General features: G+C 43.9%; 1 non-coding gene across 1 annotated transcript; it reads right to left on the reverse strand.

Annotated features, from left to right (window-relative positions):
* Positions 1-28497: 28497 nt before the first annotated feature.
* Trnat-ugu (transfer RNA threonine (anticodon UGU)) lies at positions 28498-28571 on the reverse strand. Its single transcript has one exon. It is a non-coding gene; the product is annotated as a tRNA-Thr (tRNA).
* Between the last annotated feature and the right edge of the window lie 43518 nt (positions 28572-72089).

The raw sequence follows: 72089 nt of genomic DNA on the forward strand, positions 1-72089 counted from the left end.
TTAATGATGAGTAATGAACTTTTTTTTCTTCTTGTATAATATTTATGTGCATTATTGCCCCTTTCGAACTGTAGTGGATTATTTTCAACAAACTTCACGAGGGAATAAATATACTGTGAAGCGGTAGTCAGAATTCTCAATTCCTTAAACAGGTGTCTACAATATGATCTAAGGTAGACACCACATACACTCCTGGAAATTGAAATAAGAACACCGTGAATTCATTGTCCGAGAAAGGGGAAACTTTATTGACACATTCCTGGGGTCAGATACATCACATGATCATACTGACAGAACCACAGGCACATAGACACAGGCAACAGAGCATGCACAATGTCGGCACTAGTACAGTGTATATCCACCTTTCGCAGCAATGCAGGCTGCTATTCTTCCATGGAGACGATCGTAGAGGTGCTGGATGTAGTCCTGTGGAACGGCTTGCCATGCCATTTCCACCTGGCGCCTCAGTTGGACCAGCGTTCGTGCTGGATGTGCAGACCGCGTGAGACGACACTTCATCCAGTCCCAAACATGCTCAATGGGGGACAGATCCGGAGATCTTGCTGGCCATGGTAGTTGACGTACACCTTCTAGAGGACGTTGGGTGGCACGGGATACATGCGGACGTGCATTGTCCTGTTGGAACAGCAAGTTCCCTTGCCGGTCTAGGAATGGTAGAACGATGGGTTCGATGACGGTTTGGATGTACCGTGAACTATTCAGTGTCCCCTCGACGATCACCAGTGGTGTACGGCCAGTGTAGGAGATCGCTCCCCACACCATGATGCCGGGTGTTGGCCCTGTGTGCCTCGGTCGTATGCAGTCCTGATTGTGGCGCTCACCTGCACGGCGCCAAACACGCATACGACCATCATTGGCACCAAGGCAGAAGCGACTCTCATCGCTGAAGACGACACGTCTCCATTCGTCCCTCCATTCACGCCTGTCGCGACACCACTGGAGGCGGGCTGCACGATGTTGGGGCGTGAGCGGAAGACGGCCTAACGGTGTGCGGGACCGTAGCCCAGCTTCATGGAGACGGTTGCGAATGGTCCTCGCCGATACCCCAGGAGCAACAGTGTCCCTAATTTGCTGGGAAGTGGCGGTGCGGTCCCCTACGGCACTGCGTAGGATCCTACGGTCTTGGCGTGCATCCGTGCGTCGCTGCGGTCCGGTCCCAGGTCGACGGGCACGTGCACCTTCCGCCGACTACTGGCGACAACATCGATGTACTGTGGAGACCTCACGCCCCACGTGTTGAGCAATTCGGCGGTACGTCCACCCGGCCTCCCGCATGCCCACTATACGCCCTCGCTCAAAGTCCGTCAACTGCACATACGGTTCACGTCCACGCTGTCGCGGCATGCTACCAGTGTTAAAGACTGCGATGGAGCTCCGTATGCCACGGCAAACTGGCTGACAATGACGGCGGCGGTGCACAAATGCTGCGCAGCTAGCGCCATTCGACGGCCAACACCGCGGTTCCTGGTGTGTCAACTGTGCCGTGCGTGTGATCACTGCTTGTACAGCCCTCTCGCAGTGTCCGGAGTAAGTATGGTGGGTCTGACACACCGGTGTCAATGTGTTCTTTTTTCCATTTCCAGGAGTGTATTATTCTTACAGCACGATTTTGAGCAACTAAGACTTTCTTTCCTAAAGAGTAGTTACCCAAGACATTATTCCATATGACATTATTGAATGAAAATATGAAAAGTACTTCAACTTAATGATTCGTCTTTCCCAGAGATTTTAGGTGAATCTAAGTGCAAATGTGGCTGAACTAAGTTGTTTTAGCAGCTCCAAAATGTGATTTTCCGAGTTTAAATTCTTATCAGGAGTACACATAAGGATTTTTTATTATTTCTTCACTATGTGCTACACTTATAATTGGTGTAGTACCCATAAATGCGAAAAACTGAATATTTTGTGTCTTTTTAAAATTAAGGATGAGACCATTCGTAGAAAAACTAGTCAGTGACACCATTTCTTGTGCTTCTGTAAGTGTGCTTCGACTGTTTAACATGCAAGTGCCACTGCAAAAGACAACTAATTCTGCTTGTTATGTATTAAACGGAAGATCTTTTACATATGTGAGTATAGATAGTGGAACTACGATTAGGGAACCACATAGGTGGTTTCACCCTATGGTTATATCAAACTCTATCACAACTTTATGTAACATAATCAAGTTATCCTTACATTTTAGCAGTCTCGGACAATGTGATTGTCCTACAAACAAAAACATTTCAAATCTCTTTCACGTTCCGTAGCACTAACAGCAAAAGTTAGAAAAAAATGTACTGAAAAGTGTAAAAATTTTAATTTTAAATCTCTTCAGTGCACACAGATCTATAAAAAGTGCGAATTCTGTCCCGTAGTCATATTGCTTCCTTTCACTTGTGAATCCTCGCTGGTCGGTTTGTAAGTGGTCAATGGATTTCAGAATACAATACCTTATTCACTGTCGGCTATGAGCACATCAGTGGTAACCATTACAAATGACAGACCGGTGGTGAATTGTGAAACGAATTACTGCACACACATCTATGGCCAAATGTCTCTTTCATTTCGGTTAACAGAAGACGTGCACCATTAATGAACTTCACTTATGCATTTCTTTACGTAAATAAAAGATTCAGTTGGGGAACTGTGTAACAGTCGACAAAATCCAAGTTCATTGTACAACAAACCACAATCAGCGCAGCGCACAAGCTAAGGAAACATCCTTTCGAGAAGAAGAATATGAATCCAGTTTCTATTCGGATAAGGCACAAAGGATGAGAAGGAAATTCTGAGAAACACTTATTTCACACAGGGGGTCATAAATTACCACAGGTTTAATGAAAGCCTCTGCAAACCGCATTAAACGTTGATTCCGCGATATTAAATCTCTTGAGCGATGAACATGTTAAGCTGAATTGCTACCGCGTTTGCTCATTGAAATATCGCGGTGAGACGCAGGCAAGCAGAATTGTGCCTCTAATTTTCTGAAGTGCTTTAATGTACGGCTGTAATTAAATTTCATCCGTATTTAATGGGGGACGGAAAGTAGCTCTAATTTGTACCTTGTGACACTCCCAAGTATTCAAAAAGGATGGTATGCTGGCAACCCTTGCAATCTAGCCGTTGTTATGGGAACCACTGCTCAAACATAAAACCTACTGCGGGTTTCTTCGTACTGAGAAGAAGGGTGACTCTAAAGGCACATTACACCTAAGGAAGAACGAAAGGCCATATGAGTAACGTCATATCTGTAATGTGTCTCGGAAGGACGAGTGGATAAAGAATTTTCTTCTTTTTGACGATTAATTTTATTACGAGAAATTGTACACAGCAATAAGAACTAAGGAAACTTACGTCTTTGAAGTCTTAAACGAAAGTTTAAGATTGGGCCACATTCAATTTTTGTAATTAGCTTCTTCTGTATGTGCGTGTCGTTGCTGGAGCATTTTGAGGGAATCAGCCGTTTTAACGCTCTGTAACAGAAACTCCAGTTTTAAGAGGAAATTATACGAATGTTCATGAACACAAAGGTAGTTATCCTAATTTCCTTATCAGCCCGATATGAAAACAGGATTGCTAGTGCTCAGAATATGCAGCATGTTAAGGCGAAAAATTACGTACGATTGCCGAAACCAGGCCACACGGAAACAACGCAGTATTCGTTTTGGCAGACGACGCTTAAACTACATAGGCTGGAAGATCACACAATCAGGAGGTAAAATGTCGACCTGAGCTATTTCGAAAAGGACTCAGCACCTGTAGTTACTCAGAAAGGACAATGCAAACAAATGTTAACACTGTATAAAACTCTTCATAAAACATTTTCTACTGTTCTTTCAGTTTATATAAGGGACGCCTAAAACACTTAATTGATTTGTACATAGTCCAACTTAACGTCGACGATGAGAGCAGGGTGTCAGTGACAGTTCTGGGTGGAAAAACAAAATGGTTCAAATGGCTCTGAGTACTATGGGACTTAACATTTGTGGTCATCAGTCCCCTAGAACTTACAACTACTTAAATCTAACTAACCTAAGAACATCACACACATCCATGCCCGAGGCAGCATTCGAACCTGCGACCGTAGCAGCCGCGCGGTTCCGGGCTGAGCGCCTAGAACCGCTAGACCACCGCGGCCGGCAAGGAAAAACACTGATGTCAGCATCAGAATTCCTGAAATCGCTGATGTGAGCATCACGAAGTTCCCTTCATTTCGCAGAATTTCCTGCCCCCCCGCCCCAACTTTCCCGGCTAATATCGCATCAGTGTCACCATGCTGTTAGCCAATCATTGTGGAGCCACAGGGACTGATGTTTTGACCAACGGCGTGTATACTCAGTCTCTCCCACCTCCCCACACCACTCAAGCAATTTTAATTGATGTAGTTTGATTGATTATCATATTTTGTTTTCACTCTGCACACACATTTAGGTCTCATGTGCTCAGTTGGTGAGACATTTGCGTTCAGCAAGGAAGACTTTAAGAAGTTTGTTTGTTGTAAATATCGATGAGAGAAATGTATTCACAGCTTTCTGCATCTTTGATGGAAAAACATGCTAACGGAGTGTATAACTGCATACAAAGGGAACATTGTTCAACAAATAGTGGCACCGCAAAAGAATGGTAACAAGATGCACTACCTTATGGGATCTACCAGCACACCATGTTGTGTTTGTTGGAATTGTATACCCTTTTTAAAATGTCTGTTAATTGTACCACCATGTAAGAAGCTGTTGTGAGTTGTGCCCAGATACACTTAACCAGTAAGCATCCTTCCATCTCCAGTTATTATTATTATTATTATTATTATTATTTTCTTTGCTTGCCGTTATACTTTGAGCATTGTTATTGTTATAGCGCTACGGAACTACTGTTGCATGAACCATCACTAAAGCTGCAACCGTCTACAGAAAACCTGGCGGCATGCAGGTTTTCCATTAGCAACGCTGTATACAAAGTTTGTTTGGGCTGCCAAGCACCAAGCAATGAGGAGTAGAATAGACTGGGTATTACTGTAACTGTCAGCTGTGAGCTTTTCCTTTTCTTCTACTGCACTTATTAAGCTAATTGCCATTTACAGTTCTCCATCTTTTGTATGTTTTTCCTTAATTTCTTCTTCCGATGCATTTATTATTGAGAACCTTCACTAAGATTCTTGCTTTACCCACCCAGTCTACATGTTCTTTTCATGCTATCCTATTTCCCCTATTTTCATTTAGGTTATATATTCCTAAATCTCTCTTTATATCCTTATTTCTTTTTCGATCTTCCTTTTATATCTCTCTCCTCTTCTTAGGAACCTCATTTCCTGAGCCTGTATTCTACTTTCTTGGCGTCTTTTATCGATGCTTCACTTCCATAAGTAACGATTGGTACAGATATTGTTTTATAAAACTTCAGCTGGGTTTCTTTCCTGGCTTCATTCTGCAAAATTATTACGAGGGTTCCATATATGGAAGTTTGGTCCAGATCATAGTTGTATTTGTAAGTAATATCGCAGACTAGTTATTTAAAACGTTTTATTTGCCCCAAAATCTTATTCATCAAGACTGTTTTAGAGCTTAGTGGTAGTCTGCCTTCAAATGCCATCACTTTAGTTTTATCTTCCACAATGTTGGGTTGTAATTTGAAGAAATGCTGTACCATACTCACTTATTTGAGTTAACAGCTGTGGCTGGTACAGCCCAGAGATGGTAGACCCAGCAGCAATCTTACCTGCAATGGACCAGTATCCCAGTCAGGAACTCAATAAACGTACCTGAAGTACTCAGTCTAGCCTCAGAAACAGAACTGATAACTGGAACATGACATGGGCAAGTAATAGGAACAAGAGAAGCTGACAATGTATCTGTAAATAAATATATCCTATAAAACCGTCCTTTCATTATTAATATCTTCAACTCGTTCAATCAAGAACAGTACATACACGCCCTTGCAGCTTATAAAGTGCCAGCAGTAATAGCTAGATGAACAGTCAGTGGGAGATTGTTGTAACTCTGAATTGTATCACGTTAATATAGTGGACCGGTGGGGGACTCAGGGGTAAAAGTAGGCAGGGTTCTAAACCCGAGGCCTGGCCACAATGTCCCCCTCACCAGTACCGAGGCTGTGGAGGACAGGAAAGTGGGAGACTCAGGAATCAACAGAAGTGGAAGGCGTTGTTCTTGTTTATTTATTTTCATCTTTCTTTTGTAATATTCACTATTATTATGAAATTATATGGAACATACATCAGCGATAGATAAAAAAGTATAAATTCTGGGTACAGAAAAGAAAAAGGAAAGGAAAAGAGAAATAAAATACGCGCAATCTACGACGCTCTCTCCCATCCTCGGAGGTCAGTGGTAGAATCGATCAAAGGCAGCTTAAACTCAGACACCGTGGCATGGGCGGGGGGAGGGAGGAGGGGAGGGGTAGGTGCCGTGAGCTCCAGGCACCCCCCAACTTAGTGGAGGTCTAACGAAAACCCCTCGAAGATAGTTAGCAGATACTGTTCGGTAACGTTGCGTGTTTTCGATAGTCACATAGGCTGTTTGTAAATAGGTCCAGAAGTCGAGGCCGGATTTACGTACCTCATGAAAGCGATAAGCGACCACCCACCCCTTGACCCATGTAATTGCATGACATTTGGCGGCGGGAAAATGTACGTCCTCCAGGTATAGAAACATTCGCTGTTCGATTGTGTTTGGTGACACTCGGAGATAGCAGGCAATGATTTGCTGCACGAAGCGCCAGACATCTTGCGAAGAGGCGCATGTCAGACGGCGAGAATCTGACAAGTCAATCTTGTGCAGTCGCTGTTTCGTGGAAAATTTCCTGTTGACTGTATGGTACCACGGTGCCCGGTCGTCCGTAGGGAGGAAGGGCTGGTGGATGGTAGTCCACACTTTGGGTCACTGAATGGAGGGATGTTTGGACTCCATCACATTCCGGGGAACATGGCGCAATAGTAGGCTGTAAAAATCCTTAGTCCTGGGTGGGCGTGTATCTGGGAGACTGGTATGTGTGTAACTAGTCGACGAAAAAGGTCGAAATGTAGACAAGTGAAGCTCGATGAGACCGATAGACACTGGTGGTGAGGTGGAAGCAGGCAGGATGACCTCAAGCTAGCTGCGTGTTAGAGACGTGCCCCGTCCAGTCCACTGTCTTGTCATGGTACTCATATACAAGGCCGCAGCTCGCATACGGACATTGACGAGCCCGAGGCCACCATCCCGTGGGGGCAGGGTAAGTGTCTCATAACGGACTTTAAACATGGAACTAGTCGTGAGATAACAGCCAAAGGTCACCTGAAGGTTGCACCCAATCGCCGACGGCAGAGGGAGAACGTACGCGATGTGGACCAATTCTGATGCCACATAACGATTAAGAAGATCAACTCACTGAAGAGTGTCCTGGCGGCGCAGGAGGTTCTGGCGGACGTCGTTGCGAATGACGTGTAAGAGGTGACGGAAATTCGTTGACGCTGTGAGTGAGACCGTGGGGGTAAAAGTAATGCCCAGGTACCGGAAAGTCCACACAAGCCGCAGGGCAGCTGCCAGGGCAGCCCCATAACGTGTGATCAATTCAAAGATTGCTCGGAGCCGAAGCGAATGAGGAGGAGGATATCATCAGCATATGTCCGACAGCGAAAAGTGTGTTGGCGAAGGGCGAGGCCAGAGAGCTTGGTTGTCAAGTTGTCAAGCCGTCAGTGATGGACTCAAGGACAATGACATACATGAAGGTAGAAAGGGGGCACCTTTGCCACATGAAACGGAAGATCGGCACCTGCCCTGCTACAAGTCCATTGAGTTGGACACGTGAACTGGCAATGTTGTAAAGATGCCGGAGGACGTCGAGGAACGGAGGGGAGGCCCATTCGCAATAACGCGCGGCATTCCTCTGTGTCTGTCTGTGTTAACCTGTCTCTCAGGAGTCGTTTGCTCTGGGGAGAGGATACGAGGGTGTACTGTTCGGAGACGCATTGTCATTAAGCGAGCGAAAATCTCGTAATCGGCATTGAGCAGTGTGAACGGTCTGTAACTCGTGACCGTCGAACCATGGGCTGGTTTGTGGACTGGAATGATGATGCCTTAAGGCGGATGGCATTGGTTGGTCAGACGTCATCAGTTCTTGATAAATAGTCGTCCACTGCAGTGCCATGATGTTTCGGAACTCAATTGGTAGGCGTTCATTGCCGTGCGATCTGTTGACTGCAGCTTAGTCGATTGCGTTGTCGACTTCGTCTCGTGTGACCGCCACTGTAAAAGTATCCGCCTCCGTGTGGGGAAGGGTGCGCTTGACGTAATGCAAAATGGAGTCGTATGCTTCAGTATCAACATCGTCTTCCCTATAAGTTCGATGGTTGTGTTCGACGAATGCGTGGACGATGTCATTCTGATTGGTCTCCTGCGTGCCATGAGGCGTGGTCAGAGTGTTGATGATCTGGCGTTGGTCGGAAACTATATGATGCATGGATGGAATTTCCAAGCCCCTCAAGTTCAAAATGCTCAAATGTGTGTGAATTTCTAAGGGACCAAACTGCTGAGATCGTCGGTCCCTAGACTTACACACTACTTAAACTAACTTTTGCTAAGAACAACCCACATGGTTGTGTGTGTTGTCCTTACTGTAAGTTAGTTTAAGTTAGATTAAGTAGTGTGTAAGCTTAGGCACCGATGACCTCAGCAGTTTGATCCCATAAGACCTTACGACAAATTTCCAATTTCCTTATACGACCTTCCGTGTCCGACGACGGAAGGGGGTCTCGCCGCTCTAGCAGGAAGGCTGCTGTAGGGACGATGAGCGAGTCGATCTGCATCGTGTTGCCGAAGGCTGGGTCAGCGGCCGGTCGCGTCGGCACCGTCGGAGCGGCGTCGATGGCCAGCCGAGGCGGCGGGCCTTCCGAGGCGTTCTCCGTCGAGGTGTGGTTGGGCTCGGTTTGGCTCGTTTGTGGCGTTCGGGCGGCGTTGCGAAGCGGTAGGAGAAGCAAGAGCAGCGGCGTAGGTCACCGGTAGCACCGTAGTTGGTGACGTGTGTGGTCCTACGATAGCTGGAAGTTGCGTAATACGCTGTTGTAGGCATTCGGATCTAAGGTGACATTCCCTGTCGCACCCGGAACAGGTGCGAGACTTTGGAGATCAGTGGCGACCTATCGGACGGCTTTTAGGACAGGATATGTCCGAAACTGTGTCCACTTCTCCGCAGTGTGGCCGTGGACTGTGCCGTATGGCCGGAGTGCCGCGACGATTTCCTCTGCAGGAAGTTCGAATGGCAATTCGAAAATACGGATCGTACGCACGCCTAAGCCCGCGTGGTAGACGGTTACCGCCCCCACTTTGCCATCAGCATGACAGAAGCGGAGCTCCTGTTTGGTCAAGTAAGATGCGTTCGCACGCCGCGACGTTAGAATTTTAACATATACCGTGCTGATCACGATCGAAAAATGTATTCCGATAATATCGGTCGCCGGGATCTTCACTTCCTCTGCGGAAAACGCTCCACCTCGAGCGCTTTGGGTAGGGCATAATCGTTGCAGAAAGCAAATCGGAGTGTAGATTTACAGTAACGGTCCGCCATGTATCGTAAATGGTAAGCCGGCTCTTAAGCAACGGGCGTCAGAATGTAAACAAAGCGAGCTCGCGCTCCGTACACGGAAATACGGACGCGTCCGCTCTGTTGCCCTCCCAAAGGCAGACTGCACTCAGTTAAGCAGGCGGAACGGAAGCAGAGAAAGTTGCCTTCATAATTGGCCAACTGGTAGCACGAGAAATTTATAAATTTGTAAAACTAGCTGTAAAGCTGGCAGTTTGGTAGGAAACAAAATCTGCCAACAGGTTGTAAAACGGCAATGCAACGTAGAATGCCAACACCAGAAAATGATAAAACTAATATGATAGACCAAAATGCAAATGTACCAGCCAAAAAAGAATTTGCAGACGTGTTTCGACCTGCTGTATAAATACGTTAATTCTTGCAGATGCGCATTTACATTGAAATATTCGAGTTCTGTGCAATAATTATTGCTACAGACGGATTGAACCGCTGGTTTTCATATGTTAGAGTATGACTCTGTGAAGTACTGGTTCAGGATACACGTCGATTAGTCAGGTCGCATTTCTTGTAAGTCTCAGACTTACCCTACACACACGCATTTTCATCGAGTCAATGATTGCTAAAAGTGTTGACAAATAACTTCGGCCAGCCCCAGCATGTAAACTGCAGGGGATCATTGCTATCAGTTGCAGATGGACATTACGCGGAAATATCGTCGATGAGTGAAAATATATACCACACTGGGAATCAAACCCGTGATCTCCTGCTTACTATGCAGGTGTGTTAACCACTACACAATCCGGGTGACAGCATCAGCGCACCTTCACGGACTATCTCGGTTCACCTAGCGGCCGATCCATATTCCCACCGAGCGCCACCTATCTGTTGTCCCTATCCATTTTACTCACTGTTCCCACAGGAGGTCGGACGTATTTGTTCATCCGTACTGAAGAAAGTGGATCCATTTGTCAACTAGACATGTCAATTATATGCACGCAGAACGTCTGTTCTTCCGGACATATCCGAAGAAACAGACGCCATACATTCATATAACTGATATTCCTAGCTGGGCGACGGATCCACTTTCGTCAGTGTGGATGCATAAATACGTCCGACGTCCTGTGGTAATTTCAGAGAAGCGAACTGCGGATAGGTGGCAGTCGGTGGGAATGTGGAGCGGCCGTGAGGCGGGCATAGATAGTCCGCGTAGTTACGCTAATGCGGTGTCGTGGATGGATCAGTGGTTAGCGCACCTGCCTATCAAGCAAGAGATCCCGAGTTTGACACCCGGTCTACTACACATTTTCGCTCTTCGTCGCTGATACCGCGTAATGTCCCACTGCAGCTGACAGCAATGATCCCCTTCAGTTTACGTATAATATTTCATAGCTGCGGATTCTGCGTGGTGCCTGTTCTTTCGGACATTACAGACACCATGCGTTAATATAAACCCCTACCTTGTCAGGACATGTTACAGACGAACATTACGTCTACCGTCATGTGAAAGCAGCACCTATGCCAGTGCGCAAACGTTATATTAAACCAGCATGGGAAATATATTTTTTCGCAGCAATAACGTCATGCAAGGTGTCCACCTGTCATCCTTGTCAAATGTGACATGCCGCAAAAAGAAAATGGTGGATGCCATTAACACGATTATAGGCTCTGCCTCCATTAGAAAGAAAGAATTTTATTACTTTCCAAAGAATCAATGTGATATACAGGCCTGATGCAAGACAGCTTCCATGTCGGTGTTGAAGATAATGCATGTTTGTGTGTAACGATACTGTAGCTGATCTAGCCAACCTAGTTTTGAGTTGTGGCCGCTCCTACAGCCAGAGCATGTATATAACGATGGCTGATCACCTCAACAGTGCGTTGAGGCAGCACAGTGTACTGCAGTAGTCCACAGGTCCGCTTCTGACAAATGTACTGCTGGCTGGTACTCAAAAGCGGCGCACGACTACGAGCGGTGTCCGACATGCTGCACACGTCCGGCTTGCAGCATCTCAAGTTAACTGGCACACTTCTGACTGAAAGACTCAGGTGCGCTTCCTGCCGAATGTGAAAGGCGAAATGCCGGCCGGTGTGGCCGTGCGGTTAAAGGCGCTTCAGTCTGGAACCGCGTGACCGCTACGGTCGCAGGTTCGAATCCTGCCTCGGGCATGGATGTGTGTGATGTCCTTAGGTTAGTTAGGTTTAATTAGTTCTAAGTTCTAGGCGACTGATGACCTCAGACGTTAAGTCGCATAGTGCTCAGACCCATTTGAACCATTTGAAAGGCGAAATCAACACAATTTCACAGCACACAGAAGCCACTTAGAATGCCAGAATCTTAACATCTATAACACCAATTGAATTGCTAATTTCCTACAAAAGCAGATGAACCACTCAAGTACACGCCAATATCGTGAATTAATGGAAGCATACAATAACGAGCTCTGTACTTAGTATCGAAGGTAATCCAAGACGATACTCCAGGCGGGTGTACAACTAATAAACGCTAAAATGAATATTTGGCCGTTTCTGATTATCCCCTGAAGCAGATCTTACGATCTCTTAATGGACTTTAACATATAAATTACAACATAAACATAAATGAATGATTAAGGCAACTAATACTACTAAATGATAAACGTTGTTCCTGCTTATATATTTATTGTAGATAAAAAAAACTTTATATTACAACGTTTACATTTCCTAATTAAATTTAGTAATCAATTGCCCAACTCTGCCCCTTATTATGGCTGCGCGATCTAATATCAATAACGCGAAATTACTAACATCATCTACGTACCAAACACTAGAAGACACTACTATCAAATATGATCTACATTGGTGTAGAATCTCAATGGAAATAAACTAACGTGATCACAGCTGTTTATCTTTTATAGCCCAAATAAGCCGAAGAAATTTGCTATATCTCCGTAAGTACCGCGTCCGGTACGTCGAAGTGATGGTTCTCGTACTCGTCTGCGACTAGGGAAGAACTCCAGCCACAAATAAACTCTTTCAAACACTAGGACGGCAAAAGGCGGTCATCTGACTATTATACTCTAATACTGTCTTCTCCTACAGATGAGAAACGCGAACTCCCAGCCACAAGGACGGAGTTCAAATCATGTCTCAACGTAAGAATAGGCAGAGAAAGTGCTCTCAACGCTGCGTACCCAACGATGACTTCCAACCCGGAGGTGAAGTCCAGAATCGTATAGGTTCGCAACAGTACAGTGTCTAATTGTTCTAATTATAAACTCCTCTGAGAGCAAAGACAGTAAGTCCGTCTGTACCAACAAAGCTGATATCGAGCGACCGTCACATACGGGTGCTCACAACGGAAGATCTCTCCTCTCCACCGCTGGCTTCCCAGCAAGACTCGGCTCCCCACCATCGTAAATCCGAAAACGAATCGTATTCCCGAAACCACGGAATACTCTCCCTCTCTACAAAGTCTTCCGAACGCCGACCAGCCATATTTTAGTCTTTTGTCGTCCAGCGCGGAAACTTTCCGAAGAACAAACTATACTCGTACAATGGTATGCTTCTGAGTAAAAATCCTTGGAAATAACCCAGTCTGCGTGGTTTCCGAGGTTCCGCTTCTTCGTTCCTCTCACCTGCGTTCAAGATTTTCAGCGTTCGGAAGTATTATCCGGTTATCCTTCCCGCCCTTACTACAATAGCGGCCGGACGTCACGGTATTGTGCTTCAGAGCTCAGGTGCCATGAAGTCCGTCTATGTACTTCCTGCGTTTAAGTAGGACCAACACCCGTGCGGGCCTTCCACCCAGAGCTTGACTTCTGCATGCCATTTCATCTCCGCTGGCGTTCCAACCTCTACTAGTATGATAACAAAAACACTCTATCACCTTTCATACAATAAACGTGAACAATTATTTACAGGGCGTACGTGACAATGTCAGTCTCCTTTATATTTTCATATATACGATGTACAACCTATCACATGATACCTAATTGTGTTTGTAGGTCACGGCAAAGTATGTGGATGGGTACATGTAAGGTGCGAAATTATAGCCACCTTACAGTAACATTATTAATTACACCGAAACCTATGTATTTACATACTATTTTGTACGTACGACAGCAACAGCCGATAAAGAACACTGTTAACATTTAAGAATCTTCAAACCGTGTTAAACTAAAAAGATCTTATAAGTTGATGAAATTCACAGTGAATGAAGAATCTTCAAGCTGTTTTAACCATTTCCTAGTCATTCATTAAGAACACATCCAGTTTCGCACCATTAAATGTGCACCATATGGCGATGCAATGATTAGCCCTCAATCGGGAAGCTACGATACATAGTTTAGTTGCTAATCGAAAATTTTAATCCATTTTAGGCTGTTGTTAATAGTAAAACTGGCATTAAGCACCAGTAGGTGAACGTGAGACTGGACACCTGCGGTGATAAGACCGTTAAGCAAATATGGAAACGGTGACCGTTTGTCACACCAACGATATAGGACTGATGGTCTTGTACAAGAAGCTCATACTGGCAAACATTCACCCCGAGTTTGATACGATTAATCAAGTGATTCCCAAGGCTGTTTTGCTTGGAAGCTTTGACGGGAAGCATTAAAGAAGTAAAATATATTTGCTCTGGCAGACTTAGGGCCAGTATTGGAAACATACTAAGCATAGCTGTTGTACATTGCGTGCGGCAGACTGGTTCTTCACGGACTAACCACATCACATGCTCACTGCAACTTAGCGCTATTTCTGAGGCACCTATCCTGCAAAATGGTTCTGTCCCTAAGCTGATGAAAACGTATGCCAATAAGCAGTGATACATTCTATACTATAGAAACCTCCAAAAATATCTCATACCGGGTATGAGTCTTGATATACTCACCCCACACATCTCCTTCAACCAGTGTCGTTGGTTGAAGGAGTACACTGATTTTAGTACCGAAAGTGCTGGTCTCGCTATGTTTGATTCTGAAAAAGATTAATGGATCATACTGTTCCTGGCAAAACCATGGACAATGTTAGAAACCACGTCGAGATTCATTTAGTGTAACATTGGGATGGGCGTTACGGCGCATAAAGATTACATCGCCAAGCCAAATTTTAAGTGGGCTACAATCTTCAATGAACGGCTAGTTGCTGTGGAGATGTCCAAGGTTTCAGTGGAGTTCACGAAGCATGTCTATATCGATATGTGAATTCTAGACCTCTCCAAACTCCACATGTACCGCTTTTTGGAAAAACAAAATTTTTTCGATCCCAAATTACTATACATAGTCACAGACAGTTTCATCTAATGGTACATGGTTGCGACCCATGTGAAGTAACTAGGAACAATCCCAAGGAACTCGAAAAGTCTGGATATGATCTAGTAACGCTTACAGGTACAGTATTCCAGAACAAGAAAGCTATCAACCTGACGAAAACTAAGGCGAACGACTCGTAGACTGTGGAGTTTGTGGCACTCAGGTCCTAGACGTATGCATACTGTATAGACAAGGGTAGCAGCACCCAAATGCGGACTAACGGTGTGCACTCTGTGGCCTCAGAGGCTGTTATGGTTAAGGACTAAAAGGAGCGGTATATATATATATATATATATATATATATATATATATATATATATATATATATATATATATATGGTGTTACAAAAAGGTACGGCCAAACTTTCAGGAAACATTCCTCACACACAAAGAAAGAAAATATATTATGTGGACATGTGTCCGGAAACGCTTACTTTCCATGTTAGAGCTCATTTTAGTACTTATCTTCAAATCACATTAATCATGGAATGGAAACACACAGCAACAGAACGTACCAGCGTGACTTCAAGCACTTTGTTACAGGAAATGTTCAAAATGTCCTCCGTTAGCGAGGATACATGCATCCACAACCCGTCACATGGAATCCCTGATGCGCTGATACAGCCCTGGAGAATGGCGTATTGTATCACAGCCGTCCACAATACGAGCACCAAGAGTCTCTACATTTGGTACCGGGGTTGCGTAGACAAGAGCTTTCAAATTCTCCTATAAATGAAAGTCAAGAGGGTTGAGGTCAGGAGAGCGTGGAGGCCATGGAATTGGTCCGCCTCTACCAATCCATCGGTCACCGAATCTGTTGTTGAGAAGCGTACGAACACTTCGACTGAAATGTGCAGGAGCTCCATCGTGCATGAACCACATGTTCTAGCAGCACAGTTAGAGTATCCCGTATGAAATCGTGATAACGTGCTCCATTGAGCGTAGTTGGAAGAACATGGGGCCCAATCAAGACATCACCAACAATGCCTGCCCAAACGTTCACAGAAAATCTGTGTTGATGACGTGATTGCACAATTGCGTTCGGATTCTCGTCAGCCCACACATGCTGATTGTGAAAATTTACAATTTGATCACTTTGGAATGAAGCCTCATCCATAAAGAGAACATTTGCACTGAAATGAGGATTGACACATTGTTGGATGAACCAGAAGTGTACCCGTGGAGGCCAATCAGCTGCTGATAGTGCCTGAACACGCTGTACATGGTACAGAAACAACTGGTTCTCCCGTAGCACTCTCCATACAGTGACGTGGTCAACGTTACCTTGTACAGCAATAACTTCTCTGACGCTGACATTAGGGTTATCGTCAACTGCACGAAGAATTGCCTCGTCCATTGCAGGTGTCCTCGTCGTTCTAGGTCTTCCCCAGTCGCGAGTCATAGGCTGGAATGTTCCATGCTCCCTAAGACGCCGATCAATTGCTTCGAACGTCTTCCTGTCGGGACACCTTCGTTCTGGAAATCTGTCTCGATACAAACGTAGCGCGCCACGGCTATTGCCCCGTGCTAATCCATAAATCAAATGGGCATCTGCCAACTCAGCATTTGTAAACATTGCACTGACTGCAAAACCACGTTCGTGATGAACACTAACCTGTTGATGCTACGTACTGATGTGCTTGATGCTAGTACTGTAGAGCAATGAGTCGCATGTCAACACAAGCACCGAAGTCAACATTACCTTCATTCAATTGGGCCAACTGGCGGTGAATCGAGGAAGTACAGGACATACTGACGAAACTAAAATGAGCTCTAACATGGAAATTAAGCGTTTCCGGACACATGTACACATAACATCTTTTCTTTAGTTGTGTGTGAGGAATGTTTCCTGAAAGTTTGGCCGTACCTTTGTGTGTGTGTGTGTGTGTGTGTGTGTGTGTGTGTGTGTGTGTATTGTGTGAGTGTGTGTGAAAGTATGTGTAGTACAACGGTTATGTAATAGATTTGTGTAGCATGTGAGTTATTGCACACTATGTGAGCCTGCAAATTGTTCAGTATTATATAGTCCACAATATGTTGGCTTGCATACATTGCCCAAAGATGTGGACGTGAATGCGTTTATGTGTGGTTCCTCTATCTTCATTTGTTTATGGTTCTTCCATCTTCCATCTATAGTCCCTATACAGCCTAAACAAAGTATATAAAAATTTGTTGCAGTAGTATTGGCACTGTGTAACATTGTGTATTCAATGAATTGTATATAAAATCCTTATCATCCTCTCCTCTATTAATGTGGACTATGTATGTTTGTACCCGTGGTCTAAGGGTAGTAGCTTTCACAAGTAATCAAAACGTTGTCTGTCCCAGGATCGAAAGCAGCTACCACTTAAACTTTGATTAGTAATCACCATTGGTGACCGAAGACTTCCGTCATAAGAAGACACTCTCATTCTGCCAATAGCCTTGTCAAAGAGGACGGAGGAGCGGACAGAGATTGAGGGCACTCTCTTGTCCTTCGGGTGGGACAATGAACCTAAAGGCGGAAGATCAACTGCATGAGGGTGCAGAAGGCAATAGAAACCACTGAGTTCAAGACACATAACGTGTATCCACGGGTCATGTGGTCTGTAATTAAAAAAGTGTGATGATCATCTCTCCATTGGCAAAAGATTCCTGAATAGTCCCCAATTCGGATCTCTAGAAGGGGACTGCGACGGAGGAGGTGACCATGAGAAAAAAACGAGAAGAACCAAAGAAAATATAACGGAAATTTCACTGTTAAATGGAGAGGTGGGAGCGGATAGGTGGAAAGAGTACGTAGAAAGCCTCTATGAGGAGGAAGATTTATCTGATGTGATAGAAGGAACAGGAGTCAATTTAGAGGAGATAGAGGATCCAGTTTTAGAATAAGAATTTAAGAGAGCTTTGGAGGAATTAGGGTCAAACAACGTAGAAAGAATACATAACATTCGATCAAATTTTCTAAAATCATTGGGAGAAGTGGCAACAGAACGACTATTCTCGTTGGTGTGTAGAATGTATTAATCTGGGGACATAGCACCTGACTGTCGGAAAAATATCATGCTCACAATTCCTAAGACTGCAAGAGCTGACAAGTGCGAGAATTATCGCGCTATCAGCTTAATAGCTCATTCATGCAAGATGCTTTCAAGAATAATACACAGAAGACTTTAAAAGGAACCTGAGGATGCGTTAGATGATGATCAGTTTCGCTTTAGGAAAGGTAAAGGCACCAAGAGGCAATTCTGAGGTTGCGGTTGATAATGGAAACAAAACACGTTCATGCGATCTGTCGACCAGGAAGAAGCGTTCGATAACGTAAAATGGTGCAAGTCGTTCGAAATTCTTAGAAAAATATGGGTAAGCTATTGGGGAAAACGGGTAATATGTAATATGTACAAGAGCCAAGAGGGAAGAATAAGAGTGTACGGCCAAGAACGAAGCGCGCGGATTAGAAAGGGTGTAACGCAGGGATGCAGGCTTTTGCCCCTACTGTTCAGTCTGTACCTCGAAGAAACAATGATTGATATGAAAGAAAGTTTCAAGCGTAGAATTAAAATTCAAGATGAAAGGATATCAGTGATAAGATTTGCTGATAATAATGCTATTCTCAGTGAAAGTGAAGAAAATTACATGATGTTCTGAATGGAACGAACAGTCTAATGAGTACAGAATACGGACTGAGAGTAAATCGAAGAAAGACGAAAATAATGAGAAGTAGCAGAAATGAGAACAATGAAAAATTTAAAATCAGGTTTGATGGTCAACAAGTAGATGAAGTTAAGAAATTCTACTACTTAAGCAGCAAAATAATCAATGACGGACGGAACAAGGCGGACATAAAAGGCGTACTAGCAGTGGCAAAAAGGGCATTCCTGGGCAAGAGCAGTCTATTAGTTCAAAAATAGGTCTTAATTTGAGGTGGAAATTTCTAATAATGAACATCTGGAGCACAGCATTGTAAGGCAGAGAAACATGGACTGTGGAAGAATCGGAATAGAAGAGAATCTAAGCCTTTAAGATGTGATGCTACAAGCGAATGTTGAAAATTAGGTGGACTGATAAGGTAAGGAATGAAGAGATTCTGCACAGAATCGGGAAGGAAAGGAATATGTTGAAGGAGGGATAGGATGATAGAACATGTGTTAAGACATCATGGAATGACTTCCACGGTACTAGAGGGAGCTGTAGAAGGCAAAAGTTGTAGAGGAAGACAGATATTGGAATATATCCAACCAATAACTGAGGACGTAGTTTGCAAAAGCTACTCTGAAATGAAGGTGTTGGTACAAGAGAGGAATTCGTGGCGGGCCGCTTCAAATCAGTAAGAAGAGTGACATGTTGTTGTTGTTGTTGTGGTCTTCAGTCCTGAGACTGGTTTGATGCAGCTCTCCATGCTACTCTATCCTGTACAAGCTTCTTCATCTCCCAGTACCTACTGCAACCTACATCCTTCTGAATCTGCTTGGTGTATTCATCTCTTGGTCTCCCTCTACGATTTTTACCCTCTACGCTTCCCTCCAATACTAAATTGGTGATCCCTTGATGCCTCAGAACATGTCCTACCAACCGATCCCTTCTTCTAGTCAAGTTGTGCCACAAACTTCTCCTCAATCCTGTTCAACATCTCCTCATTAGTTATGTGATCTACCCATCTAATTTTCAGCATTCTTCTGTAGCACCACATTTCGAAAGCTTCTATTCTGTTCTTGTCTAAACTATTTATCGTCCATGGTTCACTTCCATACACGGCTACACTCCATACAAATACTTTCAGAAACGACTTCCTGACACTTAAATCTATACTCGATGCTCTTCAGAAACGCTTTCCTTGCCATTGCCAGTCTACATTTTATATCCTCTCTACTTCGACCATCATCAGTTATTTTGCTCCCCAAATAGCAAAACTCCTTTACTACTTTAAGTGTCTCATTTCCTAATCTAATACCCTCAGCATCACCCGACTTAATTCGACTACATTCCATTATCCTCGTTTTGCTTTTGTTGATGTTCATCTTATATCCTCCTTTCAAGACACTATCCATTCCGTTCAACTGCTCTTCCAAGTCCTGTGCTGTCTCTGACAGAATTACAATGTCATCGGTGAACCCTAAAGTTTTTATTTCTTCTCCATAGATTTTAATACCTACTGCGAATTTTTCTTTTGTTTCCTTCACTGCTTGCTCCATATACAGATTGAATAACATCGGGGAGAGGCTACAAGCCTGTCTCACTCCCTTCCCAACCACTGCTTCCCTTTCATGCCCCTCAACTCTTGTAACTGTCATTTGGTTTCTATACAAAATGTAAATAGCCTTTCGCTCCCTGTATTTTACCCCTGACACCTTCAGAATTTGAAAGTTAAATAAAAAAAATACTCAAAACATATAAACAGTCAGATTCTGCTAGTCATGTAAATTTCGTATAAACCAATGAATCAAATATATGAAATTTTTCACCTTCTCTATTAGCGTTAATGTGATGTATGAGGGTGTGCTGATGTATTGTTTCACTAAAACAAAAATTGTTAATATTCTGCATCCTTATTCCTCATGTCTACATATTCATTTCTCAACATAGTCACCCTGTCAACGATTATACTTTTCCCAATGATAACTCTCTTTGTTGATGCTGATATTGTAGAAGGTTTGTCTTTGTTGACGGAGCCACAACCTCACCTCGCCTTACACCGCTTCATCATTATCAAAGGGATGTCGTTAGAGGTGTTCTCTAAGTTCTGGAAACAGATGCTCTGTCACACATTGATGTCAATACAATCGCCACTGTTCACAGCTCTGATTTTTTTCATGATTTTCAATTGAAAGCGCGTTTTCTGCGGTTAGAATCTCGATTAAGGCGCACTGTTTCTCATTCGCCGATTAATTACGTTACACATTGACAAGATACAGGCTACTATTTGGAGCCCTCTAGTGGCTGAGCGTTTCACTTGCGTCAGCGTAGTGGAAAAGTCGTCCGAGTAACTTCATGACATATCAATTTTTTTATTTGCGGCTCCTTGTATTGGCCATGTTTGCAGTTAAAATTTTTGGGATTTGAGGTCCGTCAGTTACGCAAAACACCGTTTTTCTCAGTATCCAAACATGTTTCGGCACCACTGTGCCATCATCGGTGGGTTTTCGTTGTTATTTATTCTTTACATTTTGTGAGCATGAATTTTCTGGACCACTTTTGTGTTAATTATTACAGGTAGCTTGTCATGTTTTCGTGTGGCAAGCACTTCCATTCTCCGCATCATGCTGAGATGTTGTGATGCGTATGTAGCTATAACAAGTATTTTCCACAAATAACATAGTAAAACGCTTTTCACTACACCAGAGCACAGGTTGTGTTCTGGTGTAGTGAAAAGTTTGACTTTGATCTCATCAGTAATGATGCACTGTAGCTTGGAAAGTAAAACTATTAACGTTTTGTATAATTTGGTAAATTGTTAATAAGTTTGAATATTGTTTCTCAAATTTAAATAAATTTCATTCTGTAAATGTGTAGGCTACGTTCTTCATTTCACAATTCCTTTTTCTTCACCGTGTCCTAAACTTGTTGTTTGAGTCTTTTTTACCTTTTATACACCTGTGGCCACTTTGCCCTACCTACTGGGCAAAGTGGTCATTTTGCAGACATTCATTTAAGCCCACTTCTCTACTACAGAACAAGATATTGAGTAATAATACAACTTTTTACGGTTCTAGAATGTACATTGCTTAATAAGATACATTCTGTATGGTTATATGTCAAATAAGGTAAACGAAACAAAACGTTTGTCTTAGGGTGGCAACTTTACCCAGCTTTCCCCTATGTATTAGCCGCACCTCAAACGTACTTTCTCGAATAGCTTCTCTGTAACTGTGATCGAATTTCCTAGTAAATTCTTTTACAATGCGTTTCGTACCTAAAGTGGTCACGCTTAAGACTTCGTAAACTATCCCAGGTATTGAAAAACAGTCTACTGTGCGCAACAGGAAACGTACATATTAAAATCAAGCTGGTGCATAAGCTCGTAGCGTTTTTGTTTTGCATGTTGTCGAGATTCCGGTTGCTATCGGTTTATTTATCGATTGTCATTATTTATTTGTAGTTCTCTATTGCTATTTGAAATTACATACTGTCATTTGGTCGTTTGGAGAGAATGAGTGGAGCTGTGGACTCTATAAAATGGAGTACCAAGTGGAGAAACCGGAACGTTCCCGATGTATTTTTCTGTTTGAGTTCAGTAGAGGGATGGTGGTAGGGAAGGTAGCCAGAAATATTTGCGCCGTGCATGGGGTAAGCCATTGGATAGAGCATGGCAAGAAAACGGTTTTCTCGCTTTAAGGAGGATTGTTTACTCGTTAGTGGCTCTTCACGTTCAGCTAGGACTTCAGGTTTTGATGAAGATCGTTTATACGCACTAATCCACAGCGATCACCAGCAATATAATCGAGAACTGGCAGTTGTGATTTAATTTGATAATTCCATCATCGTGCAACATTTGTGTGCAAAGGGGAAGGTTAAAAAATCGGGTGTATTTTACCGCATGCCGTAAGCCAGAATCACAACAATCAGTGGGTGGCCATGTGTGCATCTCTGCTTCCTCGTTATCAATTGGCTCGTGAACAACATCGACCATGTCTATTCTTTAACATTACTGGAGAATAGAAATGGTGTCTTCATGCCAACATTAGTAAAATAAAGGAACGGTTGCTCCCAACAAAGCAGTAATTCCCCATACAAAGACCTTCGCGCATCGACGAAAGATAATGTTATGCATCTGATGGAACAGCGAAGGTGCGGCCATCACTACTGACATTTATCACCAACAACTGAGACGTTTTGCAGACGCAGTCTAAGAACAACGACCAGGAAGACTGCGTGAAGCGATAACGCCCGCTCACATTGTTCTAGACTGACACAAAGCACTATACAAGAGTTGCTTAGGGACGTCATTCCGCACCAACCTTATTCACCTGATCCTGCGCCCTCAGATTTTCACCTTTTCTGTTCTCTGTCGAACACCCTACAAAGAATTTCCTTTCCGTATGATAATTCGCTTGTAAATAGTGCAGGAGAATCTATTACTGATATCTAAAGTTTCCTTTAAGTGTATATGTTGTGTTTATTAAACTTATGGGAAACCAGTGCGAACTTATGCACCAAGCCAATACTTTAAAGTAAAGTTAATGCTTGGCGTTAGCTTTCCATCGAGATAATGCAACATATTCTTTGACATTGGATACGTAAATGATTAGCATTTCAACGCTGTAGTACAAAGTAGGTAGGACTAACGTCGTTTAAATTATGTTTGTGTGGAAATATCACGCAGTGGCTTTATCATTTATAATCTGCATTTGAATCTTCGTTATTTTTGAGAAGAACGTATTATGTCAGTTGTAAGGTAAAGTAACGTCTACACGTGCAGAAATTCACCATTGGCAATATCGTGGCCAGTCGGTGGGATCGTGGTCTATATCTGCGATTATCGTTCCGCGAGTTTTTTGACAGCATTGGTCGGGAGCCTACGGTTGCCGTGAGAATAAAGGTCGATAGCCCAGCGCCGAAGAAGACAGACATGTTGTTAGCACGGGTGTGCAATCTCGTCCAGGGTCTTGTAAGTGGCTTGTTCGAAGAGATTTGGGGGATTACAGCCGGTAGTTGTAACCTTTACTCCACGATATTTCTACTGGACACGTGTCCGTCATCTTCAGGTAAGCTATCGTAAACTTCGACGGCTCACATGAAGATGACTGGAGGGTGTCCAGTCGAAATGTTGTGGAGTGAAGTTTGCGTCGAATGGCAGCACTCCTCAAATCTCTACGAACATTAAATTCGCCGGGAATCAGCTAGCATCCAACAAGCAGCCGAATGAGCAACAGCCGAGGCTGATGCGCAAGAACGACGGCTTGTAGACGCTTTGAACCAATAACTGAAGTATAATAATGTTTTATTGGGGTCGAAGACTCTTCACAGGTTCCTAACAGCTTTCCCTGGCTTCATATAGAGGTGTCTACGGTCTACCCTTTGTAGCATGATGGACTGGGTACGCAAAACGACCACCTTTAGTTCATAAAACTGGTATTTTACTTTTGTGCTATGTTAAGGACGGAAATAGTGATCATTATCGAAGTCTCCGTAATGTCATTTTTCGACAAGGGTACCTAACACCTCATCTGGCCAGAACGTACTCCAGATCTCTCACCCACTAACAACATTTGGTTACAATTTGGAAAACCGGCACACCACCATCACCAGCCATTAAGATTGCCGGACTAGAGGACAGAGTTGAGTCAGCTTGGAATGATTTATCCGTATTTGTCATCCAAAGTCACTTCGACTACACGACCAGACGAGTAAGCGCCATTTCTGCTGCCAATAGGGGCAGTTGTGTGTACAAATTCTCACATTGTGTTTCTTCAATTATGCTAGAAATTTATTCTTCCTATTATATTGTACACGTGTAGCAAGTAAAATGTCGTTATCGTTATCCTTGCAGGTGATTCAGTTTTAAGGGCTGTCAGTGATCTTGAAGGATGATAACGATGATGTTGATGATGTGGTAGTGGTGATAAAAGTGATGGTGATGCTGCCTGGATTATAGGCTTTCTCAAGCAACGTTCTTAGCAAGTCACACTGTGGTTCTGAAGGTACCTTTTCAGCAAACCACCCGAGGCTAGTATCCTCTCAGACAGGTTAGTTACCAATGAAGTTGCAAAATATAGGTTAGAGACCCACCCTATCACACGATATTTAATCTCTGTCTCTCACATGCAATATCAATAATTTAATTTTTATGAACATCTTATCGTACATCGTCGATGGTTATGTGGTGGTCCTTTATGTATTGGTTTTTATATATTATGAAAAGGTGAAGTTAATGTTATTGTGCCTGCTTCACAACTGGAAGATTATTTACGTGAGTGACATAGTGGCGGTGCTTTCCGCAGTTAATTTGTCCGACACGGTCTTTTTATATTAAAAGACGCCACCACAATGGTCTACTTCAAATAATGCGTACATTACAATACAAATTAATAAATCCACAGAAAAAGTGAAAAGCCGGCGGCTCACGGCTTTCTGTTACTTTAATTTTACAAGCCGCTGACTCTGTATCAAAACGAAAACATTTGGAATGCGTATGGCTTTAGCATACGACTGTTTCTTTCCTGTCTCAGGGCTTTAAACTTGTGTTCCAACATGCCAACAAAATTCCAGATATATTGACTACATTTTTTAATAAGTTTGATTTTTGTTATTTTTTATTTTGTGAAAATATAAGGGTAAGGAGATTCCCGCGATTTCGTTAAGCAAGGATCGAAAAAATTAACTGAACTCAGTTTATTCAAATATGATTCAATATTGAAAATATTGATTACTTTTACTGTAGCAAAGGAAGAACCGCTAATCAAGAGAAATCTACATTTACATTTACTTTTGCTTGTCAAAATTAAAGAATATTAAGATATTTATTACGACTCTGGGCCGTTATCAGTTAGAACAATGACGTGTTCCTCTGCACCAATGTTCCTCTACAAAATTCGCATGAAAAAATTAATTTGATCACACATCCTGAATATAGGAGCTGGTGAATATAAAAATTGGCAACAGTTTTAAGTAATACATTTAGGCTAAATATTACATGAAACTTACACGTTTTCGTGCCTCGTCACAAAACGGCTTATCACACTACGAAAAAAAATTGAAGAGAGCGAATCTTTTTGCAAAAAAACAGAAATTGCAGTTACATTCGCAGATCATATTACTTGATCACAGAGTCTCTGTTATTTGTCTGAGAAGAGGTAATATTTGTATCTTTGAAGGTTGACACAGTAACATATTTCGTTACGACGTCAGTTTTGGTAAATTTGCGAAGTTATTTAATATCATTTTTATCACGTTATGTGCCGTACCGTCATAGTTACAATGTCTAGGTCAACACAGTATGTATATCTTCACAATACAAAGTCCTACATACATGCATGAAGCTAAAATTACGGCGTAATATTTGTCTCCTTTTGGGAATCACGAATTGTGCCATCATAAGGGTTGTGACTACGTGGAATAGGTAGTTTGAATCGATCCTGGAGGCTTACTCGAAGTGGTTAAGGCGACAGCTCGCAGTAAGAGAGAGAGTCGGGTGCGGGTCCCGGTCCAGCACAAATTTTCTTGTGACGCAAACAGCTGATCTCAATTCGTAATTGCAAAATGCGAATCTATTTTGTTACTTTTATTCTGCTACAAAGCAATATCCTATTGGGAAACGTTTCTAACATAATGCGAAAGAATAACAGGAGACATAAAGCAACCTGAAAAGAACATTATTATACCACCTTAACTGAATTAGTTGATGGTTTCAGTTACTGTCTGAATGTTTGAGCATGAAATGGTTAAAAAAAATACTGATTTGCTCAGAAACTCAAGCGGTAACCCCCATGTTTATTATCATATCGCTCTCATTATAATTTGACACATTTGTACTGTTAACAAAGATAGATGTAACACGTACTGCAGAACGAGTTTCCCATAAATAAGGTGTAGGTATTAGTTGTTTAACCACTACACACGAAGCAGACCATTATTTTTCACGACCGACTGTGGGCTTCTAGCGTACGTTCCTCAAAGGTACAAATGGATATGCGTCGCCTGCAGGTTTAACATGATAAATTCTTGGCTTTGTTTTTCCGCGAAACGAACGAACGTAAAGCGTACTCCCAGTTGCGGCGTTTTTGCTAATGGTGGCAGTAAAATTAATGGTATATTTAAACGGTCTAATTTCCGGCAGGATTTATACTGTGAGCAACACAACGACCCCAGCGCAGCCAGCACTTTACTGAGGAGGCCATTTATTCCATTTCGCCATTACAGCAGTAATACTTGCGCCCTCTCCCGCGAGCGGTCTGGAACAGATATAACAAATGGGTCGTTGCCGTGCAGTTGCCACAAATATCGTGCATAGTGAAGTACGGAGCGATAAATGCAGACGACGATAACGTTTCCAGTTCCACACGTGTCACACGAGGCCAGGATAAAATTGCGAGATCGGTGTAAACAGATTCTGGCTACCGTTAAAAATTGTTTGTGCAGATCACGATGTCACTGCTGTGCGCGCGAGCAAAAACAAGGGGGACCCTAGATGATGCTGAGTTGCGGACACTAGCATCCTTATCGCTGCCGGAGCCCGTATCCTGCACTTTACTGGAGGGAATGGCGCCTGCCTCATGATATTGTTGCTGCTACAACTTTAGTGTTCAGCACTCCATATTAAAACATTACATACCGCCGTTGGAATTAAGAAGACACATTAAAAAAGGGCACAAAATTAATTCAACAACTGAAAATTCTGCAACTTAAATAGCCCTAAATATAACAATCAAGGTTTATTGGCCTGGTCTTACCCTTGGCGACAAGCGATTTTTGAAATGTAAGCCACATTTACTTTCTCTCCTTATAGGACCTTGTACTTCTAAACCTTTTGAATGGTTTCACTACGAAACCGTTGAGGAGAATGATTATAAACTGTTGGCATACAAGGCTAACACAATTTTGTAAGGCATTACTAAATATTAACACGTGCAAAAGTTCATAAACATGAAATTAGTACTTTAATAGGGAGATACGCAGAAGGACTGCAAGCTAGAAGATCTTTACCAACGCGCTACAGAGTTGCCTTACATTTGTTAAAAAAAAGTCACGTATCACTATATTAGAAAGTGCAGAAAAATCGGTATGCACACCAACTTCATAAAGCTGCAAGAATTTCGTTTGTCGCTATCCACAGGAAAAGCGGAATCCATTGGAAACAAGGTCAGGTGTACTGGAACTACTGAAACAAGAATTGTCTCCAGGAACACATGAAGATCTCTATCCACGAAAACAGAGAGACAGTAAGTGATCAGGCTGTGGACGAATTGAAAATCAGTCCTATCACCGGAAACTAAATTTTTGGGCTAATCAAATTATTACTGCCCAAAAGTATGTGCATAAAAGTCATTACAATTTATAAACAAAACAATTTTCACAGTAAAAAGAACTCAAGTTCTAAAAGATACTGCCTTTGCTAAAAACACGGTTAATAGTCAGTCAGAGGATTTCCGACAAGAAGTTCGGCACGACTTGGCAATTTTTGGCTAGCGTGCTGGGGCTGTCAGTAGGCGGTAATAGTTCTGTGGATACGAATAAACAGTTCTCCAATTCTTGCTTTCCGAATCAATTACCGTTGTGGACTTTAATAAGCTATTAACTTCGTCTCAGATGTCGTCTTCCACAGCGGGAGAAAATAGGTAGCTCGTCTTGCAGCGCGTAGCTCTATGTTGTTACCTTCTATCTCCTGGTTTGCAGCACATCCCTCCTCCTTTCCCGCTTGATATCCTTCGAGAACCAGGTGTCCAGTGACAGAAACGCCAGGGTAATGTGCGTTGTGGCTCTGAGCACTATGGGACTTAACTTCTGAGGTCATCAGTCTCCTAGAACATAGAACTACTTAAACCTAACTAACCTAAGGACATCACACACATCCATGCTCGAAGCAGGATTCGAACCTGCGACCGTGGTGATCGCGCGGTTCCAGACTGTAGCGCCTAGAACCGCTCGGCCACCCCGGCCGGCTAATGTGCGTTGTCGCCAGAAACTTGTTCTGTTGAAACCCTCAGCTGCCGACAGGTGTTGTTGATATACCTCGATGTGGACAGTTGAAAATGTGTGCCCCGACCGGGACTCGAACCCGGGATCTCCTGCTTACATGGCAGACGCTCTATCCATCTGAGCCACCGAGGACACAGATGAATAGCGCAACTGCAGGGACTTATCCCTTGCACGCTTCCCGTGAGACTCACATTCCTAACTGTCCACAATTCTACATATGTAATGTGCCTTATAGACATTTGCCCATCCACTCATTACTCGCGCACGCTTTGGCGATTCCCGTAAGAGTTTGGCCAACCTGTGCGCATTCGCACAGACGAAGGTCAATGGCTGGGTAGCCTTTAACTATATATGTGAAGACAGTAACTGTTCTCGAAAGAACAGAGTACTGTTGATGACCGTGCAGTTTTTCCCTGGAATAAATGAAGCAGGAGATCCCGGGTTCGAGTCCCGGTCGGGGCACACATTTTCAACTGTCCACATCGAGGTATATCAACAACACCTGTCGGCAGCTGAGGGTTTCAGTTAGTCATCATTTATTCCAGGGAAAAGCTGCACGGTCATCAACAGTATTCTGTTCTTTCGAGAACAGTTACTGTCTTCACATATACTTGTTCTGTTCTCGGCTTATGTGGCTTGGATCATGGTCATAACAGCAGTTTGGGTCCTATTTCCTGGTTACTGTTCCTCTCACTCACTATCAATCCAATTCGTTTTCATTAAAGAGGATAAAATCATTTGTTTCACATTCGTCAGGATATAATCATATTGACGCTACTTACACAGTGAAAGCTCTGTCGCCAAAGTTCATCACAGATTTCACGTGGCCGCACTAGCGACCTACATGAAGGAAAGGCAGCCATAGTTTAGCGAACGCTCCGTTCACGAGAACTGAAGCTAAACCATGTGACAAACCTAAAATAGTAAATTCATTGATTCCAACAGCTAGGTAAACACTCAACTAAGAACGAGCGCCGCATATGAGCTATATCGTTTACCATCTAGTTTTCCTTGGTCGGACACGGAAGATAACATCGCAGTTCACAATTTTAGATGAGAAAATGTTACGAATAGGAGGTGAAGTTCCAGGTCCCATCATTGTTGCGTTCTGTGTCCGCATGTATAGCGATGTTCCAAACTTAAGGGCGAAAGTTGCTTTCGTTCTCTGTGTCGCCGTCACGTAACAAGCTTGATGGAATCCGGACCTTACATAGGAAGAACTACTATAGTATAGTGCAGAAAGTAAATGAAGGAGATACGCAATGAGACGAATATAAACGATACTTTTGTTCGAAGAAAATAACTGCGATCAAGTCACCACAATTCAAGATGGCCCCCTAAACATAACCAAATCCGAGTCATCATTCTTGATAGAGTGGGAGTGACCACGTACAGCAATGCATGCACTGCAACGAGAACCCACGCTGGCCACAAAGTTGGGATGGAATTCATGTCGTTGGGTTTTCCACTCCTCCACCAACGAGGTTGACAATGAGGGATGGTCGTTGCTGAATGTGCGAGTGTTGCAAGACGTCTCCCCAGAGCACCCCAAAAGCACTCTATGGAATTTAAGTCGAAGGCACAGGCAAGCCGAATATACTCTCTTCCAAGAGCTCTTCCACTGCGCAGTTCTATGCTGTCGCGTTTTGTTATCAGCAAAAATGAAGGCAGGCCAGATGTCCCCCAGAAAGATCGCACTTGGGAAAGGATTGTGTGTCTCTCTAACGTTGACCGGTAAGAGTACAGAACTAGACTGGAGATGCGACAAGAAGTCATACAGAGAGCGCGCGAGCATATTGTATAATTGGAACAGTATTGCACAAATACCGAACAGGTCACATAATAAAACGTCATCAGATGGTGAATGAGTGACTTTAATATTACACGTTTCATGATAACCCATCATAAGATATTTGTAAAACAGAGGATACACAATCATTTAGTAAAAGCAAAGGTACTACCATGGCCCATCACAAAAATATCCACAACTTACAAATAAAAGACACACACCAGATAAATCGAGCCGTACAGATGAACTAACCTATATGCGCCGAGCAAAAGTAAGGCAGCGACTCTCAGCTTCCGATCGGAAAGCTACACTACTGGACATTAAAATTGCTACACCACGAAGATAACGTGCTACAGACGCGAAATTTAGCCGATAGGAAGAGGATGCCGTGATATGCAAATGATTAGCTTTTCAGAGCATTCACACAAGGTTGGCGCCGGTGGCGACACCTACAACGTGCTGACATGAGGAAAGTCTCCAACCGATTTCTCATACACAAACAGCAGTTGACCGGCGTTACCTAGTGAAACGTTGTTGTGAAGCCTCCTGGCCCGCATCTCGTGGTCGTGCGGTAGCGTTCTCGCTTCCCACGCTCAGGTTCCCGGGTTCGATTCCCGGTGGGGTCGGGGATTTTCTCTGCCTCGTGATAGCTGGGTGTTATGTGCTGTCCTTAGGTTAGTTAGGTTTAAGTGGTTCTAAGTTCTAGGGGACTGATGACCATAGATGTTAAGTCCCATAGTGCTCAGAGCCATTTGAACCATTTTGATGCCTCGTGTAAGGAGGAGAAATGCGTAACATCACGTTTCTCACTTTGATAAAGGTCGTATTTTAGCCTATCGCGATTCCTTTTTATCGTATCGCGACATTGCTGCTCGCGTTAGTCGAGATCCACTGACTGTTAGAGTATGGAATCGGTGGGTTCAGGAGGGTAATACGGAACGCCGTGCTGGATCCCAACGGCCTCGTATCACTAGCAGTCGAGATGACAGGCATCTTATCCGCATGGCTGTAATGGATCGTGCAGCCACCTCTCGATCCCTGAGTCAACAGATGGGGACGTTTGCAAGACAGCAACCATATGCATGAACACTTCGACGACGTTTACAGCAGCATGGACTATCAGCTCGGAGACCATGGCTGCGGTTACCCTTGACGCTGCATCACAGACAGGAGCGCCTGCGATGGTGTACTCAATGACGAACCTGGGTGCACGAATGTCAAAACGTCATTTTTTCGGGCCGCATCTCGTGGTCGTGCGGTAGCGTTCTCGCTTCCCACGCCCGGGTTCCCGGGTTCGATTCCCGGCGGGGTCAGGGATTTTCTCTGCCTCGTGATGGCTGGGTGTTGTGTGCTGTCCTTAGGTTAGTTAAGTTTAAGTAGTTCTAAGTTCTAGGGTACTTATGACCACAGCAGTTGAGTCCCATAGTGCTGAGAGCCATTTGAACCATTTGAATCATTTTTTCGGATGAATCCAGGTTCTGTTTACAGCATCATGATGGTCGCATCCGTGTTTGGCGACATCGCGGTGAATACACATTGGAAACGTGTATTCGTCGTCGCCATACTGGCGTATCACCCGGCGTGATGGTATGGGGTGCCATTGGTTACGCGTCTCAGTCACCTCTTGTTCGCGTTGACGGCACTTTGAACAGTGGACGTTACATTTCAGATGTGTTACGACCCGTGGTTCTACCCTTCAATCGATCCCTGCGAAACCCTACATTTCAGCAGGATAATGCACGACCGCATGTTGCAGGTCCTGTACGGGCCTTTCTGGATACAGAAAATGTTCGACTGCTTGCCTGGCCAGCACGTTCTCCAGATCCCTCACCAATTGAAAACGTCTGGTCAATGGTGGCCGAGCAATTGGCTCGTCACAATTCGCCAGTCACTACTCCTGATGAACTGTAGTATCGTGTTGTTGCTGCATGAGGAGTTGTACCTGTACACGCCATCCAAGCTCTGTTTGACTCAACGCCCAGGCGTATCAAGCCCGTTATTACGGTCAGAGGTGGTTGTTCTGGGTACTGATTTCTCAGGATCTATGCACCCAAATTGCGTGAAAATGTAATCACATTTCAGTTCTAGTATAATATATTTGTCCAATAAATACCCGTTTATCTTCTGCATTTCTTCTTGATGTAGCAATTTTAATGGCCAGTAGTGTATATATTAGCGAAGTGGGTTCCACATTATTGCAGTTATAAATATTTTTACGGGAAATTACACTAGGTACTTAAATTGACAAGATATATACTCATAATTGACATTCGTGTTTGAACTGGATGTCACATTATTAAGGTAAGAAATACATTATTTGGTTTGCAACAAAATCTTTCCTTTGCTAACCACATGCCTATTAGTATTTAGTGGCTTTAGCAGTTAGAATCTTTTATCTAGCTGGCAGTACTGACGCTCGCTCTATTGCAGTAGTTCGCATAATGAAGACTTTTGTGAGGTAAGTGCTTAAATGAAATGTATAGGTTATTGTTAGGATTGCTTATTATTCATAGCCATTCTTTTGTATAATTATTTGAAGTCAGGTTGTATTTTTATTTATTTATTTTTATTTTATTTTTATTTTTATTATTTTTTATTCAGCTGTTTCAGAATCAAATAACGTAGAAGTTTCATCTTCTCAGTCATTCAGCAATTTAAGTACAGATTCACACATTTAAATAAAGCAAATTCACAATTGCAAACACAGTTGTCCATAGTACTACGGGATTGTTATCATTGACAAGATATACACTCATGAATAATTTTCAGTCTCCAAGTCGGATACTTCCAGATCGTGAGCCTATGCTAACACTTCAGACCTCTACCCTCCATCAGTGCTAACTTCTCACATTTAACATCCATCACTGCTGGCTATTCACCTCCAACTGCCGGCCGCGGTGGCCGTGCGGTTCTACTCGCTCCAGTCCGGAGCCGCGCTGCTGCTACGGTCGCAGGTTCGAATCCTGCCTCGGGCATGGATGTGTGTGATGTCCTTAGGTTAGGTAGGTTTAAGTAGTTCTAAGTTCTAGGGGACTGATGACCACAGCAGTTTAGTTACATAGTGCTCAGAGCCATTTGACCCACCTCCAACTCGCCAACAATACTTCCATCACTGCTAGCGACTAACTTACAACTGCCCAACACCACTGGCCATTAACTTCCAACAACGAGTCCAAACAGCCACAGAGTCTCTTATAAAGAAAGCGCACTCAGAAATCCAATGCAAAGAGCTACACAGCGCTGCCAATACAGAAGCAGCCCACGTGCAACCGTAATCAGAACTCTAGTGCTATTTCGATTGCTTCCTATGAAGAAAATGGGTCCCTCATTATTGCAGTTATTCATAAACTACTGCCTCCACAATAAATACCATTAACATTTTCTGTAAAAATGTGATCGCAATTTCATTTTCACAAATCAGGAAATAATTTTTTCAGCGATAAATTTTCTCCGCTAATAGTGTTTTTTCGCGAGATTCTGTAGAACTTTTCAACTTTAGCACAGAGAACTTCAGAACTATAGCATATCTACCGGACTCTGAAAAAAAGTGTATTTCTCGAAAGTCGGGTCCCAATTCACAGATAGTCAGCTAGGCAGAAATGTGATCATAATCTCTTTCAAGAAACTCTACAGAACTACTCAAAATTTGTACAGAGGGCTCTAGAACTGAAGCACATATATATTTTTCGACAATTGGTTGCCATCTTGACAGCTGTTCAGAATTGTGATCATCGATATTTTCACAAAATTTTACAGAACTATTGAAACTTTTTACAGAAAACTCTATAACTATAACTTACGTATCAAGAAGCCTGATGAAATGTATATTTTTCGAAAGTCGGGTGCCAACTACACATGACTGTGGAACTGGGTTCCTCGTAATTCCAATTATCTCATAAATTATTATTATCGGCCCCAAAAATATCCTAAGTATTTTCTGTAGAACTCTTCGGGAGACATGCAGAATTGTGATTATTAATATTTTCGCAAGTATGGCAATTAATTTTTTGTACAAGATTAAAATTTTCTCAAGTTTTGTTGTTTTCTTCGCGAAATTGTGTACAACTATTCAAATTGTGTACAGAGAGTTCTAGAACTAAGGCATACCTATCAAGAACCTCGAGATATAAATATATATTTCTCGAAAGTTGGGTATCAACTTCACATGACTCGGTGTCATCACTGCGTTGGCAGATGTAGGTAGTTTGACTGTATGTATGTATGTAGGACTGACCGACATGGATTTTGCTACCAATTCAGCGAACACACATACTAAAAAAAAATGCGGCATTAGTCTGACATCTGTTCAAAGAAGGGCTTTACATAATTACGACTGGCAGAGGAATGACTCTCCTCTACGTTGAACCTAAGGAGTGGGAATCAGAATCTTGCATATGTCTGTATACGTTTAAGACGCAAAAAATGATTGTTAAATAAAATTGTTCCAGTTCTTATGTTCGTTGCTTTTGCGATCTAAACCAGTACTAATTCTGTATTTAATTTCTTAACTTGTTATTTGTCTCATCATTCACAATTTCTGTCGTCGTTTGACGTGGACATCGCAAAAACCTGTACGGTCTCAAAAAAATCTCTCTTGCTTCTACGTAAGCAAAATTATTTTAAGACTTTTTCTCCGATGTTGACGCTGTAAACCACCAGTCTAATTATGTGTGTATTTTATATAGTCGGTTGGATCTTTCTTTCTAATTGACTTTATGAAATGAAATGATCGTACGGCATTGTTGGCCGGGAGGCCCCATGCGGGTAAGTTCGGCCGCCGTATTGCAACTGATTTTTCGCTGACGCCACTTCGGCGACTTGCGAGTCAATGATGATGATGAAATGATGATGAAGAACACACAACACCCAGTCATCACGAGGCAGAGAAAATCCCCGACCCCGCCGGGAATTGAACCCGGGACCCCGTGCGCTGGAAGCGAGAACGCTACCGCAACACCACGAGCTGCGGACATTTGACTTTATTTAGTCCTTTAACGAATTGTAGAACATAGGTACTAGTTTGCCACTTGTCCGCCGTGTAGCGGCACTAGGTGTTCACTGTCGCCGCCGGCCGATATACACTCCTGGAAATGGAAAAAAGAACACATTGACACCGGTGTGTCAGACCCACCATACTTGCTCCGGACACTGCGAGAGGGCTGTACATGCAATGATCACACGCACGGCACAGCGGACACACCAGGAACCGCGGTGTTGGCCGTCGAATGGCGCTAGCTGCGCAGCATTTGTGCAACGCCGCCGTCAGTGTCAGCCAGTTTGCCGTGGCATACGGAGCTCCATCGCAGTCTTTAACACTGGTAGCACGCCGCGACAGCGTGGACGTGAACCGTATGTGCAGTTGACGGACTTTGAGCGAGGGCGTATAGTGGGCATGCGGGAGGCCGGGTGGACGTACCGCCGAATTGCTCAACACGTGGGGCGTGAGGTCTCCACAGTACATCGATGTTGTCGCCAGTGGTCGGCGGAAGGTGCACGTGCCCGTCGACCTGGGACCGGACCGCAGCGACGCACGGATGCACGCCAAGACCGTAGGATCCTACGCAGTGCCGTAGGGGACCGCACCGCCACTTCCCAGCAAATTGGGGACACTGTTGCTCCTGGGGTATCGGCGATGACCATTCGCAACCGTCTCCATGAAGCTGGGCTACGGTCCCTCACACCGTTAGGCCGTCTTCCGCTCACGCCCCAACATCGTGCAGCCCGCCTCCAGTGGTGTCGCGACAGGCGTGAATGGAGGGACGAATGGAGACGTGTCGTCTTCAGCGATGAGAGTCGCTTCTGCCTTGGTGCCAATGATGGTCGTATGCGTGTTTGGCGCCGTGCAGGTGAGCGCCACAATCAGGACTGCATACGACCGAGGCACACAGGGCCAACACCCGGCATCATGGTGTGGGGAGCGATCTCCTACACTGGCCGTACACCACTGGTGATCGTCGAGGGGACACTGAATAGTGCACGGTACATCCAAACCGTCGTCGAACCCATCGTTCTACCATTCCTAGACCGGCAAAGGAACTTGCTGTTCCAACAGGACAATGCACGTCCGCATGTATCCCGTGCCACCCAACGTGCTCTAGAAGGTGTAAGTCAACTACCCTGGCCAGCAAGATCTCCGGATCTGTCCCCCATTGAGCATGTTTGGGACTGGATGAAGCGTCGTCTCACGCGGTCTGCACGTCCAGCACGAACGCTGGTCCAACTGAGGCGCCAGGTGGAAATGGCATGGCAAGCCGTTCCACAGGACTACATCCAGCATCTCTACGATCGTCTCCATGGGAGAATAGTAGCCTGCATTGCTGCGAAAGGTGGTTATACACTGTACTAGTGCCGACATTGTGCATCCTCTGTTGCCTGTGTCTATGTGCCTGTGGTTCTGTCAGTGTGATCATGTGATGTATCTGACCCCAGGAATGTGTCAATAAAGTTTCCCCTTCCTGGGACAATGAATTCGCGGTGTTCTTATTTCAATTTCCAGGAGTGTAATTTTGTTTTGTGATGTTATCACTGTGGTCAGTCGCCCTCTGACATGTATGTACTGTATATCTTCAGTTCATGTGTACAACTCGATGTATCTGTTTACTCTGCTTTACTTGTAGGCTCTGAATATTTTTGTGATGTGCCATGGCAACGCAATTGTTTTTGGTACATGACTTTGTATCCTCTGTTCAACAGATATCTGATGATGGGCTAAGCGGAAACGCGTAATGTTAAAATCATTCATTCATCAGCTGTACCCGGCCCCGAGCCGAGGGTTACGGTTGGATCGTGCCTTAACCTACAAACAACAATGTATAGACACCAGACAGAAGATATGCCCCAAGAAGATCCTTACCCGCAAGCTGACAAACACCACATGAGGAGCGCAGCCCAGCATCCTCCGCGCATCCGCACTTGCCCTGCGTATCTCTGCTGCGCACTGGTCTGGAGGAACCTCGCACGTGCTGGCCAAGTTGATGAGGCTCTTCGTGAGACAGGCCGCATAGTCACAGGGTAACTAAGACCAACCGCAGTCAACAAAATATTTCCATTCACGGGACTGACACCTCAAGATGTAAGAAGATAAGTAACAACAGAGAATGAAAAGAAGAAGCAGGAAACAGATCCAGGGCATCCATTGCTCGGAACTCACACCTATCAGTCATGACGGAAATCTAGAACAAGCTTCCTATTTACAGCCGCTCCAATTCCAACTTCAGCAGAAGCCCACCAAGTTGAGCTATGGAGAACGAAGGCTCTTCAATAATTATGGACAGCAAAAGAGAATCTACCATTAGACTGCCGTATATTCAGCACGGGACCCTGAAAATGTCAGCAGGTTGAGAATAGAGGTGACGGTGTGCAAGACTAATCTGAAGAAGTGAGGTACCAGTGATGAGGAATGCTATGAGTGTGTGGCAAGGAAGAACTCTGACATTTGTTGATCTGCAGTAATCGGAGCGAACGCTGTGACATGGGAAAGTAGATTGCGGCGAATAACCGTGCCGTTTCGATTCCTGCACATAGGGCTCTGGGATTAATATTAAATTGTAGTTTTATTAGACTATATTTTAGTGTTCTTTAGACTTGGATGAATAGGTAACCAGATATTAACATTTTATTAAATGATCTATTCGGCACTTCTGTAGTATTGTTCCAAAGAAAGATTTGTTGGTCAGTACGCTCTGAAAGATTATCCCTCCCTACAGCACCATCAAACCGATCGTCTACAATGATCGTGGTGCTTCACGCGTTCCCATCTCTCGCCATAAGAGGGTACGTCCAGAATTCCAATTCAGACTGACAGTGCTCTGATACGTGGAAAGCACGTGATCCCACACCTCGTTGGTCCTTTCCCTATGGTCTTAACACGATTGCAAATGGTGCCGCCGGTGTGCGAGTGCCAACGGAACACAAGGTACTGGTTTTCAGGTAAAGAGACCACCCTCACACTGTCGCCGTGACACTCTGGGGTGTGAGGCTGCGCGCCTTCTAGCACCATCAGAGTGCATCCTAACTGCTCGCTGATTGACAAGCAATCACTCTTCTCGTTCCTTCAACTGCCTAACTGCCTTGTGTCGTCCCCCCCCCCCTCCCCCGGTATCTGAATGGTCAGCGTGACGGATTGTCAGTCCTCTCGGCCCGGGTTCGATTCTCGGCTGGGACGGGGAATTTTCTCCGCCCAGTGACTGGGTGTTGTGCTGTCCTTATGGATTTTCTCTGCCTCGTGATGACTGGGTGTTGTGTGATGTCCTTAGGTTAGTTAGGTTTAAGTAGTTCTAAGTTCTAGGGGACTGATGACCATAGATGTTGAGTCCCATAGTGCTCAGAGCCATTTGAGCCATTTGTTGTGCTGTCATCATCATCATCCTATCATCCTCATCGACTACAGGACGCCGAAGTGACGTCAAATCGAAAGACCGGCACCCGGTGAACGTTCTGCCTGACGGGGGGGGGGGGGGGGGGGGGGGGCTAGCCATACGATTCAATAAGTAAACTACCTGTGTTGCGCGTTGCGCGGTTAGTCACGTTTGGCGCTATACTCACTCTGACCCCACTGACCCCACGAGATATGACGTCCCACTCTTTTGGTCGACAGAGACCTATGGCAACAAGCTTCCATAGTTCTAATCACTTCCACCGATTACGTAATATATTAAGTTACTTTATCTAGTCGTCCTTAACTCTTGCAGAGCAATATTTAAGAGCTTATTTTAAACGTCGGTAGAGCAGCACTTCACATCCCCGCTTGGCTATGCAAATTTATGTTTTTGGTTGTTGCTCTGAATCGCTTAAGGCGAATGCTGGGATGGTTCCTTTGTAGAGGACACGGCCGATTTCTCCCCGAGTCCATCCCCAGTCCGAGCTTTTGTTCCCCCTCTAATGATTCCGCTGTCAATGAGATTGAAAACCTTTATCTCTCAGTCTTTCTTTCAACTTAACTGCTTTGCAAAACTAGAAAAACATAGTTGCGGAGCGAGTTAACGGTTGCCATTATCCCTACTTACTAAAATACTTTCCTGTTGCGATGAAACCCAAAAGAGTGTGCGGTTATTTTGTCACTACGTATGTTGAAGAAGGTGACCATTTTGCTAGTTCCAGATGGCAGGCACTTGGTCCATAATGACGCGACTCTTTTACAACGCTGCTGGAAAAAATGAAAGAAGAAAAAACAAAATCGGATTGATTCGACTAAAGTCATGAAGTGGTTTGTGAGCAGTCGGGTCACTAAATTTTAATGCCTCACTGCCGAGATAATTTTACATAAGAAGAGTGCCGCGAAAAACTCCGAAGACATATCAGGAAATGTCTTACTCCAGTTATTTTCAACTCATTTTCTAATCAATATTTTGTGAGTAGAGATTTGATCGTTTCTATTTGTTTCATAGGTTTTCATTGCCTCATGCAGAAACAAATATTGTCTTTGAAAGATAATTCACTGGCCGCATCCTTGCGGTTATATTCATCAGGCAGCACACGCATTTCACTGGTTATTTTGTGGAACGAGCAATGTCCATTAGCGCAAAATGTGGGAATGTAAATTGGTCTACGGACCACTAAATGCATCGCATTTGTCATTGGTCGTTGAGGGATTGTGTAACAGACTATAAAATGTCCAGCAGTTTAACACCGCGCGGAATATTAACGCAATATCATGGTAGCCTGCGGAATTTCCTCCTTAATAGCATCAAATAGCTACTTCCAGCAGAGTGAGCAGTAGGGCCACTTTGATCACAACTACTGATGAGAGGGGCAATCACATATAATATAAGAAAAGGCCGTGATATACTTCTAAACTTTTTAATATATTTGTCCACTAAAATTTGCATAAAATAGTTTAGGTTGTCGATAAAGCATTACTTTGCCAATGATAATTGTGGCTGAACGCCGAAATTCTGTATTCAATCAACTTTCTCACAGAAACCAACTAATGCGTTCCAATTTAATTTATCGCGAAGAGATTCAGAATTTCGAACTTCTTCAGCTTGCTTAATGCAGTTACAAGTTACAGCTCATTTATTAAATGCATTTAGAAAGTTACGGATAGGTTTGAAATACTATATGAACAGAATGTACTGAAGACTGCAACACTAAAAGTAGAATAGGTTAACCCTCCGTTAGAAAGGTGGATGCTACACCACGAACACAGAGGTGGGGTGCTGGTGCAATACACGCAATGCCTATAATATCTTGCCTCATTGATTTTCCATGTAAGACCTCTAATACTTTGTTGTTTTACGTTTCGTTTCTTTTTCACACACTATTATAGCTTTAGAACATTTTAAAATAAACTAATAACGTATCTTGATAACATTTTACAATGAACAACTTATTTACCCCTACAACATTTCACAATGAACTCATTAGTGTTTACATAATACATCCAACATACAATAAACGTCCAAGTTCTTTATCTGTAACTCTGCTCGTCCTTCATAACGACCTTTGAGTCAGAGTCAGTTAGGAGGTGCTTCAGACTGCATGTTCGGCGAGACAAATATACTGTTCCAACTTTGCTTATGTAGTTTGTCTTTCTGTCGTTCTTGTGGATGCACGGCCCACACCTTGGATTCTTCTTCACCTTTTCTGGCGGAGGAGGTGTCCTGGCTTGTCTACTGGAGCCAGGAACAAAGTCCTTGCGGCGCTGCTACAACGGTTTAACAGGGCGCCTAAAGGCCTCCTGGCGCTTATAAATCAGATCTCGAAGGAGGGTGAGGGCGAGACTTTTGAGGAATTGCTGACGTGTAATGGTTGCCTGGGGTGAGATGCAGAAATGGATCACTTGCGCATTGATGACAGAGACGTTGAGAAGCGATAACACGATCCCGAAAGCATTGAAACTGCAGTCGGAAGAAATTTTTTTTATTAATAACAGAATTAAATCAGTCGACCATGAGCAAACGCATGTTACGCGGCTTAGCAAAGTAATGGGCAACATATCGATGATTACTGAAGTTCTTTAATGCATTATATCGCTATTTTCACTAAAGACAAAGTGTGACACATGCACTGTTGAAGCTAGTAATCCGAGTACATTAATTTATGGTATACATAATCAAGTGAACGTTTTTGTAGAAATTTAGAGAAATTAGTGAGTCGAAATACTATCTTCGATTAGATACTTGTAGTGTATGTATGTCAGGGCTCCCCGGAAAAACAAACAACAAATAACTGATTGTAATTTTTTGCGCATTTTATTTACTAATCTGCAGGAAATTTTGTAATGATCATATCTAGACCTATATACTAAGGTATTGGACATTGGGCTCTAAATATTCTTTACAAAAGTCGAGGGATCAATATATCAATACATGTGCACAGTGGAAAGAAAAGACCATAATATTTGAAGTTAAATCCAGTTACTAATATTTATCTTTGAAGTTTATTCCGCTGGTTCAGAGGCTTTATTTAAAAACTAATCACGGCTACATTGTCCATATTAAAGAAGTCTTCGATGTGTTGATTACCGATGATTCACTTATATCAACGTAGCTTGCTCCTTACAAAGCCATCCTCAAAGAAGCGCTCCAGGTCTTAGGTGAAAGCACTCTTTAAATCGCAAACTTCCAAGCAACGTGATTAATTAGAAATAGCACAGTTCAAAATTATCACTGGAAAACCCTACGTTTCCTAACGTTTACGCAGCCGAGATCTTTTATATACTGCATATGGCACTACAAAGCGAGGATATCATATTTCAGTACACCGCCAAAATCAAAAATATATTAAATGCTTCGAGAAAAAAAATATTTATCCCAATTAAGGACGGCCTTTCGAGATACATTCCAATGGAAATAACATTTACCTGCTACTGTGCTTCTTTGAAAGTAATGTAGGTGGTGTGACCTGACCTGCTAAGTGAGTACTCAGATTTTACATCAGTTCTACGAAGTCGATTTTTTTATAGGGAGGAACTATTGAATGAAACACATCGGGTCATACACAACAAATAAGAAGTACTGGTAACAGAATTTGTTAGCTTCCTTAAGAAGTAATCTCCAACGAAAGCAATGTCTTACAACCACTACATAATGGATGAGAGTGCTCTTCGCGTTGGCACACACCCATCAAGACTCTGCCGCTGTTCTGCTCATCTCTCTCTGCCTTCATGCATCACGCCACGTCACGTCTCCACACACTACAAGGTTGGTGATATTTATGGTGCTGAAAGAGAGAGACTTTGATTATCATCTGCGTCAGTTCGTGACTGCATCGTAATGTAAGATAAGTATACTGTTTCCTGAGTATTACAGGTAGTTTTTATCAGAGTTATAGATTACACTGTGCAAGTTGCGTTGCTACTCTTTGAGAAACTGAAACTACTAACACAAGTAGAACCACAAGGTCTTGTTTGTGAAACAATTGTTTGTTATAAATAAATTTATTATCCAGTAATCAACTTTGTAACGGTATATGCTTCGATAATGAAAAGGACGTTTAATGAGTAGCTTGCATTCCTTGCGTTTCTCGTCGGTCCAGGAGCTTCTTCGATGGTGTTAAAAGATCTGGTGCAACGTGCAACGGAATGAATGACAGGAGTAGCATGTATAACTGGACGTCAACAGATGTGATCATCACTCGTAAGTTCCTATGGTTATTAGTAAAGGGCAATAGCGACGCACATTTATTTGCTCAATGTACAATGGAGATCGACGCCCCTTTCTGTAACTGGATAACTACTAGTGACACTTCTGAAAATCATCTTTGAAAATGAATGACCTATTAAGTGAAACTGAACTCGTCGATGCCACATCGTCTGCAGGCCAGCTTGTGGAACATGAGCACATGCACGTTACAGTATCTACCACGGCAGTTATTCACTCAGCAACCGACATTAAGACTTACCTTTAACACTGAAATTTCTATGCAGAGAAAGAGGTGTGTTTTACTACACTTAGGAGGTATCTATCTAGAAATGAATTACTTTTTTATCCTTATAATGTGCAACAGTTAGATGGACGAAATGGGCATCTTGCAATATGTGTCCAAGAAATGGTGGCTGACAGGCCAAACACCGAAATGCATGTAAATGTTAAATAAATGACATGTGAAACTCGAAACGAGAAATATCAAGCGTAATCAGATTGCATATTGACTTCAAAGCAAACAAGTAGAGGACACAAGCCACTTAGTAATCATGATACACGTAAAACAGAAGTCGAAAATCCTTGCACTCACGAAGAGTCGAATACTTGTGTACGGTTAGCAGAAAAATATAGCATGAGTTACATTGAACGGGAGAATGACGAAACTGGTATCATAATGCTTCCGACAGAAAGGCCAGAAAACGACCCTGTAACGAGCTTTAGAGCTGATAAAAGTGTAGAGACTGTGAACTTTTGTAGTAGTACCCACCTGAATATCGGCTCGTCAACATGTCTCAAGTTTACCCCGAGAAATTAATGACAAATAAGTCTCGGGATACAAGAATTACGCTTATGATTTAGTACCAAAAGGGCAACCACTTTGAATTAATGAAACATTTTCGCAGATACTGCCGTCACATACGATCAGTGTTCAGCCTCAAATGTTCAAATGTCTGTGAATTCCTAAGGGACGAAACTGCTGAGGTCATCGGTCCCTAGACTTACAGACTACCTAAACTAACTTATGCTAAGAAGAACACGCACAGCCATGCCCGAAGGACATGGAGCTTCCTCCGGCGGGAGGGGCCGCGCAGTCCGTGACATGGAGCCTAAAACCGCACGGCCACTTCGCGCGGCCCATATACCTCCTGGAACGTGTCTGTTGCAGAGATGACCACGCGCATACACTCCCAAACGCCAGCGCAGTGATTATCTGAAAGTGCTCGGAAGCGGTCGAAGGTAACCATGTTCCCGGCAAGTCATCTGAGACAGACTTGTCAAAGGCATCACGGTATATATACTGTCTAGTCACATTAAGGCTACCATCTGTCAGAAGACAGAATAACCACCTTTTGCAGCACGTACTGCTGCGAGACGTGTAGGAAGAGAGAGTCATGAGATCCTGGCTGGTAGTGACAGGGGAGTTGAGCCACGATAGCTCCTGTGACCAACTGCACGAGGTTTCTCGGTTAAGATCAATGGCGCGAACAGCCTAATCGAGGCAGTCCCACAGATTCGCAATTGGGTTTAATTCCGGGAGTTTGATGTCTAAGAGAGTATGATAAACTCTTCCAGGTACTCTTGAAACCACGTACATTATGTGATCAAAAGTATCCGAAAACTGCCAAAAACATACGTTTTTCATATTACGGGCATTGTGCTGCCACCTACTGCCAGGTACTCCATATCAGCGACCTCAGTAGTCATTAGACGTCGTGAGAGAGCGGAATGTGGCGCTCCGCGGAACTCACGGACTTCGAACGTGGTCAGGTGACTGGGTGCCACTTGCGTTATACGCCGACAGTTGAAGAGAGTCGTAATGTGTAACAGGCAGACATCTTTCCAGACCATCACTCACGAATTCCAAACTGTATCAGGATCCATTGCAAGTACTGTGACAGTTAGGCGGGAGGCGAGAAAACTTGGATTTCATGGTCGAGCGCCTGCTCATAAGCCACACATCACGCCGGTAAATGCGAAACGACGCCTCGCTTGGTGCAAGGAGCGTAAACATTGGACGATTGAACAGTGGAAAAACGTCGTATGAAGTGACGAATCACTTTACACAATGTGGCGATCCGATGGCAGGGTGTGGGTATAGCGAATGCCCGGTGAACGTCATCTGCCAGCGTGTGTAGCACCAACTGTAAAATTTGGAGGCGGTGGTGTTATGGTGTGGTCGTGTTTTTCATGGAGGGGCTTGCACCCCTCGTTGTTTCGCGTGGCACTATCACAGAGCAGGCCTACATTGATGTTCTAAGCATCTTCTTGCTACCTGAAGAGTAAATCGGGGATGGCGACTGCGTATTCATCACAATGGACCACCTGTTCATAATGCACGGCCTGTGGCGGAGTGATTGCACGACAATAACATCCCTGTAACGAATGGCCTGCACAGTGTCCTCAGCTGAATCCTATAGAACACCTTCGTGATGTTTTAGAACGCCGACTTCGTGCCAGGCCTCACCGACCGACACCGATACCTCTCCGCAGGGCAGGACTCCGTGAAAGAATTAGCTGCCATTCCCCAAGAAACCTTCCAGAACCTGACTGGACGTGTGGCTGCGAGAGTGGAAGCTGTCATCAAAGCTAAGGGTGGGCCAACACGATACTGAATTCCAGCATTAGCGATGGAGGGCGACACGAACTTGAAAGTTATTTTCAGCCAGGTGTCCGGATACATTTGATTACATACTGTATGTACATTGGAAGGTGGGTGACAAATTGCATTTTCCTGCTGGTAGATGCTCTCATTCCGAGGAAAAACAGCATGTAGTGGATGACATGGTCCCCAAGGACAGATGGATACTTGTGTTGATCCATTGTGCATTCTAGAATGAGGAGCTCACCCAGGGAATCCCAGGAAAACATATCCCCTTCCGACAACTGCTGCAGGGTATTAGCTTTCAGACGTTTCCCACCGCACACGCCAACGGCCATCTGTCCGATCGAGCATAAAATGTGAACCTGTCGCCGTTCAGTGGATATCTAGCTCCGGTATTGGCGAACAGGTTCCAACTCCCGTCGCCTATGAGTAGCAGTCATAAATGACGCATGGACCAGGCGCTTGCTGTGCAGGTCCAGACGTAGCAACGTTTGCTGAACGTTCATTGAGCAGACACCTTGGTTTATGCAGGCTATTCACCATAGACATTTCCGCCGCCGACGTTCAAACCTGACATCTATGGCTCGTGGTGCACCACAGTTGCCTCCTCACTGGTTCTGGATAACACCGTTTTGCCTTGCATGATATACTTTAACCACTGCGGCAGGTGATCAGCTTACAAACCTATCCGTTTCGGAAATGCTTCAACCTTTGCCCCGAATGCAAATGATCAAGCCTTTTTGGGCATCATATAAATCGTTCTTGTCTGCGTTAGACATCGACTATACGGTTTTCTACGTCTCCGTGAAACGCTTTGTATACTGTCTACTGCTGTAGCTGTCACTTTCCGTCTGTGAGTGGTTACTGGCGTTGACGTCGAACGTTGGCGATGGTCACATTAATGTGACTGCACGGTGTATAACGATAATGATGGCCTGAAGAAATTCCATTTTCTGGACGCCACTTCGGCGACCTGCGCGTCGCTAACCTACTTCAGTTATCAAACTGGGCAAAGGGGAATCCCAACCACGTGTCGTTTCTGGCGTCCCTTCACTTGGTTGAGAGGCGAAGGCTTGGTTAAAACAAAAACTGAGAAATCAGTGGTCTGCTCGAGATTGTATCCAGCGATCAATCTGTTAGCAGGCACACGCCTCATGGCTGGGCCACCAGGACGGACATGTCGATACTGGCCGGGCACATGGACACTAGTTACAGAAGATCTCTAATTATCAGAGACAAATTCGAGCGTTACAGGAACAAAAAGTGTTAAAAATTGAAAGTGCTTGAGCCGTGCTCGCGCCCAGCTGTGCGTTTCCGTGAACTTCACTGTCTATCTGTGTTTGGTTTCTCGCCCCTGTCGAGGTTATGTCGTGGTCCTATTTCCTTCTACGTGTGGCAGCAGTGATGTGTATCGATATTTGCGCCGTGTACCATCTTTGGTTTGGTGCATATAGTTTCCGGCAAGGGGGTCTGGACGAAGTCGGTCGGTTGTGGCGGACGAGGGAAGTTCTCCGCGCGGTGCAGTCGGCTGTGGCCGCTGGCAGTCCCTGCGCGGTGTCGGAGCGTGTATGGAGCTGTCCGATCGCTACGGGCTTCGTGGTTCGCCGAATCAGAACGCCAAAGTTGAGTAATTGTTTCAACTACCCAGGCCACGTCCATTCATGTTGTGGTGGTTCGCTTCAGTGCTTTGCTGTTGGGGAGGTTTTCCGGTGAGCAACACCGAGTGGTTCTACTGCTGAGATTTAACCGCCATGCGGTGCAATTAACTATTTTGGTGAACTACAATTTGAGTTCACTAGTGAAATTTTCTGTCTTGTGGCCGTTAGTGTTCTGGTTACCAGCCCTGGGCACTGACGTAAATTCAGGTAATGTTCTTTTGAGCGAGTTAACTATTACCGTGTTTGAAATTCAAGTGTACCAGCGGAATTTTCTGCCTAGTGGCCGTTCTTTCCTCACCTGTTGTCGCTGCCCAACATGGTGTGTAATTTTGACAGCTAATACGTACTCCACTGTGGATCATCACGTTTGTAGCATTTCCGGTTGGGGTTCTCATGTACTGATTGACGGGAAACAAGTTGTTGTGTCGGTCGGTCCGTAGCTGCCCTCTGGTTGGGCTCCGACGGATCAAGTATAGTTGGGCTCACCACCTGTCTCACCTAAGTGAACGAGGGCAGACCGACCTCCCTGGAGGCCTTCTGAGTGCCGCCGGTGTTTAATTATCTGTTGTCAGCTATTTTAAATTTTAGGCTTGTGGTTATTGTTTGTTTCTTAAGAATTTGCGAAATTAATTTTTAAATTTATCTTTCAAGCTTAAACACTGATTATGGTAATATATTTCGCAATTTTGAAGTTTAATTGTGGCCCTCAGCCATTGGTATTGCATCTTGCATATGTTGTTTCTTTAAATTATTTTATTATTATGTTAATTTGAGTTTTATCTTGTTGATTTTTACGATTTCTTGTTGTTAAACATACTAACCTTCTGCCTTTAAACGTCTATGGTAGTATAATCTGAAGTTTTGAAATTTAATCGTGGCCCTCAGCCAGTTGTGTTGCACCTTGCATATGTTGCGTTTTGGGTTTTAAATTATTTTATTACTATTTTAATTGAATTTCTTGTTGGCGTTGTGCATTTAAAGGTCTATGGTGATATATTCTAAAATTTTGGAAATTAATTGTGGCCCTCAGCCATTTGTATTGCACTTTGCGTATGTTGTTTTTTGAATTATTTTATTGCCATCTTAATTGGATTTTTATCTTGTTAAGATTTCTTGTTGGAGGCCTTCAGCTGTGTTAGAGTTGCTAAATTACAATAAATGACAATTAGGAGCAGAAACTGACCTCGACCCGTGGCCCTTTCCACAATCCTATCACCTGTTCTGCCCAGCAGGTTTAGCGGGCGTCTCACTGTTGTTTAACAAACGGTTCAAATGGCTCTGAGCACTATGGGACTTAACATCTATGGTCATCAGTCCCCTAGAACTTAGAACTACTTAAACCTAACTAATCTAAGGACATCACACAACACCCAGTCATCACGAGGCAGAGAAAATCCCTGACCCCGCCGGGAATCGAACCCGGGAACCCAGGCGCGGGAAGCGAGAACGCTACCGCACGACCACGAGCTGCGGACTGTTGTTTAACAGCTTTCAATTTTTATCATTATGAATTGGCAGCGGGCTAAATGAGAATCGTGTAAGACACGCAGTGTGCGTGATTATCTTCTTACCACGGGTGATCGTTCACTACATTTGTTGTATAATTTTAAGTTTTGGTATCTGGGCTTAGATTATAAAAAACTGGGAATAATAAACCAAAAGAACTGATACGATTTGATACCCGTAAAGCAAGATTATTCTGTCATGTTGAGGTAATGGACTCACAATACTGTGGGTAAGTAAGAAAGCAAAAGCATTTTGAATCTGTTACTATAGAAGAGTGTTAAAAACCAAGTGGCTCATACAAAATACGATGCAGGAAATAACAGATGAAAGGAATCGAGGGAAGCCATTGTCAAAGTACTGAAGAAGGGATACGTTAGTAGGACGCCTGCTGAAGCACCGACATGTGCTAACTCCGCACTGGGAGAAGCGTGGAGAAGAAAAATTACAGGTGTTCCTGATAATTGGAATGTGTGAAACAGATTATTGAATTGTAGAGTGAAGCGTACTAGCAGAGATGAAGACACAGGACGTCATCAATGCAGATTGATCAATCAAAGGAAAAGAGGGGACAATGCTGTACCTTCCTCGAATCTTTAGTTGACGTAATTCAAACAACTGAGGAAAATTTTATCCTAAGTGACTCCTGCCACGAAAGTGAAGGCTCGTGAAATGTGATTCATTATGGAAGTTGTTCCTCAGCTGCTACTGGAGGGAGAAGGGTTGTGTGTGTGCAGGTGATGGATCATTCCCGGAGAGCCGCGGCCACCTGGCATCCTCTCAGCCAGCGGCCACAAGTCTTGAGCGGCAGCTCCAGGCCCGCGAGGCATTACTCACGGCCGCCTCTACCGGCGTCTGCCGAGATGACGGATTGCCTTGTCGATACCTGAGGTGGTCGTAATGGAACGGCGACCTAATGCCGGGATCTCCCCGCGTATGCTGGTAAAGAAAGATCTACTTCGGCCAGCTGTATTATCACGGCGGAGCGAGCGTGTAATACGTGAACTTGCTACCCGAACACAAGGCCCTTCTGCGAAAACTAATGAACAGAGTGGCGCAATGGTAAGAATAATATTCAAGAGTTCGAAGAGTAGGATAAATATACTCACACATGCGAGTAAAATGACAGAACGTATTCGTGCAGTGAATAAGACACGAATTTCTACAGGAGGAAATGGTTTGCAGTCCCTGTCCAGCCACTCTGATATACACTGAGGTGACAAAAGTAGTGGGACAGCGATATACACATACACTGATGGCGGTATTATCGCGTACGCAAGTTATAAAATAGCAGTGCATTTGCGGAGCTGTCATTTGTACTCATGAGTAGTTGGGTACTGGCGGTGCTGGTGTAGTTCTGACATCAAACTGATAAAACCTTGATATGCAAATTAATTAAATTGATCAATTAATTCATTCCCAACCACACTAACCCTCACCTTCAGATGACTTTATGGGTTTTTCTCAGCGTGCACGTGAGTCTCCACACTCTGCCCCCTCCCCACCCCTCCCCATCCCCATCCCTCTCCCCCACCTACGCTATTGGCAGGGATTTCGAATCTTGGAGGGAAATTCGAATTTTGGCGGGAATTTCTTTGGTCCAGGGCTGTGTTGATGCTCCACCCCACCACCCATCCACGAAATTATCCAGGAAATTAAAATTGGCAGTACCCTTTCTGGGACTCGAGCACCGCTCCTCCTGGAAGGAAAACTGAAGTGCACCCTCCCCTCCCCCCTAGCACAATTAGCCCCCAGAGGTGCCTGAAGTTGGCAGAAGCCAATAACAACGAAGCATCTAGTCACGTTTGGCATTTAAGGTGGACCCAGCAGCTCTGCAGCCTCATTTGCAGTCAGACAGTCATGGAGCACCAGCTGAGATCGTCCAGCACCACCCAGCCACAGCAGCAACAGAACAGGAAGAAGACACAGAAGATTAAGTACTCCCCAGCTAAATGTCTGTGTTTACTGTTGTATGAGGAAGATGAAGTCGTTGTGCTTCCATCAGCGCTTGTAATGGTTTTTCTTCTTTGCTCATCAGTGGATTGATGCCCTCCAACCTGTTGGGGTCTGCAACAGTGAGATGTTCCAGCTCATCGGGCACGTAGCAGTGGCAGCACCCTGGGGTCCTGTTGCCCACCTGGTCAGCTTGATGGAATAGAACAATCAATTGTTATTGTCCATTGAAGACACCCAGCCAGCCCCTGACTCGCTGGCAGTGCACCAGGGGTCCTAATCAGCATGATGGAGGTCGGTACTGGACACCATCATACGCTCCATCGCAGAATATTCCAGTGCTATTGCGTGGACAAAGTGAGGATGTAGTGGATGAGAAGACACCAATGAAGTCCTGTGCACTACTATTCTTCACTTCAGTGTTTAATTTGACAACTAATGGTTCGAAGCGTTTACATATTGGTATAAAGACAACTGTAGATAAAGATTGGTGTGTTGTGATACAGATCGAGAATGCAGCGAAAAGTATTAAGATCTGGTTTATGGAGCTGGAATGGATGAAATGCATTGTGAAAAATCCTACATGAAGCAGCAATCGACCGCCGAGTATCATCCGAGCCGACGTCCTCCGGACATTTGCTGTACTGCTCTAACTCTATCCATTACAACAGTGTACAATGACTCTGCACTTAATGTAAAATCGGGTAACACCGTTAAAAACTTGTTCGGGCTACAGTTGGTGTCATGCATTGCGTTGAAAAGACTGAACAGGTAGCTGCCTTGTGTTAAAGCTGTGTATAGGGATATTGCAGAGTATGTAAGTACAATCAGTGTGCATGGAGACGACTTCGAACAGTGGGTCAATATAGTGCCAACGAAAACTAATGTACTGCCAATAAGTTTGAGATGAATACACGCTGAATTCTGTGCTTACAAGAGAGCTTCATTTTCTATATTCTGTACTGTTGTTACGACAAAGAAAGAACCTGTTGATGTAGTGCATTCTGTGTATGATTACTGGTTAAAAATTTATATAACTGTGTATGTGTTTTTTTATTTCTTACCTCTCATTATATTGCATGTACTATACTATTGCCACCAATATTTTCACTAAAAACATGAAACAGCAGAAAATTATGCCATTTTACTAAATTCCCCGTAAAAGCTCTTTGCACGTTAGTATCTGCCAGAGTCGGTATCATGGAAGGGCATAGTGTTCATTACTTAGTATAGAAACCCATTGCACGCCAGTACCTGTCGTGGTATGTATCATGGCAGGATGGGTGAAGCGTCAAGAATTTGTTGTAAGCGACTGGAGCTATGACGGTGTGCAAGAAGACTGGAAGAAGAATGGCGTACTCCTTCCTAACAACATACGTGCAATAGTTGTAGGTCTATCCAACTGTGGCAAGACAAATGTTGTCATGTCAGTGCTAACACATCCGGATGGAGTCCACTTTGAGCATATATGTATATTTTCAAAAACGGTATTTCACCCCAAATGCCAACTATTACAGAAGATATTGCAGGGTGTAGATGGTGTGACATACACGACATTCAGTGAGACCAGTGATATCCCTCCACCGGAAAAAGTAAAGCCAAACACAGTGTTCATATTTGACGATGTTGCTGTTGAAAATCAAGGTCAAATTCGGCGACATTTCTGTTTCGGTCGCCATATGGATGTTGATGTGTTTTATCTGTGTCAGACATATTCCATAATCCCAAAACAGCTAGTGAGAGATAATGCAAACCTAATTACAGCATTCAGATAGTACCAGGCTCATGTAGGAACCTATAGGTCGTTCAATGATTTTGTAAAGATACACGCAGATTGCTGGAATCACTCACAATATGGATTTCTCGTTGTTGATAACACCAGAAAAGTGAATTATGGCAGGTATAGATGGAACTTCCAGGAGTTCCTATACATATAGCCATGGAAGAAGGTGAGTACATCAGTATACGCATCACCATGGATAAATTCGCATTCACGCCGGGAGCTCAGTCTGATAGGACGGGTGTGCATAGACAAAGTATTCGCTTGTACATTGACGCGAAAATTCAAACTCTCGAACGCAAAGTGGGAGACATACACAAGGAACTAGAGATGCATTGTCATACCATTCTGAGACTGAACAATACACTGAACGATCGGGTCAATGCATCGAGAAGAAAGTAAATCACTTAACTGACGGGGAGATAGCTGTTACTGAGAAGGGTGAGCAGCATAAGAAGAAGAAGAAGAGGGGATTGGGACGTGGTACTTACTGGAATTAAGGAAAACATGGAACAAAGGACACTCCAATATAACTTTCTTTTCACACAACCTGTTTATTTAACAACATATAACCATATTTTTTTTTTACAAACTGAACGAATTTTATTGACCTTTAACAGTAAGACGAATGAGCCTTTGCAAAAGAAATCAGAACAGCAAACAATATTACAATGATTTCAAGACGGCCGGTTCTACAGCCCGCCTGTTATTGGATGAAACAGCAGTGTTTACTACCGCGCTGGACACAGTCTCTCTTATTAAATGCCCTTCTGCAATACATGAAAACCATATAAACACATCTGATGACAAGAGTGATTCAGTTACTCAAAACACATGAGGGAACCTTTAATTTGAAAGCTGTATGTCGAAACGTTCGGGGTTAAGATGTGCACCTATGCTTAAAAGTTAAACAGTTTAGAAACAATATGACAACGATAAGGCTTACTTCAAAGCAACCAATCTCTTAATTTCAATCAGCAACCAAGGTGCGACTGGATCCCAACCCGTCCCTTTTGACAGTCTTATTTTGACCAAAGCCCTGATGACAGCTGGCTGTTAATGTTTTCAAAGTTAAACTGATTGTCAGTTATTAAGACTGCTTTGAAGGAGCGTCTTAAAACATTATTTGTGAACGCTTATTACAAGATAATTTACTCAGCGGAACCAAAAGATCCAGCTGAAATACATTAATAATGACCCGGTCTGTCAAACACAGCAACGCACAGCTTAGTACAACAGGTTGTTCAGATTATAAGTAATGACTGAGATATGCAATTACCATCAAAGAAGTGAACCGGTGAACATCTAAATCTAACCGCAAGGTCCCTCTTTTGTTTAACTGCAACCTGTGCCTTAGTACAATGGTTCCGGCTGTATTTACGACCAGGAGCTGATTCATTAGAACATTAATGATTGGGTACAAACCAGAAAGGAAAGGTAATATAATGAGGGGACAAATTTTCAAACGGCGACTAGTGTCAAAGTACAATACTACGGTCCAACCAAATAAAATTCTGAGGGTCCGGTAATATCGGCAAGCAAAGACGTTCTAAGAACACAACCCACAGATACCAACTCTTCCTCGTAGATATTGGCAATGGCGTCGCAAGAGAGATAGTCGATACTACACCTGAGCCAGTGACGCTAGACATAACACTCTACTAACTCAATGGTGCCACGGCTCACGGATATATAAAACCTCACGCTGCACATAAGTCCGATTAGTATACAACGAGATGAATACTAAGCATGAAGTCATCGAAGCACGGAACGCCGTTCGCGAGAAGTTATAGTTGCTAAGGTTAGAGCATTTGAAGCAGGAGCAGACGCTGCGAGAAACCTTTAAAGCAGTTACTGAATCTCTCGTGAACTCTCAGCGAAATTCCACAACGACGACGATGAAGCTATTGCCGATTTCATTAACCGTCACTGAGATGCTAGGATAGACAAAACATTTGGTGTGAGTTATGAAAATCTATACATAATGGGGACGCAGCCTACAACCTTAAATGAAAAAACAATACAGATCGGTGATAAAGATTTTGAAAGAACATTCGGTCCACTGAAACTTATTTTCCTAAGATCCACAAAAACTGTGAATATAATCGCCTAAAGGTCTGGAAATGTATTGTGAAATATTACTTTTGACTGATCTGCTTAAGAATGCAAAAAGCCGAAGCAATGTGAAATACAAATCCATTACAAAACCTATATTGGGTGGTGAAAAAATAGGTGGTGATGGTATTGACATTCAGCATAAAAGAGTTAGCAATCGACTCCTGCAGAATATTTATTACGACGACCCCAATGAACCAGTAGATCGGCTATGAATGCTCATATCATTAGCTACAGCTGGTAATACAGCTTATTCGAATGATGTTGTTTCAACTCCGAGCATAGAGAAAGAGATATATCATCGAATAAGTATGGAGACTGTAGTTCGAGTACTGTAAAAACCAGCACGCAAAACGTACCTTCGAAGATATGTTGAAATTGAAGGTTTGAATGACCTGTGACAGGCGGATCTCGTCGACAGGAGGGAATACTAACTTATGAATAACGCATTCAAATATATTTTAATGGTCATTGATGCTTATTCTAAGTAAATCTGGATATTACCCGTGAAAGCAAAAACAGAGAAGGATGTCGCGCATGTGTTTGAGCAATTGCCGCAGATGGGGACGAATAGAACTCTTAGACAACCTTCAAACAGATCTCGGCGACGAGTTTTACAGTAGATATTTCACGACTCTGATGGAGCTATATGGAATACATAAGTACTCGACGTACATCTGGATGTAGCAGGAGGACCTTGAACTCACTGTATAGCATATGTTAAAAAAGCAAAAAACTAACGCCTACTATTTCGATTCGTTTTGTGACCTGCAACCCCAAGAAGAATTACAACCATACTTCGCTGGTAGAAGACAAGAGTTCTACTATCTTCGACGCTACCAAGTCTTTGATACATTTCTGTGTAGTTATCTATGCATCATATTCCTCCATTTACGAATGACATAAAGGACAGGTATTAAGCATCCATTCACCAGTAGGTGTTTAGATACGATGTCGTATTCTGTTGTACAGTCTGACTTTAAAAGAATGTCCGTCTGTATCACGTACGAATTACTTCCCACCGATTGATTTAAACATTCGAGATTGAAGTATCGCGCTCATTGGACTGGAGATATACATTACTATCCCAAATATCAGAGCCTAGCAATAAACTGCATCTAGAAATTATTGGTAGAAACGAAATTGTGGAAACTGACCCCGGTGCATACAATATTGACGATATCAACGAAGTTTTAAAACAGTCTGGAAAAGGGATTGAGCTCCGTGCAAACATGAGTACACTTCAGTCTTAAGTAAGGACGGTGAATGCATCGATTGAATTTAAGCAGAAAGGTTAAATAGGATTTCACAAAAGGACAGTTTGTGAGACGAATCGCAGTAAATTTTATAAATATAGTCAGATAGAGGATATTCTGTCAATACAACATTGCAACGAACTGATATCTCAACGATAGATCGGTTCATTCAATTTAAGAATTATTCTCATCAGTTGGAACAGGGTATAAGACTGTTGAGACTCCCACCAACGCTATGTACCTGCCAGTGACAGTTCAGACATTGGACAATCTGGAGCTGCGTTGCAAAAACAGGCATAGTGTCTGTAGGGATACCGCAATCACTTTTTTATGCAATGTTACTTATAATCCGTCTTGATTGCAAAATATTTAATCACATGACCTGTTTCGGTTTCTCTAGAGCCATCTTCAGATCTGCAATTTCGGTTACAGGAGTAACCCGTCCACACTCAGCAACCTTCACATGCTACGTCACATTCGCAGATGTTAACTAATTGTTCAATAAGGAAGTAGCATCATGCCCACATAAATTATGAAAGAAGACGGGTATGTGTTGTGGTAGCTGATACTTCAAACTGCATCCGTTGTGAGCTGTACCACGGAACTTCCCGTAAGATGACAATGATCTCTACGGGAGTTTCAGCTTTTCTATCTAACGCCAGCCGACAAATGTGACAGTTAACCGCATCATTGTATAATTTTTTATCCTCCTTTGTTTCGGTCATGGGGATGTTGTTACTCAAAGGCTATGAACATCCTATGAGAGTTTTTCAAGCTCAGTGAGCAAGCAAATCACAGGATTATCCCTGACATGACTCATAGCGGTTAAGACTTCAAGTATATGAAAATGCAATTTATCAGGCCGCCGCATACGTGTTTATGCATGAAGGTAGTAAGTGAGGGTAAGGGGTTCCGTTCACAGCAGGTGATAGTGGCAAGGAGACATTCTAAGTCTGCGTATACAACAAACGGATATTGTTCCTGCTGATGAGCATTCTTGAATTTAATGAACTTTTTCCGTTCTGTAGGCATAACAACATGTAACGGTTCCTCGGATTCACAGTTCTCCAGATGTCTTTTTAAATACTTTAGACACCTGAAGCAAAAGTGTTTTTTGTGTTCATGTTTCGACAATGGCTGTAGAAGAGGCAGGCCATGCCTTTGATCTACATGTAATGCTGATTATCACCTTCAGAGAGAACCAGCATGTCTACATGAAGATCACACTCACCTACATACTTCGCAAAACGTAGTGGTCTTACTATAGTATGCTTGTCTTGCTCATCTGGCTTGCATTTATGCTTCTTCTTCAGGCCATAAATGTGAACCAATATTCCGAGATTTTGTGCCTCGAACTTTGGTATGTCCTGAATCTTTACAGGGAACTCAGCACTGTCAAAGTTATAACATCCACGAATGGTAAGAGATGTGCGCTTTTGATTCTGTTTAATTTTTCTTTCACAAAACAGGGCTGACCGCGCAAAACAAACATTATCCTGCTCTTTCTGAAAGTTAATACATGCATCCTTATCAGCTGTATCGTTAGGGAATTTGATACAACTGGACCTCCCATTTAATGGATCACAGACATGAATATGGATGTCGCGGTGTGGTATTTGGCTGAGTGATTTAACTGGCCCTCTTACTTCTATCTCCGAAAATTGGGCGAGTATAGTGCCCAATGTGAATTCACGATACCACTCAGTTATTGATGTAATCTGAGATATAACGCCATTATCAACCCAGATGTAGTGTAGGCCTTTCTCCTCAGCAGCACACAGCTCTCTGGGAGGGGGCGAGGGATGAGCCAACTCACAACTCACAGCAGAGTATTGCATTACATTTAATGGAATTTTGCCTTGGGGATACTGAGGAGCTCTGCCTCCAGCACCGGGAGGCATGCTTCTAGAAACCTGACTGGGTCGTGATACTCCCCAGGCAGATTCTCAACTTTTGTAGACGAGATACACCCACCAAAGACCCTAGCAACCGTCGAGTATTCTATAGGGGTCATGAGGCCGCTAAACTAATGGCCCTCGCTGTCAGGTTGGGATGGAGCACTATCGCTAGCCATAGGTTCATTATCATTTGTGATTAATACTGCAACTAGAAGATGACTGCGTCCACCTGGTGGATGAGGGCGCTGGGGAGGAGGAGCCTTCAGTCGGAGGGCTATGTGCCGAGGCCCACATACGTTTCGTTCCAGGCAAGGTGGCGAGGGCCAGTGTAGGAGGTGGCAGTAGACAGCTACTGTGGGAGCACCCCGGCTGCAGCGAGGGTGCTCATTGATGCTACTGCATACTGGAGTGTTCACCGTGCCAGCCTGGGGGCGGGGGGTGGGAGATCTTTGCTCTGACTGAACCACTCATAGATGCCAGAGGGCACGCATTGGTTTTGGGGCCGGCATTGCAGCAGCTGTGGCGCTCTGCACGGCGGTGCATGACACTCTGGTGTGTGTGTGATACTTGCCCCCACAACCACCCCATTGTTTTAATGATTGCACTCCAATTCATGTATAATGTCTGTGACACTATCTCCCCTAATTCGCGATAAAACGAGCTGCCCTTCTTTGTACTTTTTCGATGTCATCCGTCAGTCCCATCTGATGTGGATCCCCGCCCGCACAGCAATACTCCAGAATAGGACGGACAAGCGTGGTGTAAGCAGTCTCTTTAGTAGACCTGTTGCACCTTCTAAAAGTTATGCCAATGAATCACGTTCTTTGGTTTGCTCTACCACAATACTATCTATGTGATCGTTCCAATTTAGGTTATTTGTAATTGTAATCCCTAAGTATTTAGCTGAATTTACAGCCTTCAGGTTTGTGTGACTTACCGCGTAATCGAAATACAGCTGATTTCTCTTAGTACTCATGTGAATAACTTCACACTCTTCTTTATTCAGGGTCACTTGCCACTTTTTGCATAATATAAACCTTGTTGCAAGTCGTTTTGATCATCTGATGACTTTACAAGACGGTAAATGACAGCATCATCTGCAAACAATATAAGACGGCTACTCAGTTTGTCTCCTATGTCGTTAATGTAGATCAGGAACATTAGAGGGCCTATAACACTTCCTTGTGGAACGCCGGATATTACTTCTGTTTTATTCGATGACATTCCATCTACTGCTACGGACTGTGACCTTTGTGACAGGAGATCACGAATCCAGTCGCCTAACTGAGCCGATACTACGTAGGCACGCAGTTTTGTTAGAAGACGCTTGTGAGGAATGGTGTCGAAAGCCTTCTGGAAATCTAAAAATATGGAATCAATTTGACATCCCCTGTAGATAGCACTTACTACTTCATGAGCATAAAGTGCTAGTTGTGTTTCACGAGAACGATGTTTTCTGAATACGTGCTGACTATGTGTCAACAAATCGTTTTCTTCGAGGTACTCATAATGTTCGAATACAGTATATGTTCCAAAACCCTACTGCAAATCGACGTCAGTCATATAGACCTGTAATTCAGCGGATTACTCCTACTTCCCTTTTTGGGTATTTGTGTGACTTGAGCTTTTTTCCAGTCTTTAGTTACGGATCTTTCTGTGTGCAAGTGGTTGTATGTAATTGCTAAATATGGAGCAATTTTATCAGCACACTCTGAGAGGAACCTGACTGGTATACTATCTGGACCGGAGGCCTTGCCTTTATATAGTGATTTAAGCTGCTTTGTTACTCCGAGGATATCTACTTCTGTGTTTCCAGAATAAGATTTTCACTCTGCAGCGGAGTGTGCGCTGATATGAAACTTCCTGGCACATTGAAACTGTGTGCCGGACGGAGACTCTAACTTGGGACATTTGCCTTTCGCAGGAAAGTGCTCTACCATCTGAGCTTCCCAAGGACGACTCACGACCCGTCCTCACAGCTTCAGTTCTGCCAGTACCTCGTCTCCTAGCTTCCAAACTTCATAGAATTAGAACTCCTGGAAGAAAGGATATTGCGGAGACATGGCGTACCCACAGCCTAGGGGATGTTTTCAGAATATTTTCCCTCTGCAGCGGAGTGTGTTCTGATCTGAAACTTCCCGGCTGATTAAAACTGTGTGCCGGGTTCGAGTCTCGGTCCGGCACACAGTTTTAATCTGCCAGGATGTTTCGTTTTACTTCTATGTTTCTCATCCTTTCAGTTGTCCTTGATTGGAATTCAGGAATATTTACTTCGTCTTCTTTGGTGAAGCAGTTTCGGAAAACCGTGTTTAATAACTCTGCTTTAGTGGCACTGTCATCAGTGACTTCACCGTTGTTCTCGCGTAGTGAATTTATTGATTGCGAATTGATGCTGGTCTGCTTTATGTATGACCAGAATTTCGTCGTGGGAATTACACTCCTGGAAATGGAAAAAAGAACACATTGACACCGGTGTGTCAGACCCACCATACTTGCTCCGGACACTGCGAGAGGGCTGTACAAGCAATGATCACACGCACGGCACAGCGGACACACCAGGAACCGCGGTGTTGGCCGTCGAATGGCGCTAGCTGCGCAGCATTTGTGCACCGCCGCCGTCAGTGTCAGCCAGTTTGCCGTGGCATACGGAGCTCCATCGCAGTCTTTAACACTGGTAGCATGCCGCGACAGCGTGGACGTGAACCGTATGTGCAGTTGACGGACTTTGAGCGAGGGCGTATAGTGGGCATGCGGGAGGCCGGGTGGACGTACCGCCGAATTGCTCAACACGTGGGGCATGAGGTCTCCACAGTACATCGATGTTGTCGCCAGTGGTAGGCGGAAGGTGCACGTGCCCGTCGACCTGGTACCGGACCGCAGCGACGCACGGATGCACGCCAAGACCGTAGGATCCTACGCAGTGCCGTAGGGGACCGCACCGACACTTCCCAGCAAATTAGGGACATTGTTGCTCCTGGGGTATCGGCGAGGACCATTCGCAACCGTCTCCATGAAGCTGGGCTACGGTCCCGCACACCGTTAGGCCGTCTTCCGCTCACGCCCCAACATCGTGCAGCCCGCCTCCAGTGGTGTCGCGACAGGCGTGAATGGAGGGACGAATGGAGACGTGTCGTCTTCAGCGATGAGAGTCGCTTCTGCCTTGGTGCCAATGATGGTCGTATGCGTGTTTGGCGCCGTGCAGGTGAGCGCCACAATCAGGACTGCATACGACCGAGGCACACAGGGCCAACACCCGGCATCATGGTGTGGGGAGCGATCTCCTACACTGGCCGTACACCACTGGTGATCGTCGAGGGGACACTGAATAGTGCACGGTACATCCAAACCGTCATCGAACCCATCGTTCTACCATTCCTAGACCGGCAAGGGAACTTGCTGTTCCAACAGGACAATGCACGTCCGCATGTATCCCGTGCCACCCAATGTGCTCTAGAAGGTGTAAGTCAACTACCCTGGCCAGCAAGATCTCCGGATCTGTCCCCCATTGAGCATGTTTGGGACTGGATGAAGCGTCGTCTCACGCGGTCTGCACGTCCAGCACGAACGCTGGTCCAACTGAGGCGCCAGGTGGAAATGGCATGGCAAGCCGTTCCACAGGACTACATCCAGCATCTCTACGATCGTCTCCATGGGAGAATAGCAGCCTGCATTGCTGCGAAAGGTGGATATACACTGTACTAGTGCCGACATTGTGCATGCTCTGTTGCCTGTGTCTATGTGCCTGTGGTTCTGTCAGTGTGATCATGTGATGTATCTGACCCCAGGAATGTGTCAATAAAGTTTCCCCTTCCTGGGACAATGAATTCACGGTGTTCTTATTTCAATTTCCAGGAGTGTACTAACAGGATCTCGCACTGCAGTACGCGCTATATTTCGAACTTCTGTAAAACTTTGGCAATCTAGGGGATTTTGCGTTCTTTTAAATTTGGTATGCTTTTTTCGTTGCTTCTGCAACAACGATCAAACCCTTTTTGTGTACCATGGGAGATCAGTACCATAACTTATTTCTATATGTGGTATATACATCTCTCAATTGCTGTCGATACTATCTCTTTGAAAACATTCCACAACTTTTTTACACTTACATGATCAGATCGGAAGGAGTGAAGACTGTCTCTTGAAAAGGCGTTAAGAGCATTTTTATCAGCTTTTTTACATAGATGTGTTTTGCGTTTCTTTTTGATCGTTGTAGGTGTTACGTTATTCAGCCTAGCAGCAACTGCCTTGTGGTCGCTAATCCATGAACTCGTCACAATACTCACTATTTGTCCAGGATTATTTGTTGCTAAAAGGTCAAATATGCTTTCGCAACCTTTTACGTTTCGAGTGGGCTCATGAACTAATTGTTAAGAATAATTTTCTGAGAAAGCATTCAGTTCAATTTCAGGTGACGTCTTATGCCTGCCGCCAGCTTTAAACGTATAATTTTTCCAGCATATCGAGGGTAGATTGAAGTCACCACCGACTATAAGTGTATGAGCGGTGTACGTATCTGAAATGAGACTCAAGTTTTCTTTGAACTGTTCAGCAACTATATATTCTGAGTCGGGGGTTCAGTAAAACGATCCAATTAATAGTTTAGTCCGACTGTCTGGTGTAGCCTCTACCCATACTATTTCACACGAACTATCTACTTCAATTTCACTACAAGCAAACTACTTCTGACAGCAATAAATACTCCACCACCAACTGTATTTAATCTATCCTTTCTGAATACTGTTAGATCGTTTGAAAAAAAAGTCGGCTGAACTTATTTTCAGCTTTAGCCACCTCTCTGTACCCGCAACTATTTGAGTTTCAGTGCTTTCTATTAGAGCTTGTAGCTCTGTTTCTTTCCCAACACAGCTACAACAATTTACAACTACAATACCAATCGATTCTACAACTACCTTACTGGGTTTTACCTGCCCACTTTTAGACAGATGCCCCTTCTGTTATTCCCTGAGATCCTTTAACCTAAAAAAACGCTCAGTCCCTTCCACACAGCCCCCGCTACCCGTGTAGCCGCCTCCTCTGTGTAGTGAACTACTGACCTATTAAGCAGAACCCGGAAGCCCACCACCCGATGGCGCAAGTCAAGGAATCTGCAGCCTACATGGTCACAGAACTTCCTGAGCCTCTGATTCAGACCCTCCACTCGGCTCTGCACCAAAGGACCACAGTCAGTTCTATCGACGATGCTGCAGATGGTGAACTCTGCCTTAATCTCGGAAGCAAGGCTGGTAGTTTTTACCATTTCTGCTAGCCGCCCAACACCAGACAGAATCTGCTCTGATCCAAATCGACACACATCATTGGTACCGACATGAGCCACCGCCTGCAGTTGGCTGCACACTGTACTCTTCATGGCATCCGGAAGCACCCTTTCCACATCCGGAATGACTCCGCACCGAATGCACACGGAGTGCACACTGGCTTCCTTCTCCTCCCTGGCATCCATGTTCCTAAGGGGCCCAATTATGCGCCTAACGTTGGAGCTCTCAACTACCAGCGAACCCACCCTCTGTGAATGCCCAGACATTGCAGGCTGAGAAGCTTCCTCTGGAACAGTGTGGACAATTGCATTTGGTTCAGAGACAACGTCAGCCACAGGTAACGCCCGAAACCTGTTCGTCAAACGAACCGGGAAGGCCCTACAATCGGCCCCTCAGAAAGTTTTGCGCTGCCTGCCAGACTTTCGAATGATCTCCCACTCGACCAGGGTTGAGGGGTCAACCTCAGTGCAGGCAGTACACGAGGCGGTCACAGCAGTGGACCGATCGGTGGAAATGTGGGACGTGCTCGACGTTCTTCACATCCCTGCATTCGATCCCCGACAGTGATGCCCCTTGGCAGCAGCCTCAAGATGTGTGAAGGAAGCCAACGCAGCCTGGAGCTGTGAGCGAAGGGTCGCCAACTCAGTTCACATCTGTACACAGCAATCACAGTTCCTATCCATTACTGCAGTCGCTCCTGTTTGAAGCTCGTAGAAACATGTAACAAACGAACGGTGTACTCACTTTATTACGACCGGGAAATCGAAGTGCTCTCTCACTGATGGTCTAACGGACACTGAGCTGTTCTGACCAAACAAACAAAAGCCTGTACGATCCGAGGGTCGATGCAACGGTCGATAGCAACGGCGGTACTGTACACTATACGCATTGAAATAAAAGGTTGTGCCTAGTAAGCACTCAAACACGCAAGAAATTACAAAAATAATCTAGTAACTACACAGATAACTGAAAATAAGTCGCTCTTGTTTGAAGCTCATAAAAATATGTAACAAGCGAACGGTGTACTCTCCTTATTAGTAGCAGGAACTAGCGGTGCGCTATCGCTGATGGTCTAACCTACAGCGAGATATTGATTACATATAACCATGAAAAACGTAAATAAATAAAAGTTCATACCATATGGAAGTGATGACTCCTGGTCATCGTTCTCGATGAATACCCCTACTAGAATTTCATCCTCCTCTTGATCTATAGCAGCTCTAAAACAATAAATAATATATGCTTCACACAACTGTATACGATGAAAACAAGTCTGATGGCGATATATTACAAATGTACTTATATTATTGCAGCATTGCAGTCTCCAGAAGCAGCTCAATGTCCATCAGCTGCTGCTCTAATGCTACAACAGCGATATCAAAATTTTATAAACACTTCTTATGATCTGCTGTTTTCTGAACATGTTAACTATCACACAGAATTTGGAGATGTACTTACATGATGGGAGCACAGCCTCTTTGGCTTGCTGGTGACTTCCAGCTTCCAGATGGCGCTCTAGTTCTGTTAACATTTCAGGAATGAAAGCTGCAATAACAAGAAAAAAAACTTTTGTAACCACTTGTTACGCAAACATATCGCGATCTCTAAAAGTCTGAATACTTTGCTAAGAAATTTTGTAACTGCCACAATTTAAAATTTTAATTTTTTATAAATGCTTACATGGCAATTTTCCAAGTTTGGCCATTTCCCACCACCACTGCCGCTGGTGTCACTGCTGGCTGACAGTTTCATATTGCAGGAATCACATTGACACAACTAGGCGCTGTTAAAGACATGATGATATTGTGGTGTGGGTTAAGCTTTACATACTTTCAGACTCCACCCTCCATTTTGCAGGGGACCAATAGGAACTCAGAATGCCATACCAGGAAGTTAAGCTTGCCTTAATTTTTTTTATCATCAAGCACACTTGTACAGTTGTTTGAGGAAGAGATCATGGCTGTAAAGAAAAAAAAAAGATGTGAGACAAAAATCCTTTGTTTTCTGGTAAGTGGCTGGGAAATTGGATGCAGCTGCTAGCTTTGCCAAAACAATATTTGTTCATTCTGAGGCAAACATATAGCTTGATACTTCTGATGTCAGCTGCATCCTTCGAAATACATGTTGTTCTTAGCGTATTGCTGTGGGGTGAGGATGCTAACCTCATTTACTTTTTCTTCTGCAAGCTGGCTTGGGGCAGGTGGCTGCCGTCAAGTGGGTGGAAAACTGGATATATTTACATCTTTAGAAAGATACCCTTTATCCATTCAGAGACAGATTGATAGTCTGGGATGCCCAACGCCAGCTGCATCCTTCCAAATATATGTTGATTTTTTAATTAGGGAAGACCCCCTGGGGGAAGACGCTAACCTTCCTGGTAGATGTCCAACAAAGTGCACCTTGAGAATGGCATTGTACATTAAGTTCATATTCCGATTTTCAACAGCTGGCTGCCGCCCCTTGTGGCATGGAAGTCGAGGGCTGGGGGACTGTTGGGGAAGTAGGCAAGTGGCCACCAGCTGTCTGCTTGACATTGAGCCAAGGGATGCATATGGCACAGATTGTGCCACCTAAGACTGCCAGAGAGTAATGGACATGCATGGTGTGGCGCCCTTTCATCTCACACCCCCAGACCAAAGCAGGCACTGGTAGTCGCATCCTGTAGTGTCCCGCAAGGCAAGGTAGCTGCAGAAGCCATCATGAAAATGGTCTGCTGGGGGATGACAGAGTCTCCCCCACCCCATTCAAAGACAATAGGCGACGTGATGCAGAAGGTGGGGAAGGGATTTACCCTAGCTGGCACACTAGTAGTGCAGTCACACACAGCAGCACACTATGGAGAGTGTAAAAGACTTCACAATCACAGTATATGAAGCGATCAATGATCGAAAGTCAAACAAGACAATCCCTGCCATCTGAAATGCTAATAATGTCCTTCTCAGAGCATAATTCTCCGGTTTCCTGTCCTCAAAATTGTTTTCTTTCGAATTTAAACAACTATACCCGTTTTATAAGCAATTTAGATCAACAATTTCCTTTCATATTACGTTCTCTGAGCTGACATTTGAACTGTATAGTGAGAACTCGGAATTTCCGCCAAAATTTGAAATTCTTCCCAAAATTCGAAATTCCCACCAATAGGGTAGTTATGGGAGAGGAGTGGCAAGCGGTGGAAAGGGGCAGGATGCGGGGACCCATGACATGTGATCTGGGGGGGGGGCTATTAATTGATGAATTTAATTAATTTGCATATCAATTTGATAACAACATTGCTCCAGCGCCGTCATTGCCCTACCACTCTCATGTGAGACCTGAGTTTCTCCTGGCGTATACAACTTTCAAATAACTTCCGGGAATTCAGCCAGGTAACACTTTCAGCGACCGCCGATATTTCGGCGGGAGAACACCCCGCCATTTTCAAGGCAAACTGCAACGGACAGGCGGCGTACATGCAAATTTATTACCTCGGTTCTCTCATGTGATCCACGTGAAACGTTTCTGACATGATTATGGCCGCACTACAGAAATTAACAAGACTTTGGACATGGAGCAGAAGTTGGAACTAGACACGTAGGATATTCTATTTCGGAAAGGGTTAGAGAATTCAATATTCCAAGATCCACAGTGTCAAGGGTCTGCTGAGAATACAAAATTTCAGGCATTACTTCCCACCACAGACAATTCGGGGGATCTTCACGTAATGAACGAGAGCACTGGCGTTTGTGTAGAGTTGTCAGTACTAACAGATAGGCAACATTGTGTGAAATGGCCGCAGAAGTCTTTATGGGACGTACGACGAATGTAACCGTTAAGATCGTGCGACGAAATTTGGCGTTGATGGGCTAGGCAGCAGACGACCGACGTGAGTGCCAGTGCTGACAGCACGACACGGCTTGCAGAGCCTCTCTCGAGGTCGTCACCATATATGTTGGACTATAAACGACTGAAAAATCGTGGCCTGGTCAGATGAGTTCGGATTTCAGTTCGTAAGAGCTGAAGGTAGGATTCAAGCGCGGCACAGTAGTCAACAAGACACTGTTCAAGTTGGTTGTAGCTCTATTATGATCTGGGCTGTGTTTACAAGGAATGGTTTGGCTCCTCTGGTCCAAATGAACTGATCGAGGTTGTATTCAGCAACTTGGAGACCGTTAGCAGCCATTCGTGGACTTCATGTTCCCGAACAACGATGCAACTTTTATGGATGTCGAGGCACCACGTAACGGTTTTAAGGAATGTTCTGGACAGTTCGAGTGAATGACATGTTTACCCTGACCGCCCGACATGAACTACATCGAACATTTACAGAACAAAAACGAAAGCACAAAATCCGTTCACCGGCAACACTATCATAGTTATGAAGGCAGAATCGCTCAGTGTTTCTACGACTTCGAATTACGTTTTCAGTGCACGCCACGTCGAGTTGTTGCACCATGGCAGGGAAAAAGATTCTGGCGCTATATTAGGAGGTATCTCATGACTTTTGTATTCCATGAATTACCAGAAACTCTTCCGGCAGTAGCTCCATACTGGTTCGCTCAGTGCGTTACATCCTTCCCCTGCCCCAATCACTAAGTGAGCTTGACGAGTGGTAAAGAACAGTGAACCCTCGAGCAATTATAGTCGCACCACGATCTCTTGTAGAAATCTTTGCGTAAGAGGGCGCGATTCTCTCAGATATCTGAGGCGATTGGAGTGATAGTGAGACCGAGAAGATGAAACGGTTCGCCCGGGGTGAAGCGGACGAGTTAGAATCTGGCGCCGAGGCGAGTAGTGTGCCGGCAGTTGATCGCTGGTACAAGTTCGGCAATTAAGTTGCCGGTTCTCAGCGTAGCAGTGATCCAGGAAGTGACACTTAAGCGGGACGCTGCGTCACGAACCATTATTACATCTGCTGCTGCCGGCTGCAAACCTCTGGACATGTAGGGCGGTACCGAGGGAAGGAGTGTGTTGTGGGCTTCAGCGACCGACCGAACTTGGATTCGGACGGCACCGCCGTTGTGTTGCCGTTGTGTGTCGGATACACGCTGTCCTTCCTGGATCGTTGTACGTTTTTGTCTGGTGAGCTACCGATTTGGTTTATCGGACGCATGAGAGCCGAGCGTTGGTTCAAAATGGTTCAAATGACTCTGAGCACTATGGGACTTAACATTTGAGGTCATCAGTCCCCTGAACTAACCTAAGGACATCACACACATCCATGTCCTAGGCAGGATTCGAACCTGCGACCGTAGCGGTCACGCGGTTCCAGACTGAAGCGCCTAGAACCTCTTGGTCACAGCGGCCGGACGAGCATTGGTAACAATCATAGCTATAATTGTGATTTTCTTGCAGCAGTACTGCGAATGTATAGTTGGACATTGTTGTCTGTTCGAAGTTCACGTGCGGTTACATACCAGACTTCTGGTTATTGATCCCGCTTCTGTCTATAGGCTGGAAAGTTGCTTGTGCACTCCTATAAATCTACTGAAATTGTTTCTTTATATAATGCTCCAATCTGAGTATTGTCTGCCAAGTTTGGTCTCAATTTCTTAGTTGGCTGCTGTAAGGCGTCGGATTTGTAGCGGCATTAATATATTATATATTAAGTGGATTCATTTCATATGCCACATCCGGCGTGTACTATTAGTGGAGCGCGCAGTTTCATCAATTGTTTTATTGGGTCTTTATTCTACGAAGTTTGACTGTGTTTTTTATTGTTTGTAAGGGTGAGACCCTTTAACGGTAATTATTACGTCTCTCTCAGTGAGGATTTTATTTTGCGTTTGTTGTTACTGTCTTATACACTGTTGTAATGTTATTCAGAAGGCTACAGTCAGAGACCTTTGAAGATAAGAGAACCACTTGTATGAACATCAAGAGCTCAGATGGAAACCCAGTTCTAAGCAAAGAAGGGAAAGCAGAAAGGTGGAAGGAGTATATAGAGGGTCTATACAAGGGCGATGAACTTGAGGACAATATTATGGAAATGGAAGAGGATGTAGATGAAGATGAAATGGGAGATACGATACTGCGTGAAGAGTTTGACAGAACACTGAAAGACCTGAGTCGAAACAAGGCCCCCGGAGTAGACAACATTCCATTGGAACTACTGACGGCCTTGGGAGAGCCAGTCCTGACAAAACTCTACCATCTGGTGAGCAAGATGTATGAAACAGGCGAAATACCCTCAGACTTCAAGAAGAATATAATAATTCCAATCCCGAAGAAAGCAGATGTTGACAGATGTGAAAATTACCGAACAATCAGTTTAATAAGCCACAGCTGCAAAATACTAACACGAATTCTTTACAGACGAATGGAAAAACTGGTAGAAGCCGACCTCGGGGAAGATCAGTTTGGATTCCGTAGAAATGTTGGAACACGTGAGGCAATACTGACCTTACGACTTATCTTAGAAGAAAGATTAAGGAAAGGCAAACCTACGTTTCTAGCATTTGTAGACTTAGAGAAAGCTTTTGACAATGTTGACTGGAATACTCTTTTTCAAATTCTAAAGGTGGCAGGGGTAAAATACAGGGAGAGAAAGGCTATTTACAATTTGTACAGAAACCAGATGGCAGTTATAAGAGTCGAGGGACATGAAAGGGAAGCAGTGGTTAAGAAGGGAGTAAGACAGGGTTGTAGCCTCTCCCCGATGTTATTCAATCTGTATATTGAGCAAGCAGTAAAGGAAACAAAAGAAAAATTCGCAGTAGGTATTAAAATCCATGGAGAAGAAATAAAAACGTTGATGTTCGCCGATGACATTGTAATTCTGTCAGAGACAGCAAAGGACTTGGAAGAGCAATTGAATGGAATGGATGGTGTCTTGAAGGGAGGATATAAGATGAACATCAACAAAAGCAAAACGAGGATAATGGAATGTAGTCGAATTAAGTCAGGTGATGTTGAGGGTATTAGATTAGGAAATGAGACACTTAAAGTAGTAAAGGAGTTTTGCTATTTGGGGAGCAAAATAACTGATGATGGTCAAAGTAGAGAGGATATAAAATGTAGACTGGCAATGGCAAGGAAAGCGTTTCTGAAGAAGAGAAATTTGTTAACATCGAGTATAGATTTAAGTGTCAGGAAGTCATTTCTGAAAGTATTTGTATGGAGTGTAGCCATGTATGAAAGTGAAACATGGACGGTAAGTAGTTTGGACAAGAAGAGAATAGAAGCTTTCGAAATGTGGTGCCACAGAAGAATGCTGAAGATTAGATGGGTAGATCACATAACTAATGAGGAAGTATTGAATAGGATTGGGGAGAAGAGAAGTTTGTTGCACAACTTGACCAGAAGAAGGGATCGGTTGGTAGGACATGTTCTGAGGCATCAAGGGATCACCAATTTAGTATTGGAGGGCAGCGTGGAGGGTAAAAATCGTAGGGGGAGACCAAGAGATGAATACACTAAGCAGATTCAAAAGTATGTAGGTTGCAGTAGGTACTGGGTGATGAAGAAGCTTGCACAGGATAGAGTAGCATGGAGAGCTGCATCAAACCAATCTCAGGACTGAAGACCATAAAAACAACACATAGTCAGGGATTCCTTAGCCAACCAAACGCGTTTTCTTGGGCTCAGTGTTCCGTTCTACGTGGCGGTTACTTGTTTACCACACGCCCATTTGGTTCGGGTTTGGTACAAGTGATCGTTGGTAGTCGAACTTCGTGCCCGGCAACTATATTAGAAACTGTGTTTAAATTTTGGACGCCTTACATGTGACATTTATTTGCGTCCGTTAATTCACTGAAAAATTGTTTACTTGTTTTTGTTGTTGCTGTAATTTCGACAGTCGGGCGTTCGCTCTTTAGTAGAGGCCCGACCCAATTCCTCCACTTAATTACGTGTTTATCTGTTAATTAGGCCACAATTTGTGTTTCTTTTGGTGGGACTTTGGTGAAATCTGTCTGGGCGATAGAGTAGGCGCAGCGGCCTAAAGCGGAGCCAACTCCGCGCTCGACTGAACGCCCAGCTGGGTGCATGTAGTCTTGCACCGGTTAATCTTTCCGACCCCACAAAGCCTTGCCAAGACAGGGTTGTATAGCACGTCGATGTATTTTTTGGTGTCTTAATCACTGCGTGCCTACTGCGGTTCTTCTTTTAACTTTTTTTTGCTTGTATCCAGTGTAAATTGTTGAAGTGTTAACCGACTAATTTGCCGTATGAGTAATTACTCGATTTATTTACTTAAATAATTTATGCAGGTCTGGCTCAGCCAGCTGAATGGCTATTAATCTTCCCCTTGTATTCACTGTTAGTTTTTGAACTGGCCAAATACTAGCATATTTGATATTTGTTCTCACTGACAATTTATGCCATTCAGGACGGAATATTTAACATTAATTTTGTATCGTTACTGCTCATCTGTGCCTTCTGCAGCTCCGCTATCCAGCACTATAGTAATATTCTTACATGATTCTCATTTGGCTAGTAGACTTTGGATTGTAAATCTTAAATTTTCTTTCGAGAAAGAATTCTTAGCTCTTTTATTGTTCTGTTACAATGTTTGTTATTGTATTTGATCTGTTTGTTATTAATCAATCTGGTACAGTTTTATGTTTAGTAATTCTGTTTCTTAGTTGTCAACGTCACTGGAGGTATTTTTCCAGCAGATGTTTAATAAATCTAACATTGTGTGTTCTGTTAAAATAAAGTTCACAACACAAATGATATTCCCTCTCTCTTTGGGCCTGACGCGGTTGTTGCTTACCAAAGAGGACTGCCGTTCTTATATCCATTCAGCATTCCCGATTTCTTTTTGCAAATCTCTTACCTAGATGCCGAGATGATATTGTCTCTAATGACTGTCATCGGGCCGCGCGGTCTTAGGTGCCTTGTCACGGGCCGTGTGCCTCCTTCCCCCCCCCCCCCCCCCACACCCCCCCACCCCCGTCGGAGGTTCGAGTCCTCCCTCGGGCATGGGTGTGCTTGTGTTGTCGTTAGTCTAAGTTAGATTAAGTAGTGCGTAAGCTTAGGGACCGATGACCTCAGCAGTTTGGCCCCATAAGACCTTACCAAAAATTTACAGAAATGGCTGTCATCGAAGGGACTTTAAAACCGTGATCTTCCTCGTTTTTTCTTCTTTCCTCTATTCTTTTGCTTCTAAGATGGTTCTATGTCTTAAATATGGTAAATGAAATCTTAACTGGCTATTGCTAGAAGATGAACAGTAACAACTTTCGTGGAGATTTATATACGGCATTCCAAATACCGATGTACTGTATATGGAGGTTGCTCAGTCGTAAGAGCAG

The sequence above is a fragment of the Schistocerca cancellata genome, chromosome 2 (assembly GCF_023864275.1).
Source record: "Schistocerca cancellata isolate TAMUIC-IGC-003103 chromosome 2, iqSchCanc2.1, whole genome shotgun sequence".
NCBI classification, from domain to species: domain Eukaryota; kingdom Metazoa; phylum Arthropoda; class Insecta; order Orthoptera; family Acrididae; genus Schistocerca; species Schistocerca cancellata.